We start from the raw sequence: 66,588 nt of genomic DNA on the forward strand, positions 1-66,588 counted from the left end.
CCCGAGGAGGGTGGGGTGGGGCGGGACTCAACTGGCCCTTTGGGCAGGTGATGGGATGACCTTGCTGGCCCGGGGTCCAAATCCATCCCGCTGATGTGTGCACTGGTTGTTGGGAGCCACCTGAGGCTGCTTTTATATACTTTCTTCCTTGCAGAGCCTCTCGGGAGAGGAAGCAGCTGCAATGCCCAAGGGCGACTTCCAGGAGGCCAGCGGCACTGTTGATATCATGCCTGTGGCGCAGGTCCATTGATGCCTGGCCCGTTCTCTGGAGATAGGACCTGCAGGACTACTGAGGGAGTGATTGGCTGCTGCCAGGCTGCTGGGCCACCAGGATGGGATGGTCAGCTGAGCGGCCCTCCTGCTGTGGGAGTGCACTGACCACCAGAGGGCAGCTCCTGGATTGACCATCTACCCCCTGGTGGTCAGTGCGTGTCATAGTTACCACTGGACCAGTCATTCGGTGGTTCAGTCATTTGATTGCTTAAGCTTTTATATACAGAGATAGATATTTTTACTGATTTCAGGGAGTAAGGGAGAAGGAGAGAGAGATTGAAACATCAATGATGACAGAATCTTTGGTCAGCTGCCTCCTTCCTGCCCCCTACTGGGAATGGAGCCCACAGCCCAGGCATGTGACCTCGAACCCAAGACCCTTCAGTACACAGGCCAACGAGCTAACCAGTGAACAATACTGGCTAGGGCATACTTTTCATTGTGTGGGCATTTTTTTTCTTCCAGGTATAAAGCAAATATATTCTTCTGGTCTAGAAAATTTCTTTTCATTTTATTTATGGTGCTTTTGCTTAATTAAGTTGAGCTATCAGACTCATATATTACTTGAGTGATAATAAAATGAACCCTAGAAAACATCTTGAACCCCCATATAGTTTTATATATTTACATTTCATACTCTGCTAAATTGTGCAGAAATGATTTTTTAAAAATACATTTCTTTACTGATTTCAGAGAGGAAGGGAGAGGGAGAGAGAGATAGAAACACCAATGATGGGAGAGAAACATTTGATCAGCTGCTTCCTGCACACCCCGCACTGGGTTTCGAGCCCGCAACCCAGGAACGTGCCCTTGGCTGGAATCGAACCTGGGACCCTTCAGTCTGCACGCCAATGCTCTCTCCACTGAGCCAAGTCACCCAGGGCTTGCAGAAATGACTTTGCAATATAGCAACTAAAGAACCTGTGTCAGATACTTTTGTTTCTGAAGTCTCTTGGCCATTTTCCCAGAATGTGCTCCAGCTTTGTGGCAAATACCTTTTGTTACACTCAAGGCACATGCCCAGGTTGCAGGCTCAATCTCCCGTAGGAGGTGTGCAGGAGGCAGCCGATCAGGACTTTTTCTCATCTTCCTCATTGATGTTTCCTCTCTCTCTCTCTTCTATTCCTCTCAGAAATCAATAAAAATATTTTTAAAAGGTTAAATGGTAAATTTTATGGTATGTGCCTTTTACCACAATTTTTAAAAAAGGAATCTATAATAATAAAAGCATAATATGCTAATTAGACTGGACAGCCAAACAACTATAGGATGAAGCCTGGGTTGCGAGGGCCCAGGCAAGCTGCTGCAGCTGCAGAGGCCTAGGCAAGCCACAGTGGCTGCAAAGGCCAAGCCCCTTGCACGAGTTTCATGCATTGGGCTTTTACTAAAAACATACAAAGTACGCAAATCACTCTTCCACTTCTGTCTTAACAGCCATCCAATTCCTTCACCCAAAATACCCAACATCAATAGTCTTTGTGTATCTTTCCAGAATCTATGCATATAAAAGCAAATCCATGCATACATGTAGACAGGTTCATATGGGGAGGAACTGAGTCCTAATACACCATGATACAGGGTTTCAGTGAGACAGACTTCAGACCTTCTGAGCCCGTATATTAACGAATTGTGCCCTTGTAATGGTTGTGGACTTGACTCCAGGCTCCAAGTCTTCCTCTCTATAATATTAGCCACAATAACTACCTATAGAATTTTGTGGGCACAAAATTCCTTCAACCCAGCATGTAAAGAGGACGACTAATGTGTCAATATACTGTTTTGTTGTTTTTTTGTGGAGGTGTGGGGAAATTCCAATTGGAATAACAACAGAGCCCTGTCTGGTGTAGCTCTGTGACTTGTGTATCTTCCCATGAACCAAAAGGTTGTTGGTTTGATTCCTGGTCAGGGCACATGCCTGGGTTCCAGGCTTGATTCCCGGTAGGGGACATGCGATCCATGTTTTGCTCTCATATCTATATGTTTCTCTCTCTCCCTCGCCTTGCCCCTCTCTCAAATAAATAAAAAAAAAATGTGAAAGAACAATAACAGAGTTTACTCAATCTCCACATTTCCATAGAAGGGGATTAGGCAAGACTTAGGTGGACCATGGGTCCCATGGCGAGAGCTCCTGTAGAGAGGGAGCCTGCATGGAATGCATCACACTTACAGGGATGGTGAGGCTGGGATCATCTATACCACCAGCATGGAAGCTGCTTGATGAACGAAATGATCTCATCAGAAAAGGGGACTCTATTTTTCCATTACTCGCTGGTACCTGCTGAGCTAGCTATCTGCTGTGCTACTGAAAGGGGACAGGAAATGAGTCTCCAGGACTATCCCATTTGTTTCTCCTCACCTCCTGGATTCCCCTCACCTCACTGATCCCCATTCCCACACTGTGCCTTAAACACACTATATATTTGCTGGCTCACTGGTCAACACAGAGACAAACACTTGTTTTCATTCTCAGTAAGGAACTTTGAGTGGTAATGTGGGCAGGCACAGAGAGAACTGCATCAGCAAACTAATTAACCACAAGGGAACTGCAGGCCCTTTCCCTCTGCCTAGAACCCTACCTAACCATTTTAGATAAGCTTCCAGATTGTCCCCATTGACCCTTCATTTGTATTGAAAATCTCATCCTCATCAGACAATCCTTGTCATGTAGCTTCTGTGCCATGTTATGCTTGTATGTGGCATTGAGAGGTCTAAACGTATCCCTTAGCCAAAGGCTGCTTTCTCCAGCAAAATCCCTCCTAGAAAACAGATAAATATGAATTCTGTATTTCCCCTGCTCTCTCCTGCCAGAAAACATGCTGGGCTGCTTCCCAGTCCCCCTGCTCCACTGGGGGACGCTGTGCTATTGTCCTGTGTGTGGTTGGCACCATTCTGCATCTCATATTGCTAAGCCACCAGTAATGATCGGTGGTCATTTAGGTCAATTATTAAATCTTGTTCACTCAGAATTTGGTTTACTCACTCGGGCATTTAAGTCTCACTGATTTAACTTGATTTAGTAATGACTCTTTTTACAGGAGTGGAAGAACCGGTACATTCACTTGGAATCATGGGTCGAAGGATCTGTGTTGGACAGGGAAGGAAGTACGTAGGTTTGGTGCTGGGCTGAGCTGGAGGGAGCCGAGGAGCACACACATTACCCTCAGTGGGGCCACAGAGGCTGAGCCAGGACAAGTGGATGGAGAAGTGGACACACCAGTACATTTCCTGAAATAAAGTCCTGAGGAGGGAAGTCTTGGGCAGTTACTGTTCTCACATGTTCTTCTTTATTCCATCTCTCCAGCAACTCCATGATAGCCATCCAACAGTTAGCAGGGGATTTTTGTTCTTTTTTATAAAGATCCTTGATTCTTTATTATTTTATTGATTTCAGAGAGAGGACGCGAGAGATCGAGAGAGAGAGAGAGAGAGAGAGAGAGAGAGAGAGAGAGAGAGAGAAGCTGCCTACCACCTGCCCTCCTACTGGGATCAAATTCCAAACAGGCCATTTGCTCTCCTCACCTGCTGGTGTATGGGACAAAGTTTAAACAACTGAGCCACGATGACCTGAACAAACCACAAAGGATGGTCTGAAATTAAAACTTTTTAACTAAAAGCAGTTCATGGCAGGTAGTCATGTCCCAGGCTAGAATCTTTCCTGCCAAAAGTCAATCTTTACCATAACTGAGCCTGCCTTTTGTCTTTTGCATGCACCATAAACTATCTTGAGAAAGTCAGAATATCTTCCCTTGACAGTACAGCAGGATTCAAATCCACCTATCACATGTCCTTATGTGCTTTTGGAATTTCTTAAACCACCCCTAGGAAGTTTTTACTTCCAAAGCATTTACATATATACACATTTACCTGATGGTGGCTGGGGGTGGGGGTGGGGGTGGAGGGCTTCCTCTGGCTCCACCCACCTTGGGCAAGCTCAGCCCCATATTCAGCACCACCTCAGCCTGGGCAATAGCCCACTTGCCACTGCTGTTGCCTAGGTGCCTGGAGCAGAGCACCACTACCTGAGGGTCCAGCCCCTGTGCACCTACCATGTGGGGCACAGAGCTGGAGCTGGGGGCTGCTTGAGTGGTCTGCCCCTGCTGGCCCCTCTGATGGGAGTGCAGGCAAGGAAGAAGGGAGAGCTGAGTGGGTAGGGGCTGGGTCCAGGCAGGAGGTGCAGGCCTGTGGAAATGGGTGCAGGGAGAAGGTCCATCGGAATTGCTGAGGCCCCACTCTGGATCGCCTTCAGCCTTTTCTTCCCTCTGGCTGTGTGACCAGAACCAGCAAGGGGTGGAGCATGGTCACAGTCACGGGAGCTATGTCTCCAAGGAGCCTAGAAGGGTGTGAGCCCATGAAGGGGCCGCTATGGGGAGCTCAGTGGTGTTGGGATAGAATGGGGTGTATGTATGTGTGTGTGTCAGGGAGGTCCTGTAGATAGCCCAGGCACCTCTGTACTGTGGCATCTATCTTATCAGGGCCTCCCTCCGTGTCTCCCTTTCCAGCTTGGAGACGAAGGCAGGGGAACCCCCAAAGGTGTCCCCCTCCTGGCTCTTTGATGCCAAAAGAAACAAAGGGTATTGCGGGGGAGGGGAGGGGGCAAATGATGCAACCCAAGCAGGCCAGGGCAGCAGTTAATCCACTCCATCCACACACAGCACTGCCTCTGACTTAAAACCCTAAGCCAAAGTGCTATAGATTTTAGGGAAATACTCAGTACTAATCGGAATATCCTCTTTACATTTCACTTTCTCCTCAAGCCCTTCTATAAGAGGCATAGCACTGAATATTTACCTGAGAGTTTATTTAAAACTTTGGAAGATAATTTTAACTGAAGGCTACACGAGTGAGATCAGTATCTGAAGCAAAATCTTAACCAAAATTTCCCTCCTCCTAAGCATCCTAGCAAGAAGTCATCTCTGTTAGGTATTGCCTAAAATTAAAAAAACAAAAACAAAAACAAAATCTGTGTTGTTAGGCAGAAAAATTCTGCTCAGTGAGTTAGTAGTTTAACAAGGGGAGGGCTTGATGTATCTGAAAAGATGTTTTAAAACAAAAGAAAAAAAGAGAGGTCCCCACCACCCCAACACACCCCGGAAACAGACCTTCCTCCAGCTTATCCAAAGGCTCCTCAGCCATCCAACTCCAAGACTCCTGCACTCAGGATGCCACCACCACCTCTAAAGCACAGAACTTCGGGCTTTGCTTCTGAAGTGGTGCAACCACAATATCTTCATTTTCCCTTTCTTCAAGGTCAGAAAGATCCTAAGCTGTAAGGATTTTGAAGTAAAGGTCCTACCTAGAGTCTCAATATACACTTCAAAATGTTTTGCTTTAGAAATAGCAACTAAATCCCAGCAATCCCAGCTGTCAGTTGTGGTGTCCTGCAGCTTCCAAATCAAGTAAGACTTGCAGATGAATTCCTAGATATAAACTACTATTTTTATATGTACCATACAAATACTGGAGAAATTATGGACACCATCACCCAAGTCTATGAAATTACTATTAATTCTAGGTGGTGGGCCAATACTCAGATACTTCCACTTACAGGTCTCTCTCATCTCCTCGCCGCACCCCCGGTCTATTCTTGTCTCTAAAGTCAAGGATTTCAATGTTGAAAGGAGTCTAGTTTCCACAAAGTGTACCTTGATGATTCTTTCTGAGCAATCATTGACAACAAAGTAGTAAATTGCCAGTTCTTAGCATTGGGAGCTGTTTAGGGCAAGGGCCTCATGTTGAACTGCCCTATGTCTGATGCCAAGATGAACCAAAAGACAAAAGAGACAGACCTAAGAATATTACAAATCTGACACAGAGACTTTTTTTTAATACACCTGAAATTTATCAATATCAATTTCATAGAGTAATTATCAATATTAAATAGCAAACAACATTCTAAGCAATAAGTTCATAGTCAACTATAAGTAAGTATTATTTTCTAAGCCACAGTACTTTTCTGCATCATTTCCAGGGGCCCTGACTAAGTGAAAAGTTTCACTGAACTCTGGTGGTGAAAGTGATGATGGAAACGACTTAGAAAGCCCTGCATATGCCCATTATAGGGTTATGGGTACCCAAAGGAAGTAAGTTGTTTTAGTCATCCCATCCTGTAGCTCCTGTTTGAGACTACAACCTGAAGGAACAGAAAAAATGGACCTACCACCAAGGTAGGAACTTAATTTACAGCACTCTCCTCCCCAAGTGACTAACCTGTTAGTGTGGGACGCGGCTACAGTGTTTTGGACAGATTCAAGTCTCGGATTAATGAGAGGGCACAGTCCTCTCGTGACCACGTGCAAGTCCCAGACTGGAGTGCAGAGCCCTCCCAGCATAATTATAGCCAACAGCTGTAGTTGTAAGCTTGAACCTATGGTCTGAACACATAGCCCCATATGTCTCAGTGATGTATGCTTGATAGAGTTCAGGTGCATGCAGTTCAGTAGGTTTCAAACCCACGAGAATGTTGTAAACATCTTGATCATGCCCTTACTTTGCCTCGTGGCATCAGCTATAAAATAAAGACACGTTGGTGCTGTCTCTCAGGGAGCAGTGTCCCATCGAGACCCAGCTTTCATTCTCTTGTCTGCCTTTTCTAAGCCTTTCACCACCCCCACTCAGGTTCACCTTTGGCCGTGCCTTCATGGCACGTTAGAAGATACCTCTGCATAAATTTTATAAGCAACTGAAACAAAGTTCATCTGCATCTAAGGTTCAAAGCTGCTTTCAGAATGCAAATCTTCAGTGTTAACTCTCCAATAACTTACACATTAATGTGGATTTCTCACATCACTAGCCCTTTCTTAAAGGTGTAATTCAATTTTTAATGATGTAGTATCACAGGTTCTCAAATTCAACATCATTTTGTTATGTTATAACTTCCACAGGAACTTAATTCTAGTCTTATTAATTAACCTACACGGTAAAATTGGTTTTGTTTTACATCATTTCACTTAAAAGTTGCAGAACATACCAGCATGGTTATGTGAGCACATAGTGTATATGAATGTATTTATATAATTCCAATAATACAAATAAAGTCAAAGCATTTTTCTTTGAGTTATTGGTGCATCTTCCTCTATCACTAGTTTATAAGCTCTTCAAGTGCTAGAAGGAACCATATCTTATTTTATCCCCAGAAGCAAACTCAGTTCTTGGCATATGATAGGAAGTTGATGGTCTGTTGAATGAATGAATGAAATGACCAAATATGAAAATGAAATTACTTTTTCCAACTGAAGCTGCCTGCTAACAAGGAGTACTGAAGACAAATTTTTACACGCTGACTGCTGCAGGGAAGGCTAGCCTGGACAGTGAATCAGTGAAGCAGTTCTGGACAACAAGGAAGCTTCAGAAGCTCTCTGGCCCCTCGGGAGTAGACAGTTGTGACCTTGGATAACCTGGCCACACTTCTTGCTGGCAACCACTTTCCTTCATGCTACTGAAAAAAACAGAAAACAGTCTCTCTCATGCCTTGGGCCTTTCCTTGATTTTAAGACATTATTCATTTTCTGAATTTATAAAAGACATCAATGGTGTGTACTTGCCAAAATATAAAGGAACACATAATCACTAACTACTAAGGCCCTGAATTAAATAAATCTAATACGAATGCCCTCTTTTCTCAACTATATATTAACTTGTGGAACATTTCCTTCATTACTCTGTCAGTGATGGGCTTTATGCTGTGAAAATCTCAAAACCTAAAGCTTATGAAATGGTCTTAATGGTCACTTGAGAAGGGAAGAAACGTATTACTCACAATGGGTACCAAGTAATTGTTTCCTAATCTTTCCAGTACCTATAATATCTGAGTGGCTGTGTGAAATGGTTATAGGCTAGATTAGAGAACGAGGTAGATCAGAGTCTGCAAATTAATGTCTGCCGATCATCTTTTCATGACAGGATTGAAGAAGGTGTTGAGCAGGGTACACAAGTGAAGGTGGTCTACCTGAGTCACATCTGAAGAGAGTTCTCAGATTCAGTAGAGGTTAAGTCAGTGAGGAAGGAATATGGGTAAGAATAGGTAGCAAGGTCAGTAAAAAGCCAGATCATGAGGTCAATCAGAGAGGCTGATGAAGATGTAATTATAAAGTGAAACCTTGGGAAATCTAAGCCTCACTCACTCATTTAGAGGCATTAAAATGGTCCATGAGAGTTTGGGTGAGTGGGAAGAGATGAACCAAAGAACTTGCATGCATATATGCATAAACCCAAGGACAGAGACAATAGGGTGGTTAAGGCCTGGGGTGGGGGTGAGGGCTGCTAGAAGGGGTCCATGGGGGGAAAGGAGAATATATGTAATACTTTCAACAATAAAGATTTTAAAAAATAATCATGGCTAATAATAACAACAATAAAAAATTCTCCATGAAAAAAGAATGATGGTTGAATTGAGGCACATACCTGGTAATTAACTATACTTCTGGGGCTCTGAGAAAGAAACATGCGACAGCATTTTAGATGCCATAAGGTTTCTACCATGCATTAAAGAATGTTTAACCATTTTTGGGGGAACTGGAGTTCTGAATAGGCAGTTTGAGAATGATGATGATGATAAAGCATCCTTTAGGTTATAACTCATGAAATATTTTCTCAAACACACATATTTTATTTTTTTAAATATATCTTATTGATTTTTCACTGAGAGGAAGGGAGAGGGATAGTTAGTTAGAAACATCAATGAGAGAGAAACATCAATCAGTTGCCTCCTCCACACCCCATTCTGGGGATGTGCCCACAACAAAGGCATATGCCCTTGACCTGAATCTAAACTGGGACCCTTGAGACCACAGGCTGATGCTCTATCTACTGAGCCAAACCGGTTAGGGCAAGCACACATATTTTAAAACCACATAATAGTAAATGCAAGCAAGATTCTTCCTGTGAACATTTCTTAAATTAACATGGGCTTTAACATCATTAAATTTGGGTTTGACCTCGAGCTTCCACAGGTATTGTCATGAACCTTAAGTCCCTTCACCCCCCTGAGTTTAAGTTTCTTTATCTACAAAACAAATAATAATAATTTAAAAAAGGGAACCAGCGGATGGGTGTAGTGACCCATCGGTATGCATTCTGTGAGCCAGAGTGCCCTGCACATGCCAGCCTGTTGTTCCTGACTCAGTGCTTCATCCGGTGGAGCTGGGAGTGGTACACCTGCGCCCACCTTCCTGGAGATTTCGGGAAAAGCTGCTCCGGTTTCAGGCCTTTTGGGCTCCGTGGGCATCCCTGGCTGATAGCGTAACCCTCCATGATGGCCTAGGAGTGGGCGGCCCTGCAGCCTTGGGAAGGCCAGGCTGGGAGACCCCTGACGACGCTGTGGGTGGTCCCCTGACCTTCAAGTGAAATGTCACCGGAAAACAAAACCGCCCCTCCCCTTCTATTTCCCCAGGCTACTGCGGAGGGGGTTCATTTCACGAAGGAGTTTCTCTCTGAAACCCTAACATTTGAGAAGCAGGAGGAGGCAACCTGTGCTGGCTGAGGAGGTTCTCTGTCAGAAAGCAGTTGGGCTTGCTGACTGCCGAGGTCCGCTGTGAACAAAGGCCCCGCTCACAGGAGGTGGGGCGGCCGCGGTGCTAAGGCTGGACTCCGGGGGGGCGTCCCCGTCTCCAGGAAGCCGTTTCTCCATCGCTGCCTCCGCCCTGCCAGGCCCGGCCCGGTGTCCAGGGCTCAGCCCCGAACCGGCATGGTTTTGTGACTGTCGGTGGGATTCCATTCTGCAGTTGCTGACAGTTGAGCAGCAAGGCTAGAGCGAGGGGCGGGGCCAGCCTGACCTCTCCTCGGCCCCGCCCACTCCGGGATTCCTTGCATCTCTATTCATTTCTGCAGCCCCGCCCTCCCAAAAAAGACTATGGAGTTCCAGGTAGGTAGCACTAACTACTGAATTTTTAGAAATTTTTAGATTGCCTGACTCTGAGAAAGGACCACTAAAGATGTAATCCGTTGGCCTTGCGTCTGGCGTTGGTCCGCGCGGGGTCATCCTGGCACGGGTCCCCTCCTCAGCGCCCCCCCCACCCGCCTAGTCCCCCCTCCAGTCACTCCCAACCGCCGCTGCAGAGCAGGGCCCTTACAGAAACCGGGTAATAAATACACACCGACAAGGTAACCATGGATTGTAAGTTGGATGAAGACATGACAGAGTGAGGTGAGGCGGGCGGTTGGTGACTGGAGTGCCTGGAGGGCTGTACTGGGTGTGCCGTAGGGAAGGGTCTCCAAGAAGATGACATCTGAGAAGGCACCAGCCATGGGAAGCAGGACAGGCCTAGTGCCCAGCAAGTGCAAAGGTGCTGGGGTGGGACAGTGCCCCGGGCAGCAGAGGAGCAGAAGGCGCTTCTTTAGCTGGAGAACTGAAATGTTCAATGGGGTGAGGTGGAGAGTGGAGCGGGCCAGGTAGAAGAGGAAGCCAGCAGCCAGATTAGGAAAGGCTCACAGACACTTGGATAAATTCTACAGTGAGATGCATTGAAAGGTTTTGAGAAGGTGACCTGATGCATTGTGATTGATGTTATAGCAAGACCACTGGGTAAAGGTGGAATATCTATCAGCCTTGACTTATGTGGGAGGTAAAACTGTCAGAAGCAATTGTGGGAAGCCTTGGTTTCTGTTCCAACCCATTTCCCTCCAACACTGGGGCTGTTTGAAGCAGAGGAAGAAATGAGTTGCTAACTCAGAACACCAGCAGCCGCAGGGCTCCAGGGCAAGGCCAGGCATTCCCAGGTTGCCCTGGATTTAAGTCACTGGCAGTGCAGCAGGCAGCGCACAGGAATGTGTCCAGGCCAATGGTCTGGCAGGGGGTGGGCAGCAGGCAGGCAAGGACAATGCTGCACTGGACCCTTTTGTAGGCCCCTTATAATTCCCAGCTGTAACTCTATAGGGGTGTTGTGTGGGGGAGACACACACCCTTTTTCTCCTTCCAGACTCCATCCTCACCTCCAAGTAAAATGATCCTTTGGAAGCTCAATGGCTGCCTAGGGGCTTTGAAAGGATGTTGGAGAAAAAAATACAACATTCATTCCTATTGATTTGTATTTTATTCTTTGGATTTTTAATTTATTGTTTTTTCAAATAAGCAGCACATTCATATGCTTTAAAAATGTAAAGATACAAGGATCTCGAAGAGATATTTGTACCCCCATATTCATGGCAACATTTCTTCACAATAGCAAAAAGGTGGAAGCAAAGGTAGCAAGGGAGGACAGAATAAACAAAATATGGACTATTCCCTGGAATATTATTCAGTGCCCCCACTTGCTGCAATATGAACTTTGAGGACACTGTGCTATGTGAAAAATGGCAAAGACAAAAAGGGAAATACCGTATGATCCCATTTGTATAAGAGGGTTCAAATTCACAGGACTGGAAAGTAGAGTGGTGGTTGCCAGGGGCTGGAGAACAGGAATGGGTAGAGACTCAGTTTTGCAAAATGAAAATGTTCTGGAGATGGATGGTGGTGATCATTGCACAACACTGTGAATGTACTTAATGTCACAGACCTGTACACTAAAAAATTGTTAAGATGGTGTGGTTCAGTGGTTGAAAGTCAATCATTGATCAATCAAGAGGTCCCAGTCAGGGCACATGCCTGGGTTGTGGGCTCAATCCCCAGTAAGGGGTATTCCGGAGGCAGCTGATCACTAATTCTCTCTTCATTGATGTTTCTATCTCTCCCTCTCCATTGGCCTCTGAAATCAATGAAAATATATATTTTTAAAAGGGTTAAGATGGTCAGTTTCATCGCATGGCATTTTACCACAATTTTTTAAGTAAGAAAAATGCAAAAAGTACAGAAGTCACTCTTCGACTTCTATCCGACAGCCATCCAATTTCTTCACCCAAAACACCTAACATCACCAGTCTTGTGTATCTTTCCAGAGTCTATGTATTTACAAGTAAATGCATATAAACATGTAGACAGGTTCATATGGGGAGGAACTGAGGCCTAATACACTGTGATACAGGGGTTCAGTGAGACAGACTTGAGACCTTCTGAGCTCGTATAGTAACGAATTGATAATTGTTGTGGCCCTTGTAATTGTTGTGGACTTGACTCCAGGCTCCAAGTCTTCCTCTGTATAATATTAGCCACAATAACTACCTATAGAATTTTGTGGGCACAAAATTCCTTCAACCCAGCATGTAGAGGTCGACTAATGTGTCAATATGGTGTTTTGTTGTTTTTTTGCGGGGTGGAAATTTTAATCAGAATAACAACAGAGCCCTGTCTGGTGTAGCTCTATGAGTTGTGTATCTTCCCATGAACCAAAAGGTTGTTGGTGTGATTCCTGGTCAGGGCACATGCCTGGGTTGCAGGCTTGATTCCTGGTAGGGGACATGCGATCCATGTTTTGCTCTCATATCTACGTTTCACTCTCTCCCTCTCTTTTCCCCTCTCTCAAATTAAAAAAAAAAACAAATGTAAAAGAACAATAACAGAGTTTACTCAATCCCCACATTTCCATAGAAGGGGATTAGGCTAGAATTAGTTGGACCATGGGTCCCATGGCGAGAGCTCCTGTAGAGAGGGAGCCTGCATGGAATGCATCACACTTATAGGGATGGTGAGGCAGGGATCATCTATACCACCAGCATGGAAGCTGCTTGATGAATGAAAGGATCTCATCAGAAAAGGGGACTCTATTTTTCCATTACTCGCTGGTACCTGCTGAGCTAGCTATCTGCTGTGCTACTGAAAGGGGACAGGAAATGAGTCTCCAGGACTATCCCATTTGTTTCTCCTCACCTCCTGGATTCCCCTCACCTCAATGATCCCCACCCCCAGGCTGTGCCTTAAACACACTATATATTTGCTGGCTCACTGGTCAACACAGAGAGAAACACTTGTTTTCATTCTCAGTAAGGAACTTTGAGTGGTAAGGAGGGCAGGCACGGAGAGAACTGCATCAGCAAACTAATTAACCACAAGGGAACTGCAGGCCCTTCCACTCTGCCTAGAACCCTACTTAACCATTTTAGATAAGCATTCCAAATTGTCCCCATTTACCCTTCATTCGTATTGAAAATCTCATCCTTATCAGACAATCCTTGTCATGTAGCTTCTGTGCCATGTTATGCTTGCATGTGGCATTGAGAGGTCTAAACGTATCCCTTAGCCAAAGGCTGCTTTCTCCACCAAAAGCCCTCCTAGAAAACAGATATGAATTCTATATTTCCCCTGCTCTCTCCTGCCACAAAACGTGCTGGGCTGTTTCCCAGTCCCACTGCTCCACTGGGGACGCTGTGCTATTGTCCTGTGTGCGGTTGGCACCATTCTACATCCCATATTGCTAAGCCACCAGCATTTATCTGTTGTCATTTAGGTCAATTATTAAATCTTGTTCACTCAGAATTTCTTTTACTCACTTAGGCATTTACTAGTAAGTCTCACTGACTTAATGTGATTTAGTAATAACTCTCCTCTATTTGCAGGAGTGGAGGAACCATTATTACTTGGCATCATGCAACCAAGGATCTGTGTTGGACACAGAAGGAAGTAGGTAGGTTTAGTGGTGGGCTGAGCTGGAGGGAGCCGAGGGGCACACACATGACCCTCAGTGGGGTCCACAGAGCCTGAGGCAGGACAAGTGAATGGAGAAGTGGCCCCAACAATATGTTTCCTGAAATAAAAGTCCTGAGGAGGAAAGCCTTGGGCAGTTACTGCTCACACATTTTTCTTTACCCTATATCTCCAGCAACTCCCTGGTAGTTATCCAACAGTTTAGAGGGGGTTCTGTTGTTGCTTTTAAAAAGACTAGATTATAATTTTTCTTGATTTCAGAGAGAGGAAGGGAAAGAGAGAGAAACACTGTTCAGATGCTCCTCTACTACCCTGACGTGTGTCCTGACCTATAAATCCAACCATGGACCTCCTGGTACATGAGACGAGATCTAACCATCTGAGTCACACCAGCCATGCTTAGAGGATTTTTTAATTAAAAAAAAAAGAAAAGAAAAGAAAGAAAAACAAACAAAAAACACCACAAAACCTGTGAATTTTACACTAGCTTTTAAGGGTGAAGAACCTGCTACACCAGGACAGGGAACACATTTGTGTATGATCTTAAAAGCTTGGGAGCGCTATCAGGCTCAGGGAGCCAAATATTCTGACAACCCCAAGACCTGTTGAGAGGGGTGAAAGTGAATGATCCTCTATGGATAGCAGGTCAAATATGTTATAAATAACTGGTGATCCAGGGGGACAGAGCACCAGAATAACCTATAGCCCTGGGAGAGGGGGTGTCTTCCAGTTCTCAGGGACTGAGTGTATTGGGGAAACAAGAGAGAGAAGACCTCTTCACCCTGGTTGGACCACACTGCTGCTTGAGGAAGTATTGGCTTCCCCAGGGGTTCCAGCTTCAGCCCTGCTTTTCTTGCCAAGGCCCTTGTTATTTGCATATAAATACTTGACTATTTACCCTTGAATTCCTTACCTCATGGCTATACTAATAAAATCCTAGGTGGTCCTCCTGCCCTTGAGCATGACATTGCCACAAGATGGCCACCACATGATGGCCGCCACAAGATGACTGCATACACAGTGGAGGCGGGGCCCTGCGGCCGCTCTGTGCAGTGAGGCCTGGGGGTCCTGCAGCTCTGCAAGGCATGGAGGAGGCTGGTCCCAGCGTCTCTGCCACCTCACATGCAAGAGGTGGGTCCTGGTGGAGGAGGCAGGTCAAGGCAGGGTTGGGCAAGCTGTGGGATTGGCCAGCTGGGGAGGGCAGCTGGGGGCGATCCGGTCAGCAAGGGAGGGCAGGTGGGAGTGATGGGGCTGGCAGGGCAGCTTTTAGACATCAATCAGGCCGGCAGGGGAGTGGTTAGGGGGCAATCAGGCTAGCAGGCAGGCGGGCAGTTAAGAGCCAGTGGTCCCAGATTCTGAGGGGGATGTCCAAGATTCCCTGAGGTGTCCCAGATTGGTGAGGGTGCAGGACGGGCTGAAGGACACCCCTCCCCTCTGCCCCCATGCACAAATTTCGTACACCAAGCCACTAGTACTTTATTAATAAGGAGATTTCACGATGTACTTTCCCCTCCTGTCTCAGCAGCAGAGTCCGAGTGATCAATCCTCGTTGAGGAAGGGGAGGATTTACTCTGCTCCCTGGGGTAAGAAGAAGAAGAAGGTCAAGGCTTTGAGTCTTGAAAGGAACAATTAAACTATTCATTATTTCCTCATTTTAGATAGGAATTCTAAGTGTTCCCAATCATTTACATTTTTAGGAAAAGTTCCTCCTCGGCAGTAGGCTCCCCCTTCTTGTGTTTCTTGCCACATACATATCCTTCAGCCAAAGGGGCCGCCTTCTCCAGAAACCACCATCCTAGAAAACAGACGGGGAAATATGAACTCTGCGTTTCCCCTGCTTTTTCCCGCCACAGTGGTTTGTCCTCCTCAAATTTACCTCAATGTCCTGGTCTGATGAAGATTTCTTGTTACGAAATCTTGAGAAAAAGCCACTTGGAGGAAAATACATAACAACAGTTAGTGATTCGTGCCATTCTCCATGTCTCTCACACATATAGTTCTGGCCTTATTCAGACTAATTGGGTACCTGGGTCCATATTCCCGAGCAAAAGCAACACAGACCTGGGACCTTGAAAATGATTCCTTGCAAGCTGGGCTTCCAGTTCTTGGTGACTGTTTAAAATGGCCTGCAATGTCTCTGGGAGACCTATGTATGTATCTTAGCTTGGGGTATAGGCAGGATTTTCGGTGTTGCTTACTGCATTTTTAAGCATGTGCAGTGTGGATGAAAGGGGCCACATGCCAACCATTTACATTTTTAGGAAAAGTTCCTCCTCGGCAGTAGGCTCCCCCTTCTTGTGTTTCTTGCCACATACATATCCTTCAGCCAAAGGGGCCGCCTTCTCCAGAAACCACCATCCTAGAAAACAGACGGGGAAATATGAACTCTGCGTTTCCACTGCTTTTTCCTGCCACAGTACTTTGTCCTCCTCAAATTTACCTCAATGTCCTGGTCTGATGAGGATTTCTTGTTACGAAATCTTGAGAAAAAGCCACTTGGAGGAAAATACATAACAAGAGTTAGTGATTCGTGCCATTCTCCATGTCTCTCACACATACAGTTCTGGCCTTATTCAGACTAACTGGGTACCTGGGTCCATATTCCCGAGCAAAAGCACCACAGACCTGGGACCTTGAAAATGATTCCTTGCATGCTGGGCTTCCAGTACTTGGTGACTGTTTAAAATGGCCCTGCAATGTCTCTGGGAGACCTATGTATGTGGCTTGGCTTGGGGTATAGGCAGGATTTTCAGTGTTGCTTACTGCATTTTTAAGCATGTGCAGTGTGGGTGAAAGTGGCCACATGCCAACCTGACAAGCTCAGGGCAGGCCTGCATGGCAGTCTTGCAGACTCAGAGACCTAAAGTAACCACAAAAGATGCTCTGAAAATTAAATATTTAACTACAAATAGGTTATAGTACGTAGTCATGTCCTAGGCTAGTATTTTCCCTGACAAAGATCAACTTAGATCTTTACTGAGCCCATTTGTCTTTTTGCCTCTAAAAAGTCTGGGTAACTTGTAATTTCCCTTTTCTCCCTCCCCACCGCCCCACCAAAAGGGGAGGAGGAAGAAGAGGAGGAGAAGAAGGAGAAGTGAAGTAAGGTAGCAACCATACTTGGGTAAAAATTGCTGTTTAATATTTTAACCTTGCTGTTTTGGGTTCTGTACTCATTTAAAAGTTATTTTGATTTTCTGAACTTATGTATGATTGAATACTCCCTTGATGGCGGTTTGAATATCCCATTGATTGTGAACTCACTGGTCATCGAAGCACATTCCTCTGTGACCCAGGACAGATAGTGATCCTAAATTGTCTCAGTAGCTACAGATAACTGAATTTCGGTTGACTCAGTGGTCCCGGAATCTGGACAGCACAATTATTCTAAATCGTCCAGGTGGTCCCAGATAATGTGTTTCTGTTGATTCAGTGATTCATAGATACTTTAGATAACTAAGTTGCTCAAATTCTGCTTCTGTAAAAATGCTTTTTCGTGAAACAGGTTCCTCATTCCAGACCCAACGATGTAATCAATACCTCTGTCAATATAAGCCAGATGTGGCAAACTGTTTGGGGCTGCGAGGTCTGGAGCGCTTTTGCTCCCTCGTATGCCGCCGACTTTTAATAAATGACTCCATAATTCGACCTTTTTTTGAGGCGTCCTTTGTAAAATGGGGGTTACACTACAACATTTGGAGGCCCCAGCGAGATCCGCCACTAGGGGGCACTGGTCTGGACGCCATGGGAGGCCAATCTCCCCTGGGCTGGTCGTGGAGACTGAAGGTTCTCTAGGGGGTGTGAACCTGAGATGTCCCAGGGCCCCAGAGAACTTCCCTTCGAATCCAGGGAGCGGACAGGGAACATTGGCACATCCCTAAAAAATGTTGTCTCGGAGTCCTGGAAACCCTCCTGGAGGTGAGTCCTGGTTTACTGGTGGACCGGTCATCTGGGGATGGTGGGAAGGGCTGGACGCAGCTGGGACTTCCTCATCCTAGCAGTGCCCTGAGACGTCAGTGGTCACTCCTGGTTTCTGGATTGTTGTTTTTTGTCTTTTTGTCTCGTGTTTGACGTACTTGGGCCCTATGTGTATAATTTGTTGAGTTTTGATTTGTGAAGGTTTTGTCAGGTTGTTGAAATCTTCTTGGAGGACATTGAGTGATTCTTCCCTTCCTGTTTAACCTTTGACTGTGTGACTGGATTACTGATCTTTTTATCAAGGTTCCTTGCAGGATTTTACCTCTCCTGAAATGACCCTCTATGTGTAACCTGCCCCTCCTGACTAAGCATTCTTTTTCCCAGTTCAACGCCGGAGTGCAGGATGACTTTCCCCTCACAGTCCCTGGCGGGCTCCCGAGTGGTTTTAACCTTTTTTTCCTTCACACACTCAGGTCCGCTCACTGGCCTGAGGCGGTGGCAGCGGAGCCAGAAAAAGCTGCGGGGGGGGGGGGGGGGGGGTGTTTGCACACCCTCCTCTCCCTCAGGGTGTTCGCTTCCTGAGCCCTCAGTCTCCCTGCTCCGCCCCTCCTGGTCCCACCCTCATATGGGAGGCAGAAAGAGCTCCTGAGAAACTGCCTAGGTTGTAGGATGGGGCTTTTATCTGTTTGTTGCGTCTATTAGTCTTGTTTCCTTTGTCCAACATGAGTGCCATTTCTGTTTTGCTGAAACATGGGTCGAGAATCCTGTCCTGGGATGTGGGAAAGGGAGGCCCCCACGTCTGTTCTTGTTAGGCCCCCATCAGGGGACTTGGGCAGTGTTCCTGTTATCTGTTCAGATCCCAAGACTGTAAAGTACTTGTTCACTGAAAGGGTGTAAGTACAGATGTTTGTTTGATATTTTGTTTGTCTGCCCGGGTATAATTATTTGTTCATGTAAGTGTGGAAGTCTGTGAGAAAAAAAAAAAAAAGAAACATTTAATTCATTTAAGGCTGAGTGCTCTGACAGGTAGCAATCCGCCCCGAGTGGCCACTGGGATTCCTTTTTCCCAGGGGTGCTTGCTCTCTGTCAGAGGGGGAATCGGCCCACCTAACTAATAACATTTCTGTCTATGTTTATTAATTTGAAGGTATGAAGTTGTAACAATTGTGGTCCGAAGAGGTTTAAAGCAGGGACCAAATTCTAAAGTTAACTATTTATAAGAAGGAAGCCAGAACTGGCAAAGTCACCAAATCTGCCCAGAAAGCTCAAAAACTAAATGAATCTTATTTCTGAACCTGCCGCCACCCAGTCTTAATCAGTGGTGGAGGAACGGTCTCAGAACTGTTTGTCTCAATTGGCCATTTGAGTTTAATATGGTTAATGATTACAATACGTTGTAATACCTTTAAAAGAAAAGGAAAATATTTTGTGGGCCACTTGGTCCTTGTGTGTGTGGCAGCTCTTAAGTTATTAGTTTTTAAAATCAGTACCTTTTAATGGAAACACACTCAAGCAGAGAGGCTTTTCAGAGAGGTCAGGGAGTCTGATTGCAGTGTAAGGGTCACGGTTCCCTCACGCCATCTTTGTTGGCAGGAGGCAAGCGCTTTTCCCAATGGGAACAGAGAGAGGTCTGCCAGATGAAAACGCCTCAGTGGGAGCACCTCCATTCACCACCTGGGATCCGCGCCGTGCTCCCTGCCTCTGACCACCGGGCACCCATCCCCTCCAGGGGTTGTTTTGAGTAGCTGGAGGCAGCGGCAAGGAGGGAAATTCCCTTGTGACTCCCTGTGCCCCAATGAGACCCAAGAACCCTGGCGACTCCTTGGACACTTTTCACCGTGTTCTGTTAGGGGGCTTAAGGCGGCAGCTAGAAATTCCCCCATTCCCCTTTTCAGGCTTATCAGAAACTGAGATCTTTATCTCTAGGAGAAATTCAAGCAGCTAGAGGCCTGAGAACATGCTGCTGGGCCTGCTCCCTCCTCCCCCCTGCCTTTTCTTTGCTAAACATGTTTAGAAATACTTCATGGAAGGTTTGAGGCATGGTTATGCATTTTTGAAGGACATAGAAAGAAGGTTTGAAGGCTAATTTGAAATTGTGACATCTGTGAAGGTTTGTGTATGTAAGGAGAAGGAAAAGAGAATAGAGAAAAAAAGAAAAGGCCAGTAGCAAACAGGAAGGAATTATGCCTATTGCAGGAAGCAGGGGCACTGAAAGAGAGAATGTCCTGGCAGGTTAGCCAGGGAAGCAAAAGGGGAGACTCAGACTCCAAGGATCTTTAACTTAGAGGAAGAGGACTGTCGGGGCCAGGGCTCCTTTCCATTAAGCCCCCAGGAGCCCAGGGTAACCTTACAAGTGGGGGGCAAACCTGTTAGTTTCCTGGTGGACACTGGGGCAGTCTATTCAGACTTGACAGAGCCGATGGGACCCGTAACCTCTAAGAAGACATGAGTCCAGGGAACCACTGGACAAACTGCCTGTTTTCCTTGGACATCAAAAAGGACTGTGGACCTCGGAAGGAACACGGTAATGCATTCATTTCTGGTCATGCCAGAATGTCCATACCCCCTGCTTGGACGTGACCTCCTACAGAAGCTACAAGCCACCATATCCTTTGAGGGGGACAGAGCACACCTCACCGTGGATCCAAGGAACCCAGGCCCGGTTACATCCTCCCCCGCCTGTATTCTTTTAACCTGTCCTCTGTCAGAGGAATATATCTTGCAGGAAACGGAAAAAGCGACACCAGGGGAAAAGCATAAGCCCACTACCTACCTGGAGGAGTTACAACGTCTCTATCCCATGGTCTGGGCAGAAAACAACCCCCCCCCCCCCCCGGGGTTGGCAAGTCATCAAGCTCCTGTAGTAGTCCAATTGCAAGCCACCGCCACTCCAGCCCAGGTAAGGCAATATCCCCTGAGTTTAGAAACAAAGAAGGGAATTGCTAAACACATTTGCCGGCTGCGGAAAGCGGGAATTCTAATTCCCTGCCAGATCCCCTTGCTTCCAGTTTTAAAGCCTGGGACTAAAGACTACAGGCCAGTACAAGACCTAAGGGAGGTGAACAAGAGGGTTGAGACTATACATCCCACGGTCCCGAACCCTTACACTCTGCTAAGTCTTCTGCCTCCAGAGAGACAATTCTACATGGTCTTAGATCTAAAGGATGGCTTCTTCACCATACCCCTGGCCCCAGTTAGCCAGCCTATCTTTGCATTCGAGTGGAATGACCCAGAGGGTGGATTCTCAGGACAATTGACCTGGACTAGACTGCCTCAAGGTTTCAAAAACTCTCCCACCCTTTTTGATAGACTTGAGCTCAGACCTACTTGCCTATAGGCAGGAGCATCCAGAATGCACCCTACTCCAGTATGTAGATGATGATCTACTGGCAGCAGATACTGAGGAAAATTGCTGACAAGCCACTGAGGGCCTGTTAGGCACCCTACAAGCATTAGGCTACCGGGTGTCAGCCAAGAAGGCACAGTTATGCTCCTCTGATGTCACATACCTAGGGTACAACATTAGCAAAGGCAGACGGACCCTCTCCCTCAGTCGAATAAAGGCAATCTTACGAATCCCCACGCCTACAACCAAGAAGCAGGTTCGGGAATTCCTAGGGGCAGTTGGATACTGCCGCCTGTGGATACCGGGGTTCGCGGAGATTGCTAAACCTCTATACTCAAGTACTGGGGGAATGCAGCCGCTGAACTGGACCGAAGTGGAACAAAGGCCTTTGAGGAACTAAAGAAGGCTCTCGTCTCAGCACCTGCCCTAGCCTTGCCAGACGTCATGAAGCCCTTCCACCTCTATGTGAGTGAGGTAAGGGGCATTGCCAAAGGGGTTCTCACCCAGACTCTAGGTCCCTGGAAGAGACCTGTGGCCTATCTAAGAGACTAGACCCCGTGGCAGCAGGGTGGCCAGTGTGCCTCCGGGCAGTGGCCGCCACAGCATTGCTGGTAAAGGAGGCAGATGAGCTGACTCTGGGCCAGGAACTAGCCCTGACGACACCCCATGCTGTGGAGGCCCTCCTTCGAGGTGCTCCGGAGAGATGGATGTCAAACACCAGGTTCACCCAGTGCCAAGCTCTTCTCCTGGACCAGCCCCGCATCCGGTTCCATAAGATACTGGCCATCAGCCCTGCCAGCCTGCTCCCAGATGATGATCCGGAGGAACCCATTCATGACTGCATAGAGGTAACAGACGCAGTACAAACAGCTCGCCCAGACCTGACAGATGTCCCGCTATCATCACCAGACAAGGTACTGTTCATGGATGGGAGCAGTTATGTTCAGGATGGGATCCGATATGCAGGGGCAGCGGTAGTCACCCTGGACCGCACCATTTGGGTGCAGTCCCTGAATAGGGGACATCAGTACAAAAAGCTAAACTTTTGGCCTTAATCCAGGCCCTTCGATGGGGACACAGTGCCATCCACCGGGAAAGAGGGTTACCAACTTCAGCCGGAAAGGACATTAAAAATAGGGAAGAGATTTTAGCCTTATTAGAGGCCATCTGGCTCCCAAGGGCAGTTGCAATAGTGCACTGCACAGGACATCAGAAAGGGGAGGCAATTGAAGCCAGAGGAAATAGAGCCGCAGACCAAACTGCCAAGGAAGCCACCCAAAAACCAGTGGGGCTTTTACAAGTCTTAGTAACCCTGCCGGACCTCGACCTATGACAGACCCCCTCCTACACCAAACAAGAGGAGGAACTGGCAGAACAGAAGCAAGCCATCAAAGGACCAGATGGTTGGTGGACCTTACCAGATGACAGACTGTTGGTCCCAGAGGCTCTAGGTCAGACGTTAGTTGCCCAGTTACACCAGGCTACCCACCTAGGCGACACCAAGACTTCTGGACTTCTGCGAGGCAGGCACTATATACCAAGCTTAGATAAGATAATTAAAAGCATAGTTACTAGAAATACTGTCTGTGCACAGGCAAATGCTAAGCAAGGTAAGAGGGTCCCCCTGGGAATTCGGGCCTGGGGGAAATTCCCTAGGAGAGCATTGGGAGGTGGATTTCACAGAGATTAAGCCACCAGCTTCAGGGTACAAGTACCTGCTAGTTCTTATAGACACCTTCTCGGGTTGGGTTGAAGCATACCCTACTAAGACCTAGATTTCGGCTACCAGTATCAGATAATGGCCCCGCCTTTGTAGCCAAGGTATCTCAAAGTATAGCTCAAGCCATAGGCATAAATTAGAAACTCCATTGTGCATACCAGCCACAAAGTTCAGGACAGGCATGAGCAGGATTCTAAAAAGGAGTTTAATTAAATTTGTCCTAGAAACCGGTGAAAACTGGACCAACCTCCTGCCCTTCGCCCTGTTATGGGCCAGGTGTACCCCCTACCGGGAGGGGTTCCCCCCCCCCTTTTTTTGAGATCATGTATGGTAGACCTCCCCCCAACCTTCCCAGGGTCAGGGAGAAACTGAAAGCTGGAATTCATAACCATTCCTTGCTCAAGTCCTTACAGGCTCTGCAGTATACCCAGAGCGCCACCCATAAGCTTGTTCGAAACGCACTGCCAGTGCCCACCGCGGACCCTGTACATCCCTTCCAGCCCGGGGACTCGGTGTGGGTAAAGAAGTTCACTGCCCAAGGACTCACCCCAACCTGAAAGGGACGCTACACTGTTATCCTGAGCATGCCCAAGGCTGTTACAGTAGACGGCGTCCAGACCTGGCTACACCACTCCCAGCTCCTGCAGCAGGAAACAGCCTGGATCCTGGCAACCAGCAGTCTCACCCGTGAGATCCCTAGCCTGGGCTCCACACAGGCCAGGAGAAGACTCGACGCCTGCAGGAGGGGAACTGGACTTCAGTGAGGACAGTACTAATGGGGACCGTGGTACTAGGGGCCTTGGTAACTGTAAGAACATTTTTGCTAGCCAATAAGAAAGTCCAGGGCCAAGTAGGGCTAGATGTGCTAGGGGACAGGAGAGCAGAAACAGAACAGAGAATGCCCTGAAAGGAGGTGGGGTAAGTAAATAAAAAACTAATTGTGCCAAACAGGTAGTTTAAAAAAATTAATGCAGTCAAACTACTGGAAGTTAGGGGGCAGTACAATCCCCTAACTAATGAGGATGAGTCCATGATTTGACTCATGCACATAAAACCAGTGGGGAATGAAGTATGGTAGCAACCATACTTGGGTAAAAATTGCTGTTTTATATTTTAACCTTGCTGTTTTGGGTTCTGTACTCATTTAAAAGTTATTTTGATTTTCTGAACTTATGTATGATTGAATACTCCCTTGATGGCGGTTTGAATATCCCATTGATTGTGATCTCACTGGTCATCGAAGCACATTCCTCTGTGACCCAGGACCGATAGTGATCCTAAATTGTCTCAGTAGCTACAGATAACTGAATTTCGGTTGACTCAGTGGTCCCGGAATCTGGACAGCACAATTATTCTAAATCGTCCAGGTGGTCCCAGATAATGTATTTCTGTTGATTCAGTGATTCATAGATACTTTAGATAACTACGTTGCTCAAATTCTGCTTCTGTAAAAATGTTTTTCCGTGAAACAGGTTCCTCATTCCAGACCCAACGATGTAATCAATACCTTTGTGATATTCTGTCAATATAAGCCAGATGTGGCAAACTGTTCGGGGCTGCGGGGTCTGGAGCGCTTTTGCTCCCTCGTATGCCCCCGGCTTTTAATAAATGACTCCATAATTCGACCTTTTTTTGAGGCGTCCTTTGTAAGATAGGGGTTACACTACAACAGAAGGAGGAGACAGAGGAGAAGGAGGAGGAGGAGGAGGAGAGGGAAGGGGATGGGGGAGGGGGAGGGAGAAGAGTGGAAGAGGGGAAGAGAGGGGGTGGGAAGGGGAGGAGGGGTACAGGGAGGGGGAGGGGGAGCGGGAGGAGGAAGAGGAGAAGAAGAAGAAGAAGGGGCTTAAAAAAGAAAAACCCACATAGATATGGAAAGCATAAAAACTAAGTATTCTCTAGCCCAGGGGTCCTCAAACTACGGCCCGTGGCCACATGCAGCCCGCCGAGGACATTTATCCAGCCCGCCGGGTGTTTTTGTCCCCACTGCCAGTCCTGCTTAGCAGCCGACGCGTCCTGGGCCCACAGTTCACATGTGTGGAATGTGCGCCATACTCTCCGACTCCCCTCCTTCTCTCTGTCTCTCGACTCCTCCTCTCACTCACCAGTGTGATCAGGGGAGTCATGAGCTTGCCTGTGCAGAGCCTGCTGCTGCCTGAGGACCGAGGTAAGAACAAGTTAGGATTTTTTTTTTTTTTTAAGTTAGAAGGTCTATTTTTTTTTATTTTGCAGTTAGTAGGGCCTTTTTTTTGCGGTTAAGGGGGGGCTTTTTTTTCTGAAGTTAGGAGGTGTTTTTTTTTTGCAGATAGGGGGAGCCTTTTTTGAAGTTAGGAGAGCCTTTTTTTTAAGTTAGGAGAGGCTTTTGTTTTTTAAGTTGGTTAGTTTGTTGGTGGTGGTTTCTAGGGGGATTGCATCACAGTGATAATGCAAATAGTCAACACTCAGTGCTAATGCAAATTGTCAGTGCTCAGAGGTAATGCAAATAGTCTGTGCTCAGTGGTAATGATAATTGTAAGTGCTCAGTGTTAATGCAAATGGTCAGCGCTCAGTATTAATGCAAATGGTCAGCGGTCAGTGTTATCATAAATGGTCAGCGTTCAGTGTTAATGCAAATGGTCAGTGCTCAGTGTTATCGCATGGGGGCCCCAAACTGGTAATCTGCCTAGGGCCCCATGGGAACTTAATCCGGCTCTGCAGACAGCCTAGGAGTAGGAAACCCAATTTAATTGACAGTCAGTGCATTTATATTTTGATTGCTATTCAGTTGTGTATGATGTTGTATGTTGTGTGCTGTGTAAGCCCCGGTTCACACTGTTTAGATCTCTGAGCAGTGCGAGTTCAGCCATATGCTTATATGGCTGAACTCGCAATAGATTCCAAAGAAAAAAGGCATACGTGCCTTCTTTTTTCCTGCAGTGGAATCTGATTGCGTGGGTCTTCTCACCGATGCGATCAGATTCCTGTGCGAGTTCACAGATTGCAGTGCGGTTCCCACCGGGTAGTGTGAACTGGAAAGGTGGTGGAGGAACGGGCTCTATAATCATGCCGGTTCCCGCACCGCACCAGTGTGAGCCTGAGGTAAAAACGGAGTTCCACCAATATGGGCACTGGTGAGGCTGAAATGATGTGGACTGGCAAGGCTGCATCGATGGACACTGATCAGACTGCATTGATGGGCACTGATCAGACTGCATTGATGGGCAGTGCAGTCTATATGTCTCTGTGTGTGCAAAGTTATTGCTGGTATATTGTTTTGGTAGCGCTGTATATATATATCTTGGTATTTTACTAATAGCAATTTGGAATCCCTAGGAAACAGTGATATCAAGAAAGAGAAAAATTGACTCGGAGTGTAGGATATTCAAAGAACAGTGGACTTAGGATTACTTTGTCATGCAGTACAAGGAAAGAGCTGTGTGTTTGATATGCCAGAATATAGTGTCTGTGTTCAAAGAATGCAATTTGCGTCGACACTATCAGACTCAACATAAAGATAAATATGATTGTTTGGTCGGAGAAGTGAGAAAAGATAAAATATTAAAACTGAAAAATACATTGACAACTCAGCAAAATACTTTTGTGAAGCAGAAGCAGCTAAATATTTCATCACTGCGAGCAAGTTTTCAAGTTGCCAAGCTAATAGCGTGCACTGGCAGACCATTGTGGAGGGGGAATTTGTTAAAGAATGCCTTCTTTCTCTTGCCAAAGAGATGTGTCCAGAGAAGGCCGATTTATTTAGTACAGTGAGTCTTTCAGGACCTACAATTACACGAAGGATTGAAGAAATGGGAGACAATTTGCATCAGCATTTGCAAAACTCCGCAAAGAAACTTTCCTATTTTTCCTTGGCACTCGACGAAAGTAATGATGTTCGTGATTCTGCACAACTTCTAATTTTTATTCGTGGGACGAATGACTATTTTGAAGTCACAGAAGAGCTTGCTGCACTGCAAAGCATCAAAGGAACAACTACAGGAGAGGATATCCATGAAAAGGTTTGCCAAACTGTGAATGGTTTGGACCTGGACTGGGCTAAACTAGCCAGTGTGACAACTGATGGTGCTCCTAGCATGGTGGGGTCTAAGAAAGGAGTAATGGCTCACATTAACCAAGAGATGGACAAACATAACCATTCTCATCCAATAGCCATACACTGCCTCATCCACCAACAAGCGCTGTGTAGTAAATCACTGAAGTGGGACTCTGTTATGAAAATTGTGGTATCTTGTGTTAACTTCATTAGAGCTAATGCACTAAACCACAGACAATTTCAGGAATTTCTGTCTGAGCTAAATGTTGCCTATGAAGATGTTCTGTACCACACAGAAGTCCATTGGCTGAGTTGATGGAGAGTTTTGAAACATTTCTATGACTTACTTCCACAGATTACAGCTTTTCTGCTTTCAAAAAACAAAGAAGTACCAGAGCTCAATGATGCAGAATGGAAATGGCACCTTGCCTTTCTGACAGATGTAACAGAGCTACTCAACAGTTTCAATGTGCAACTTCAAGGAAAGGGGAAGCTCATCTGTGATATGCAATCACATGTGAAAGCCTTTGAAGTAAAATTAGGCCTCCTCATCAAACAAGTGAAGGAGGAAAGTTTCTGCCATCTCCCCACAACTCAAAATCTGTTAGCAGAAAAACCATTGGTTGCATTCTCAAACAAAACATGTGTGGATTCACTGGAAAAGTTGCAAAAAGAGTTCAAATCAAGATTTAAAGAGCTTCAACTCCATGAACAGGACATACAACTTTTCCGTAACCCATTTTCTATTGACATTGAAAATGTGGATACAATTTACCAAATGGAACTGGCTGAACTGCAGAATTGTGACTCTCTGAAAGACGCATTCAAGTCAAGCAGCCTTCCTAATTTCTATGCATCTCTCCCCTCTGAGACATATCCTAATCTCAGGAACCATGCACTCAAAATGGCAACCATCTTTGGCAGCACTTATGTCTGTGAACAGACTTTTTCCACAATGAAACATCTGAAATCTCCAACCAGATCTAGACTAACTGATGCACACTTGCATCACTTGTTACGACTAGCAGTGACAAATATGGAACCGGACATTGACCATCTCATTAGCCAAAAGCAGGCCCGTTGAAATACTGGCAACTTTGTTAATTTAACTTTACTTGTTCTTCATTTTAAATATTGTATTTGTTCCCGTTTTGTTTTTTTACTTCAAAGTAAGATATGTGCAGTGTGCATAGGAATTTGTTCATAGATTTTTTGTGTTATTTTTTTTTAACTCTAGTCCGGCCCTCCAACAGTCTGAGGGACAGTGAACTGGCCCCCTGTTTAAAAAGTTTGAGGACCTCTGCACTAATCAATGAAGTTCAAAACCATTCCTGGTAGTTGGAGTCTGTATTAGTTTCATAGGTCTACTGTAACAAAATACCACAAACTTAGCTTAAACAACGTAAATTTATTCTCTTAGAGTATGGGTATAGAAGTTCAAAATTGAAATGTTACGGTCCAATACTTATGTGGAGCCAGAGCACTCTAATTCTCAAAACACCCAAATTCATATGTTGAAACCCAACCACCAATGCAATAGTATTATTTCATTTGGCAAGTAATTAGGGTTACATGAGATCATGAGGGCAAAGCCCTCATGAATGGGAATACTGCCCTTGTAAGGATCATGAAGAGCTTGCTTCCTCTCTGTCTACTCTCCATGTGAGGATGCCATGTGATATCAGCAGTGTACTGTAGGCAACCTATATATGTCTCATATTGATGTTTCTCTCTTTCTCCCCCGCTCCCTACCCTCTTGTCTCTCTTTAAAATCAATAAACGTATCTTTGGGTGAGAATTTAAAAAATAAATCCAACATGGATATTGAGAATTTCAAGGAAATGGCAACATTTTTGAACTCTAAAGTGTGTCCCATTCCACACCATTCTAATTGGTGTATTTTGTAGGTCAGCCACTCTTCCTGGAAGCAGTATGGCCTTGGGAAAAAGACGACTCTCTCAGATTTCGGCTTTGAAGAGGAGCTCAGATTGCCAGACTGGACTAGCTCTTCTGAATTTCCTGAGATGCCAGGCCCTGTGGCTTTCTTGGAATGCTCTTCAATACCCCCCAACTCCCCACCTTCTTTTACACCCCCTACCCACATCCCACCATGCCTGGGCTCTGGGGCCACCCAAGTGTGCAGGCCAAATCCAGCCTCACTGTGAGTGGTGAGGGAAGACCCAGAGGGAGATAGTTATCTTTTGTGAAGCTGAAAGGAACCACTTGGTCCATGATGATTTTGGGGAAAAGGCTCACTCTTCTATAGTCACTTCAGCCCAAGAATAATAAAGGTTAGAACCTGAGGTGGGGGTGGGGGGTGCTTGTTGGCTAAGGGGCACATGCATGACAGGGCTTCCAATTGTGACATGGCTGCCAAATGTTAGGCTCCTGCTCAGCGCATGGTACTTGCATCCCACTTGTATGTGCCCCAGTATTTTGGATCGCTCATTGTGCTCCAGTGTCCTGGGTCGCTCGTTTGTATCCATTCTTTTGGATTGCTTATTGTGCCCCAGTATCCTGGGTCACTCTCCTTGCCCCATTCGCCTTGGTGGCTCACTGTGCCCCGGACCTCTGCCTGTCATGTCCGGGCTGCACATGGCCCCATGGCTCGTGTTCTGGTGGCAGCTGTTGTGGCTGCAGGTCTAGGCAGCTCCAATTCGGGAGTTGGCCATGGACTCTATCCTGCTGACCTCCATCCCCCTGGGGCCCTCCAAGCACCGGTCTGGGTTCAGCAAAATCCAAATATTGAACTGTCTTCACTCAACCATGATGCATCAGCTGTTCCACCGTTGGAACTAGAACTCCCCATCATTTGAGAACATACTTTGGAGGTGGTGCTACAGGCCTGCAGCCAAATGCAGTTCCTGCAAAGCACCCTATGGTGACACTTCCACCGCCAGAGACTATTCAGGCTCATCAGCCAACCTTTCCACCTTTGGACCTGGAGCTCACCATCACTCCAGAATCTCCTTTGGAGACTGGGGCTACAACCCTGAAGCAGACTGCTGCTCCTCCACTAAACCCTGGGGTGACATTTCCACTTCCAGAGCCCGTTCAGGCTCAGCAGCCAATCTTTCCACCGTTGGAACTGGAACTTCCCATCATTCCAGAACCTACTTTGGAGGCTGGTGCTATAACCCTGCAGCCGACTGCAGCTCCTGCAAAGCACTGTGGGGTGACATTTCCACTCCCAGAGCCCGTTCAGGCTCAGCAGCCAACCTTTCCACCGTTGGAACTGGAATTTCCCATCATTCCAGAACCTACTTTGGAGGCTGGTGCTACAGTCCTGAAGCAGACTGCAGCTCCTCCAAAGCACCCTGCGGTGATACTTCCACGTCCAGAGACTGTTCAGGCTCATCAGCCCCTTTCCACCTTTAACAAAAGGAAGATAAACGATCCAATCAAAAATGGGCAAAGAGTCTAAAGAGACACTTTTCAAAAGAGGACATACAGAAGGTCCAGAGACATATGAAAACATGCTCAAAGTCACTAATCATCTGAGAGATGCAAATCAAAACAATAATGAGATACCATCTCACACCTGTCAGAATGGCTATTATCAACAAAACAACAAACGACAAATGCTGGCGAGGATGCGGATAAAAAGGAACCCTCCTGCAGTGCTGGTGGGAATGCAGGCTGGTGCAGCCACTGTGGAGAACAGTATGGAGTTTCCTCAAAAAACTGAAAATGGAACTCCCATTTGACCCAGTAATCCCACTCCTAGGAATATATCCTAAGAAACTAGAAACACCAATCAGAAAGGATATATGCACCCCTATATTCATAGCAGCACAATTTGCAATAGCTAAGATTTGGAAAAAGCCTAGGTGCCCGTCAGCAGATGACTGGATCAGAAAACTATGGTACATCTACACAATGGAATACTATGCTGCCATAAAAGGAAGGAATTATTACCATTTGTAGGCACCTGGATGGAATTAGAGAACATAATGTAAGTGAAATAAGCCAGTCAATGAAAGAAAAATACCACATGATCTCACTCATTTGGGGATAATGAAAAACAGTATAAACTGATGAACAAAAAGATAGATACAGAGGCAGTAAAGCATCAAACAGACGGTAAAATTACAACAGGAAGGTTAGGGAGAGGTGGGGGAAATAAGAGATCAACTGCAGGACTTATATGCATGCATATAAGAGTAACCAACGGATGCAAAACATTGGGAGGTGAGGGCATGTATGGGAGTGGGGTAGGGGCGGGCAATGGTAAGACATGTACACATATAATACCTTAATAAAAAAAATTTTAAAAAAAGCATAATATGCTAATTAGACTGGACAGCCAAAAAACTATAGGATGAAGCCTGGGTTGCGAGGGCCCAGGCAAGCTGCTGCAGCTACAGAGGCCTAGGCAAGCCACAGTGGCTGCAAAGGCCAAGCCCCTCGCACGAGTTTCGTGCATTGGGCTTCTAGTAAAAACATACAAAGTACGCAAATCACTCTTCCACTTCTGTCTTAACAGCCATCCAATTCCTTCACCCAAAATACACAACATCAATAGTCTTTGTGCATCTTTCCAGATTCTATGCATATACAAGCAAATCCATGCATACATGTAGACAGGTTCATATGGGGAGGAACTGAGGCCTAATACACCATGATACAGGGGTTCAGTGAGACAGACTTCAGACCTTCTGAGCTCGTATATTAACGAATTGTGCCCTTGTAATGGTTGTGGAATTGACTCCAGGCTCCAAGTCTTCCTCTGTATAATATTAGCCACACTAACAACCTATAGATTTTTGTGGGCACAAAATTCCTTCAACCCAGCATGTAAAGAGGACGATTAATGTGTCAATATAGTGTTTTGTTGTTTTTTTGCGGGGGGGAAATTTTAATCAGAATAACAACAGAGCCCTGTCTGGTGTAGCTCTGTGAGTTGTGTATCTTCCCATGAACCAAAACGTTGTTGGTTTCATTCCTGGTCAGGGCACATGCCTGGGTTGCAGGCTTGATTCCTGGTAGGGGACATGCGATCCACGTTTTGCTCTGATATCTATGTTTCTCTCTCTCCCTCGCCTTGCCCTTCTCTCCAATTAAAAAAAAAATGTAAAAGAACAATAACAGAGTTTACTCAATCCCCACGTTTCCATAGAAGGGGATTAGGCAAGACTTAGTTGGACCATGGGTCCCATGGCGAGAGCTCCTGTAGAGAGGGAGCCTGCATGGAATGCATCACACTTATAGGGATGGTGAGGCTGGGATCATCTATACCACCAGCATGGAAGCTGCTTGATGAAATGATCTCATCAGAAAAGGGGACTCTATTTTTCCATTAAACGCTGGTGCCTGCTGAGCTAGCTATCTGCTGTGCTACTGAAAGGGGACAGGAAATGAGTCTCCAGGACTATCCCATTTGTTTCTCCTCACCTCCTGGATTCCCCTCACCTCACTGATCCCCACCCCCAGGCTGTGCCTTAAACACACTATATATTTGCTGGCTCACTGGTCAACACAGAGAAAAACACTTGTTTTCATTCTCAGTAAGGAACTTTGGGGGGCAACTTGAGCAGGCATGGAGAGAACAGCATCAGCAAACTAATTAACCACAAGGGAACTGCAGGCCCTTTCACTCTGCCTAGAACCCTACCTAACCATTTTAGATAAGCATTCCAAATTGTTCCCATTGACCATTTGTATTGAAAATCTCATCCTCATCAGACAATCCTTGTCATGTAGCTTCTGTGCCATGTTATGCTTGTATGTGGCATTGAGAGGTCTAAACGTATCCCTTACCCAAAGGCTGCTTTCTCCAGCAAAAGCCCTCCTAGAAAACAGATAAATATGAATTCTATATTTCCCCTGCTCTCTCCTGCCAGAAAACATGCTGGGCTGCTTCCCAGTCCCACTGCTCCACTGGGGGACGCTGTGCTATTTCCTGTGTGCGGTTGGCACCATTCTGCATCTCATATTGCTAAGCCACCAGTAATGATCGGTGGTCATTTAGGTCAATTATTAAATCTTGTTCACTCAGAATTTCGTTTACTCACTCTGGCATTTAAGTCTCACTGATTTAATGTGATTTAGTAATGACTCTTTTTACAGGAGTGGAAGAACCGGTACATTCACTTGGAATCATGCGTCGAAGGATCTGTGTTGGAACCAGAAGGAAGTACGTAGGTTTGGTGCTGGGCTGAGCTGGAGGGAACCGAGGAGCACACACATGACCTTCAGTGGGGCCACAGAGGCTGAGTCAGGACAAGTGAATGGAGAAGTGGACCCACCAGTACATTTCCTGAAATAAAGTCCTGAGGAGGGAAGTCTTGGGCAGTTACTGTTCTCACACGTTCTTCTTTATTCCATCTCTCCAGCAACTCCATGATAGCTATCCAACAGTTGGCAGGGGTTTTTGTTGTTTTTTTTATAAAGATGCTTGATTCTTTATTATTTTATTGATTTCAGAGAGAGGACGGGAAAGAGAAAGAGAGAGAAAGAGACAGAGAGAGACAGAGAGAGAGAGAGAGAGAGAGAAGCTGCCTACCACCTGCCCTCCTACTGGGATCGAATTCCAAACAGGCCATTTGCTCTCTTAACCTCCTGGTGCCTGGGACAAAGTTTAAACAACTGAGCCACGCTGACCTGAAGTAACCACAAAGGATGGTCTGAAATTAAAACTTTTTAACTAAAAGCAGTTCATGGCAGGTAGTCATGTCCCAGGCTAGAATCTTTCCTGCCAAAAGTCAATCTTTACCATAACTGAGGCTGCCTATTGTCTTTTGCATCCACCATAAACTATCTTGAGAAAGTCAGAATATCTTCCCTTGACAGTACAGCAGGATTCAAATCCACCTATTGCCCCGGCCCGCGAGGGCACGCAGGAACCACCTAAGAGAATGAAACAAACAAGGAACGCGAAGAACGGAGGCAAGACAAGGTTCTGATCAAGCCTCGTTTTTTTATTCGAGTGTTGCGGTATATAAGCACTCAGGAGGGGAGGGGTAGGATAAGGAGTTGCCATGGGATGATTGGTTGGGGACTGGGTATCTGTCCTAGCTGATCGGTTATTCTGATGTGGGGGGTTCTTCTGGCCCTTGGGCGCGCGGGCTTTCTTTGTCCTTGCTCTTTGTCCTTGCTCAATCAGGAAGTAGGGCTGACCAGGAAGTAAGACCAAATTCTTCTTTTGTGGCTCCCGGCAACCTATCATATTTCCTATGTGCTTTTGGAATTTCTTAAACCACCCCTAGAAAGTTTTTACTTCCAAAACATTTACACATTTACCTGATGGTGGCTGGGGGTGGGGGTGGGGGTGGAAGGCTTCCTCTGGCTACCACAGCGTTGGGAAAGCTCAGCCCCATATACCACTGCTGTTGCCTAGGTGCCTGGAGCAAAGCATCCCTATCTGTGGGTCCAGCCCCTGGGCACCTACCATGTGGGGCACAGAGCTGGAGCTGGGGGCTGCATGAGTGGTCAGCCCCTGCTGGCCCCTCTGATGGGAGTGCAGGCAAGGAAGAAGGGAGAGCTGAGTGGGGAGGTGCTGGGTCCAGGCAGGAGTTGCAGGCCTGTGGAAATGGGTGCTGGGAGAAGGTCCATCGGAATTGCTGAGGCCCCACTCTGGATCGCCTTCAGCCTTTTCTTCCCTCTGACTGTGTGACCAGAACCAGCAAGGGGTGAAGCATGGTCACAGTCACGGGAGCTATGTCTCCAAGGAGCCTAGAAGGGACTGAGCCCATGAAGGGGCCGCTATGGGGAGCTTAGTGGTGTTGGGATAGGATGGGGTGTATGTGTGTGTGTGGGGGGGGGGGTCCTGTAGAGAGCCCAGGCACCTCTGTACTGTGGCATCTATCTTATCAGGGCCTCCCTCCGTGTCTCCCTTTCCAGCTTGGAGAGGAAGGCAGGGGAGCCCCCAAAGGTGTCACCTTCCTGTCCCTTTGAAGCCAAAAGATCCAAAGGGTATTGCGGGGGAGGGGGAGGGACAAATGGTGCAACCCAAGCAGGCCAGGGCAGCAGTTAATCCACTCCATCCACACACAGCACTGCCTCTGACTTAAAACCCTAAGCCAAAGTGCTATAGATTTTAGGGAAAAACTCAGTACTAATCGGAATATCCTCTTTACATTTCACTTTCTCCTCAAGCCCTTCTATAAGAGGCATAGGACTGAATATTTACCTGAGAGTTTATTTAAATCTTTGGAAGATAATTTTAACTGAAGGCTACACGAATGAGATCAGTATCTGAAGCAAAATCTTAACCAAAATTTCCCTCCTCCTAAGCATCCTAGCAAGAAGTCATCTCTAAAATCTAAAATTTTAAAGCTAAAGGTTCTGTTAGGTATTGCCTAAAATTAAAAAAACAAAAACAAAAACAAAATCTGTATTGTAAGGCAGAAAAATTCTGCTCAGAGAGTTAGTAGTTTAACAAGGGGAGGGCTTGATATATCTGAAAAGATGTTTTAAAGCAAAAGAAAAAATAGAGGTCCCCACCACCCCAACACACCCCGGAAACAGACCTTCCTCCAGCTTATCCAAAGGCTCCTCAGCCATCCAACTCCAAGACTCCTGCACTCAGGATGCCACCACCACCTCTAAAGCACAGAACTTCGGGCTTTGCTTCTGAAGTGGTGCAACCACAATATCTTCATTTTCCCTTTCTTCAAGGTCAGAAAGATCCTAAGCTGTAAGGATTTTGAAGTAAAGGTCCTACCTAGAGTCTCAATATACACTTCAAAGTGTTTTGCTTTAGAAATAGAAACTAAATTTCAGCAATCCCAGCTGTCATTTGAAGTGTCCTGTAGCTTCCAAATCAAGTAAGACTTGCAGATGAATTACTAGATATAAACTACTATTTTTATATGGACCATACAAATACTGGAGAAAATTATGGACACCATCACCCAAGTCTATGAAATTACTATTAATTCTAGGTGGCGGGCCAATACTCAGATACTTCCACTTATAGGACTCTCTCATCTCCTCGCCACACCCCCGGTCTATTCTTGTCTCTAAAGTTAAGGATTTCAATGTTGAAAGGAGTCTAGTTAGTCACAGGGGTGGACAAACTTTTTGACTCGAGGGCCACAATGGGTTCTTAAACTGGACCTGAGGGCCGGAACAAAAGCATGGATGGAGTGTTTGTGTGAACTAATATAAATTCAAAGTAAAGGATCGGAGGGGAGAGCCAGAGAACCCTCCACTATTTTGGCTCTGCGGGCCGGATAGAACAGCCGAATGGGCCGGATCTGGCCCGCGGGCGGTAGTTTGCCCACGGCTGGTAAGAAAATCCACGAAGTTTACCTTGATGATTCTATCTGACCAATCATTGACAATAAAGTAGTAAATTGCCAGTTCTTAGCATTGGGAGCTTTTTAGGGCAAGGGCCTCATGTTGAACTGCCCTATGTCTGATGCCAAGATGAACCAAAAGACAAAAGAGACAGACCTAAGAATATTACAAATCTGACACAGAGACTTGTTTTTAATACACCTGAAATTTATCAATATCAATTTCATAGAGTAATTATCAATATTAAATAGCATACAACATTCTAAGCAATAAGTTCATAGTCAACTGTAAGTAAGTATTTTCTAAGCCACAGTACTTTTCTGCATCATTTCCAGGGTCCCTGACTAATTGAAAAGTTTCACTGAACTCTGGTGGTGAAAGTGATGATGGAAACGACTTAGAAAGCCCTGCATATGCCCATTATAGGGTAATGGGTACCCAAAGGAAGTAAATTGTTGTAGTCATCCCATCCTGTAGCTCCTGTTTGAGACTACAACCTGAAGGAACAGAAAAAATGGACCTACCACCAAGGTAGGATCTTAATTTACAGCACTCTCCTCCCCAAGTGACTAACCCGTTAGTGTGGGGCGTGGCTACAGTGTTTTGAACAGGTTCAAGTCTCCGATTAATGAGAAGGCACAGTCCTCTCGTGACCACGTGCAAGTCCCAGACTGGAGTGCAGAGCCCTCCCAGCATAATTATAGCCAACAGCTGTAGTTGTAAGCTTGAACCTATGGTCCAAACACATAGCCCCATATGTCTGAGTGATGTAGGCTTGATAGAGTTCAGGTGCATGCAGTTGAGTAGGTTTGAAACCCATGAGAATGTTGTAAACATCTTGATCATGCCCTTACTTTGCCTCGTGGCATCAGCTATAAAATAAAGACACGTTGGTGCTGTCTCTCAGGGAGCAGTGTCCCATCGAGACCCAGCTTTCATTCTCTTGTCTGCCTTTTCTAAGCCTTTCACCACCCCCACTCAGGTTCACCTTTGGCCGTGCCGGCATGGCACGTTAGAAGATACCTCTGCATAAATTTTATAAGCAACTGAAACAAAGTTCATCTGCATCTAAGGTTCAAAGCTGCTTTCAGAATGCAAATCTTCAGTGTTAACTCTCCAAGTAACTTACACATTAATGTGGATTTCTCATATCACTAGCCCTTTCTTAAAGGTGTAATTCAATTTTTAATGATGTAGTATCACAGGTTCTCAAATTCAACATCATTTTGTTATGTTATAATGTCCACAGGAACTTAATTCTAGTCTTATTAATTAACCTATATGGTAAAATTGGTTTTGTTTTACATCATTTCACTTAAAAGTTGCAGAACATACCAGCATGGTTATGTGAGCACATAGTATGTATGAATATATTTATAAAATTCCAATAATACAAATAAAGTCAAAGCATTTTTCTTTGAGTTATTGGTGCATCTCGTCTATCACTAGTTTATAAGCTCTTCAAGTGCTAGAAGGAACCATATCTTATTTTATCCCCAGAAGCAAACTCAGTTCTTGGCATATGATAGGAAGTTGATGGTCTGTTGAATGAATGAATGAAATGAGCAAATATGAAAATGAAATTTCTTTTTCCAACTGAAGCTGCCTGCTAACAAGGAGTACTGAAGACAAATTTTTACACGCTGACTGCTGCAGGGAAGGCTAGCCTGTAGAGTGAATCAGTGAAGCAGTTCTGGACAACAAGGAAGCTTCAGAAGCTCTCTGGCTCCTGGGGAGTAGACAGTTGTGACCTTGGATAACCTGGCCTCACTTCTTGCTGGCAACCACTTTCCTTCATGTTACTGAAAAAAACAGAAAACAGTCTCTCTCATGCCTTGGGGCCTTTCCTTGATTTTAAGACATTATTCATTTTCTGAATTTATAAAAGACATCAATCGTGTATACTTGCCAAAATATAAAGGAACACATAATCACTAACTATTAAGGCCCTGAATTAAATAAATCTAATACGAATGCCCTCTTTTCTCAACTATATATTAACTTGTGGAACATTTCCTTCATTACTCTGTCAGTGATGGGCTTTATGCTGTGAAAATCTCAAAACCTAAAGCTTATGAAATGGTCTTAATGGTCACTTGAGAGGGGAAGAAACGTATTACTCACAAGTGGTACCAAGTAATTGTTTCCTAATCTTTCCAGTACCTATAATATCTGAGTGGCTGTGTGAAATGGTTAAGGCTAGATTAGAGAACGAGGTAGATCAGAGTCTGCAAATTAATGTCTGCCGATCATCTTTTCATGACAGGATTGAAGAAGGTGTTGAGCAGGGTACACAAGTGAAGGTGGTCTACCTGAGTCAAATCTGAGGAGAGTTCTCAGACTCAGTAGAGGTTAAGTCAGTGAGGAAGGACTATGGGTAAGAATAGGTAGCAAGGTCAGTAAAAAGCCAGATCATCAAGTCAATCAGAGAGGTTTATGAAGACGTAATTATAAAGTGAAACCTTGGGAAATCTAAGCCTTACTCACTCATTCAGAGGCATTAAAATGGTCCATGAGAGGTTGGGTGAGTGGGAAGAGACCAACCAAAGAACTTGCATGCATATATGCATAAACCCATGGACAGAGACAATAGGGTGGTGAAGGCCTGGGGTGGGGGTGAGGGCTGCTAGAAGGGGTCCATGGGGGGAAAGGAGAATATATGTAATACTTTCAACAATAAAGATTTTAAAGAATAATCATGGCTAATAATAATAACAATAAAAAATGGTCCATGAAAAAAGAATGATGGTTGAATTGAGGCACAGACCTAGTAATTAACTGTACTTCTGGGGCTATGAGAAAGTAACACGTGACAGCATTTTAGATGGCATAAGGTTTCTACAATGCATTAAAGAATGTTTAAACATTTTTCTGAGAACTGAAGGGGGCTCAGAATAGACAGTTTGAGAGTGATGGTGATGCTAAAGCATTCTTTAGGTTATAACTCATGAAAGATTTTCTCAAGCACACATATTTTTTGAAATATATCTTATTGATTTTTCACAGAGGGGAAGGGAGAGGGATAGAGAGTTAGAAACATCAATGAGAGGGAAACATTAATCAGTTGCCTCCTCCACACCCCATTCTGGGGATGTGCCCACAACAAAGGCATATGCCCTTGACCTGAATCGAAACTGGGACCCTTGAGACCACAGGCTGTTGCTCTATCCACGGAGCCAAACCGGTTAGGGCAAGCACACATATTTTAAAACCACATAATAGTAAATGCAAGCAAGATTCTTCCTGTGAACATTTTTTAAATTAACATGGGCTTTAACATCATTAAATTTGGGTTTGACCTCGATCTTCCCCAGGTATTGTCATGAACCTTAAGTAAGTCCCTTCACCCTCCTGAGTTTAAAGTTTCCTTATCTAAAAAACAAATAGCTCTGACTGGTTTAGCTCAGTGGATAGAGCGTCGGTCTGTGGACTGAAAGGCCCCAGGTTCGATTCCTGTCAAGGGCATGTACCTTGGTTGTGGGTACATCCCCAGTACCCCAGTAGGGCGTGTGCAGGAAGCAGCTGATCGATGTTTCTAACTCTCTATCCCTCTCCCTTCCTCTATGTAAAAAAATCAATAAAGTATTTTTTTAAAAAGGCAGCCAGCAGATCAGTGATTCCATCTCATCATTGATGTTTATCTCTTTCTCCCTTCCTCTCTGAAATCAATAAAACTATTAAAAATAAATAAAAAAATAATTAAAAAATGGGAACCAGCGGATGGGTGTAGTGACCCATGGGTATGCATTCTGTGAGCCAGAGTGCCCTGCACATGCCAGCCTGTTGTTCCTGATTCAGTGCTTCATCCGGTGGAGCTGGGAGTGGTACACCTGCGCCCACCTTCCTGGAGATTTCGGGAAAAGCTGCTCCGGTTTCAGGCCTTTGGGGCTCCGTGGGCATCCCTGGCTGATAGCGTAACCCTCCATGATGGCCTAGGAGTGGGCGGCCCTGCAGCCTTGGGAAGGCCAGGCTGGGAGACCCCTGAGGACGCTGTGGGTGGTCCCCTGACCTTTAAGTGAAATGTCACCGGAAAACAAAACCGCCCCTCCCCTTCTATTTCCCCAGACAACTGCGGAGGGGTTCATTTCACGAAGGAGTTTCTCTCTGAAACCCTAACATGTGAGAAGCAGGAGGAGGCAACCTGTGCTGGCTGAGGAGGTTCTCTGTCAGAAAGCAGTTGGGCTTGCTGACTGCCGAGGTCCCCTGTGAACAAAGGCCCCGCTCACAGGAGGTGGGGCGGCCGCGGTGCTAAGGCTGGACTCCGGGGGGGCCTCCCCGTCCCCAGGAAGCCGTTTCTCCATCGCTGCCTCCGCCCTGCCAGGCCCGGCCCGGAGTCCAGGGCTCAGCCCCGAACCGGCATGGTTTTGTGACTGTCGGTGGGATTCCATTCTGCAGTTGCTGACAGTTGAGCAGCAAGGCTAGAGCGAGGGGCGGGGCCAGCCTGACCTCTCCTCGGCCCCGCCCACTCCGGGATTCCTTGCATCTCTATTCATTTCTGCAGCCCCGCCCTCCCAAAAAAGACTATGGAGTTCTAGGTCGGTAGCACTAACTACTGAATTTTTAGAAATTTTTAGATTGCCTGACTCTGAGAAAGGACCACTAAAGATGTAATCCGTTGGCCTTGCGTCTGGCGTTGGTCCGCGCGGGGTCATCCTGGCGCGGGTCCCCTCCTCAGCGCTCCCCCCACCCGCCTACTCCCCCCTCCAGTCACTCCCAACCGCCTCTGCAGAGCAGGGCCCTTACAGAAACCGGGTAATAAATACACACCGACAAGGTAACCGTGGATTATAAGTTAGGTGAAGACATGACAGAGTGAGGTGAGGCGGGCGGGTGGTGACTGGAGTGCCTGGAGGGCTGTACTGGGTGTGCCATAGGGAAGGGTCTCCAAGAAGATGATATCTGAGAAGGCACCAGCCATGGGAAGCAGGACAGGCCTAGTGCCCAGCAAGTGCAAAGGTGCTGGGGTGGGACAGTGCCCCGGGCAGTAGAGGAGCAGAAGGCGCTTCTTTAGCTGGAGAACTGAAATGTTCAATGGGGTGAGGTGGAGCGTGGAGCGGGCCAGGTAGAAGAGGAAGCCAGCAGCCAGATTAGGAAAGGCTCACAGACACTTGGATAAATTCTACAGTGAGATGCATTGAAAGGTTTTAAGAAGGTGACCTGATGCATTGTGATTGATGTTATAGCAAGACCACTGGGTAAAGGTGGAATATCTATCAGCCTTGACTTATGTGGGAGGTAAAACTGTCAGAAGCAATTGTGGGAAGCCTTGGTTTCTGTTCCAAACCCCTTTCCCTCCAACTCTGGGGCTGTTTGAAGCACAGGAAGCAAATGAGTTTCTAACTCAGAACACCAGCAGCCGCAGGGCTCCAGGGCAAGGCCAGGCATTCCCAGGTTGCCCTGGCCTTAAGTCACTGGCAGTGCAGCAGGCAGCGCACAGGAATGTGTCCAGGCCAATGGTCTGGCAGGGGGTGGGCAGCAGGCAGGCAAGGACAATGCTGCACTGGACCCTCTTTGTAGGCCCCTTATAATTCCCAGCTGTAACTCTATAGGGGTGTGGTGTGGGGGAGACACACACCCTTTTTGTCCTTCCAGACTCCATCCTCACCCGCAAGTAAAATGATCCTTTGGAAGCTCAAGGGCTGCCTAGGGGCTCTGAAAGGATGTTGGATAAAAAAATACAACTTTCATTCCTATTGATTTGTATTTTATTCTTTGGATTTTTAATTTATTGTTTTTTCAAATAAGCAGCACATTCATATGCTTTAAAAATGTAAAGATACAAGGATCTCGAAGAGATATTTGTACCCCCATATTCATGGCAACATTTCTTCACAATAGCAAAAGGTGGAAGCAAAGGTAACAAGGGAGGACAGAATAAACAAAATATGGACTATTCACTGGAATATTATTTAGTGCCCCCACTTGCTGCAATATGAACTTTGAGGACACTGTGCTATGTGAAAAAAGTCAAAGACAAAAAGGGAAATACCATATGATCCCATTTGTTTAAGAGGGGTCAAATTCACAGGACTGGAAAGTAGAGTGGTGGTTGCCAGGGGCTGGAGAACAGGAATGGGTAGAGACTCAGTTTTGCAAGATGAAAATGTTCTGGAGATGGATGGTGGTGATCATTGCACAACACTGTGAATGTACTTAATGTCACAGACCTGTACACTAAAAAATTGTTAAGATGGTGTGGTTCAGTAGTTGAAAGTCAATCATCGATCAATCAAGAGGTCCCAGTCAGGGCACATGCCTGGGTTGTGGGCTCAATCCTCAGTAGGGGGTGTTCTGGAGGCAGCTGATCACTAATTCTGTCTTCATTGATGTTTCTATCTCTCTCTCTCCATTGCTCTCTGAAATCAATGAAAATATATTTTTTTAAAAGGGTTAAGATGGTCAGTTTCATCGTATGGCATTTTACCACAATTTTTTAAGTAAGAAAAATGCAAAAAGTACAGAAGTCACTCTTCCACTTCTATCCGACAGCCATCCAATTTCTTCACCCAAAACACCTAACATCACCAGTCTTGTGTATCTTTCCAGAGTCTATGTATATACAAGTAAATGCATATAAACATGTAGACAGGTTCATATGGGGAAGAACTGAGGCCTAATACACTGTGATACAGGGGTTCAGTGAGACAGACTTGAGACCCTTCGAGCTCATATATTAACCAATGTTGTCTAACCCCCTCCCCACCCCTCAATTCTTTAAAACAAACAAGCCCATGCCAAAGGTTCTGGGAAAGCAGAGCATGGCATATATCTATCTCTTGGACTCTTTGTACCTTAGTTTCCTCATTTAGAAAAGAAAAAGAAAAAAAAAGAATGGCTCTTAAGCCATACTTTTCTGAGTTCAAACTGAGCTTATACCCAGCCAACCAACCACTGTATGATGTTTTTACACATAGCTTTTTACATGTGTTCATCTTCTATTTCACTTACAATTTGTGTAATAGCTGCATTCCATGCCAGGTCTCAAATGTTCCAAAGTTCACTTTCGTGATTAAATTACAACCAAGATTTCTATAAAAAAAAAAAAAAAAAGATACAAGCAAATGAAAAGGAAAAAAAAATCCTTTCAGATCACTTATCCTTTAGCAGAGATTCTAACTTATATATGATAAAACAACCTCAATACTCCCTCTATACACTAAAAATTCTTACTGTGGGAGATATTTGCTTATGGTTTATGCTTTCATGTTTATACATGTGGTGCATTAGATACAAAAAAATGCTTGTATTCACTGATCTATATTTCTCTAAAATAAGGTTACACTACCTCAACACTATTGTCATTTTGGGCTAGAAAATTCTTTATTCTGGGGAACTGTCCTTTGTCTTCAACAATAATTCTGGCCTCTGCCACTAGATGCCAGTAGCAAATCTACAGTTCTGACAACTAAAACTCTCTTTGCATATTGCCAAGTGTTACCTGGGGCAAAATCACCCTAGTTGACAACCACTGCTATAGAATGGTCCATTCTGTTTTTAACTTTTTGAGGAAACTCCATACTGTCTTCCACAGTGGCTGTACCAGTCTGCATTCCCACCAGCAGTGCAGGAGGGTTCCTTTTTCTCCACAGCCTTGCCAGCACTTGTCATTTGTTGATGATAGCCAATCTGACAGGTGTGAGATGGTATCTCATTGTTTTGATTTGCTTCTCTCAGATCAGTAGGTTGGCAAACTGCGGCTCACGAGCCACAGGCGCATCTTTGGCCCCTTGAGTGTGGCTCTTCCACAAAATACCACGTGCGGGCGGTATTCAAAATACTCGCCCAGGCCGAAAACCGACTTTCTGCATGCGCGCCTGCACATGGTATTGTGTGCAAGAGCCACACTCAAGGGGCCAAAGAGCCGCATGTGGCTCGCGAGCCATAGTTTGGCAACACTGTCTCAGATGATTAGTGACTTTGAGCATGTTTTCCTATGTCTCTGGACCTTCTGTATGTCCTCTTTTGAAGTGTCTATTTAGACTCTTTGCCCATTTTGTATTGGATCATTTATCTTCCTTTTGTTAAAGGTGGAAAGGGGCTGATGAGCCTGAACAGTCTCTGGACTTGAAAGGGTCACCGCAGGGTGCTTTGGAGGAGCTGCAGTCTGCTTCAGGCTGTAGCACCAGCCTCCGAAGTAGATTCTGGAGTGATGGTGAGGACCGGTCCAAAGGTGGAAAGGTTGGCTGATGAGCCTGAACAGTCTCTTGACGTGGAAGTATCACCATAGGGTGCTTTGCAGGAACTGCATTTGGCTGCAGGCCTGTAGCACCAGCCTCCAAAGTATGTTCTCGAATGATGGGGAGTTCTAGTTCCAACGGTGGAACAGCTGACGCATCATGGTTCAGTGAAGACACTTCAATATTTGGATTTTGCTGATCCCAAGACCAAGGCTTGGAGGGCCCCAGGGGGATGTAGGTCAGCAGGATAGAGTCCATGGCCAACTCTGGAATCGGAGCTGCCTAGACCTGCAGCCACAACAGCTGCCACCGGAACACGAACCATGGGGCCATGTGCAGCCTGGACATGACAGGCAGAGGTCCGGGGCACAGTGAGCCACCAAGGCGAATGGGGCAAGGAGAGTGACCCAGGATACTGGGGCACAATAAGCAATCCAAAAGAATGGATACAAACGAGCGATCCAGCACACTGGAGCACAACGAGCAATCCAAAATACTGGGGCACATACAAGTAACCCAGACAAGTGGGATGCAAGTACCATGCGCTGAGCATGAGCCCAACAATTGGCAGCCGTGTCACAATTGGAAGCCCTGTCATGCATGTGCCCCTTAGCCAACAAGCACCCCTCCCCCACCTCAGGTTCTAACCTTTATTATTCTTGGGCTGAAGTGACTATAGAAGAGTGAGCCTTCCCCCCAGAATCACCAGGGATCACGTGGTTCCTTTCACCTGCACAAAAGATAACTATCTCCCTCTGGGTCTCCCCTCACCACTCACAGTGAGGCTGGATTTGGCCTGCACACTTGGGTGGCCCCAGAGCCCAGGCATGGTGGGATGTGTAGACAGGGTGTACAAGAAGGTGGGGAGTTGGGGGGTATCGAAGAGCTTTCCAAGAAAGCCACAGGGCCTGGCATCTCAGGAAATTCAGAAGAGCTAGTCCAGTCTGGCAATCTGAGGTCCTCTTCAAAGCTGAAATCTGAGAGAGTCTTCCTCCCAAGGCCTTACTGCTTCCAGGAAGGGTGGCTGACCTACAAAATACACCAGTTAGAGTGGTGTGGAATGGGACACACTTTAGAGTTCAAAAATGTTGCCATTTCCTTGAAATTCTCAATATCCATGTTTGATTTATTTTTTAAATTCTCACCCAAAGATATGTTTATTGATTTTAAAGAGAGACAAGAGGGTAGGGAGCGGGGGAGAAAGAGAGAAACATCAATATGAGACATATATAGGTTGCCTACGTACACTGCTGATATCACATGGCATCCTCACATGGAGAGTAGACAGAGAGGAAGCAAGCTCTTCATGACCCTTACAAGGGCAGTATTCCCATTCCCGAGGGCTTCCTCCTCATGATCTCATGTAACCCTAATTACTTGCCAAATGAAATAATACTATTGCATTGGTGGTTGGGTATCAAGATATGAATTTGGGTGGGGGGACATAAGTATTGGACCGTAACATTTCAGTTTTGGACTTCTATACACCCAAACTGTAAGAGAATAAATTTATGCTGTTTAATCTAAGTTTGTGATACTTTGTTACAGTAGACCTATGAAACTAATACAGACTCCAACTACCCTTCAGGAATGGTTTTGAACTTCAGTGATTAGTGGGTTGAGAAATCTTCTCAGGTCTCTTGATTAATATAAAGCTAACTGAAAATGGCATATACATATATAACTTTCCTTAATCTCTAGAGAATGAAAGGATTATTACCTTTTTTAAAGTATAGTTTTATTGGTTTCAGAGAGGAGGCAAGAGGGAGAGAGAGAAACATCAATGATGGGTGAGAATCATCGATTGACTGCCTCTTGCACGCAACCTACTGGGGATCGAGCCCACAACCTGGGCATGTGCCCTTGACCGAAATCAAACCTGGGACCCTTCACTCCTCAGGCCATCGCTCTATCCACTGAGCCAAACCACTTAGGGCTAACTTGTTTATTGATTGGCATTTTTTAATAAATGGGAATACTTATGCTAGCATGAAATAATGGGCTTACAGTATATTTCACAGTAGAAGTAATGAATGACCTAATCTATTGAGCAGTTAGTTATCTCATTTGTCTTCCTCCAAACTGTTTGTAAGGCTTAGAATGCAGATGGCAAAGGTACCCAAGAAGATCAATATCTTGGTTGTCCCTTGAAAGGTTCAGTAATTCAAAGGACTATTTTTAGTGTCATGTGAGGTTCGTTATAATCACTTACTTTAAGCCAAAAAGAATCCATTTGCTAAAGATCACCATTAATTAGCTTAGTAAGGATTAATGACATACAAGGCTCTAGGTGCCATGGACAAAGGATCATAATTGAGTTGTTATAGAAATGAACATCTCCTTATATCTCAATAAAAATTATTAGGCAAGCATTTCATCTTTGACAAGGAGGAGGATGAAGAGATTATTTTGTATCTAGTGCACAAAATTCATGCACAGAGTGGGGGTTACCTCGGCCCAGCCTGCAGCATCTCTAATGAGGGACCCCTTGGGGGATTTCTGACTGTCGATTTAGGCCCAATCCCTGTGGAATTGAAAGAATACACTCTCAGAGCAGGCGCAGGAATAGTTAAAATAAAGCAGGCACAGCTCTGTTCCCAGAGAAGAGCATGCTGACCTCCCCCTCAGCGCTTATCAGTAAACGTCCTAGCTTCTGGTTTCTGTTAAAATTTCTGTTCTCACAAAGTTTTCTGTTGAGATAAAACATACCATTCCCGTGAGAATAAGTCAACATTCTATCTTGCCCCCCACCTGCGTGTGGTTTTTTTGCCTTTAAAAGCCTGTAACCAACCCTGGTTCAGGGCTCCAGTCAGCAGTCTCTTGTGAGAATTGTTGCCTGTGAGTCCCTGCGCCGCGCTTGAATAAAGAAACCTCTTGCTTTTGCATCGAGACTCGAGTTCGGCGTTTGATTTGGGGTCGTCGCTCTGCCAAAGGACCCACCGAGGGTCTTCAAGGCCTTACATTTGGTGCGCTGGCCGGGAAAGAGCGACCACCCCTCCAGCATCAGAACCGACCTTGGAGGTAAGGGGGGGCCCCCCGAAAAGATTTCGTCTTGTTGTCTGTTGTCTGGTTCGTCTGGTAACTGTTTCAGGATTTCTGGTTCTGGTAAAGACAGGTTGTTCTCTCCGTGAGGAGAGGGCTCCTCTGGCCGATTAGGGTTTGGTCAGAAAAACTGTCAAACTGGGGGACGCCCCAGATTCGGGAGACGACCGAGTAAACTTGGTCGTCATCGGGTGTCCGGCGACGGGCGAGTCAAAGTCCAGCCGGGCAATCTGTAGGACGGGTGTCCGTCCGTCTGGTTATATCAGGTTATTGTTTCAGTCTCCTTGGGCCCTTTGTCTAAGTGTCTTGTTCATTATTGTCTCCTTTTGTTTGCTTCTCTCTTTTCATCCTGACACGGACGGAATGGGACAGGGAAAGAGTACTCCTTTGTCTCTGACTCTCACTAACTGGAAGGACGTGCGGGGACGAGGTTTTGATCTCTCTGTAAATGTTAAAAAAGGACCTTGGCAGACTTTCTGCTCCTCTGAATGGCCTTGGCTCAATGTCGGGTGGCCACCAGAGGGCACTTTTGACCTTTCCGTCATTTTTGCAGTAAAAGACACTGTTTTTCAGCCCGGACCCGGGTCACACCCCGACCAACAGCCCTACATCGTCGTCTGGCAGGATCTTGTGCAAAACCTTCCCCCGTGGGTCCGACCCTGATTGCCCCGAACCGCCTCGCGGGTTCTAACTGTCCAGTCTCCCCCACAGGAGCTGACCAAGAAGCCGCTGGTCAACCCTCAGGCCGACCTCCTCCTTCTCGATACTCCGCCACCCTATCCTCCCTCCCTCCAGCCGTCTCTACAAAGGAGCCCAGGGCCGGCGGTCCCCTCTGCTCTCGATCCTCCCCCTGCTGAGGGACCGGCTCAGGGCACCCGAAGCCGAAGGGGAGGGACTGCCCCCTTCCCCGGACTCCACCGTCGCGTGTCCCCTCCGAGCATACAGACCTCCGCCTCCCCCGTCGGACGATGGGGGACCGGCACCGCTTCAGCCCCTTCAGTATTGGCCTTTCTCCTCTGCTGACCTCTATAACTGGAAAACTAACCATCCTCCTTTTTCAGAGGATCCCCAGAAGTTGACGGGGCTGGTGGAGTCCCTTATGTTCTCTCACCAGCCCACCTGGGACGATTGTCAACAGCTGCTCCAGACCCTCTTCACTACTGAGGAGAGGGAAAGAATTCTCCTAGAAGCCCGGAAGAACGCACCTGGTCCCGACGGGCGACCTACTCAACTCCCCCACCTGATGGATGCTGCCTTTCCCCTTACCCGACCAGACTGGGATTTCAACACGGCAGAAGGTAGGGAGCGGCTGACAGTCTACCGCCAGACTCTAGTGGCTGGCCTCCGGGGGGGGCAGCGCGCCGGCCCACCAATTTGGCTAAGGTAAGAGAAGTCCTTCAGGGACCAGCTGAACCCCCCTCTGTCTTCCTCGAGTGGTTAATAGAGGCGTTCAGGAGATATACCCCGTTTGACCCTGCATCGGAAGGACAGAGGGCTTCAGTAGTTATAGCTTTTATAGGTCAGTCCGCTCTAGACATAAAAAAGAAACTTCAGCGGATTGAAGGGTTACAGGATTACACCCTCCAGGACCTAGTTAAGGAGGCAGAAAAGGTTTATCATAAGAGGGAAACAGCAGAGGAGAAGGAACAGAGGAAAGAAAGAAAAAGGGAAGAGAGAGAGGATAAAAGGGAAAAGAGACAGGAGAAGAACTTAACGCGTATCCTGGCCGCAGTGGTAGGAGAAAGCAGACCACTGACGAGAGAAAAAGAGGAGGCAGTCAGGAAACCTGGGCAACAGACCGCCGTTGGATAAGGATCAGTGTGCCTACTGCAAAGAGAAGGGGCACTGGAAGCGGGAATGCCCTAAGAAACCAGATAAGGCAGCAAAGCAAGTACTGGCACTTCATGAGGACAGTGACTGAAGGGGACGGGGCTCGGAACCCCTCCCTGAGCCCAGGGTAACTATTCGAGTGGAGGGTAAACCAGTAGCCTTCCTGGTAGATACTGGAGCTCAATATTCAGTTTTAAAGGGGCCGCTGGGGCCGATTTCTAAGAAGACATCCTGGGTAATCGGGGCCACCGGTAATAAGCAGTACCCTTGGACTACTACCCGGACTATAGACTTGGGGTCAGGGAAGGTCACCCACTCTTTCCTCGTGATACCTGAATGCCCTGCCCCCCTGTTGGGAAGAGACTTATTGACCAAAATGGGGGCCCAAATCACCTTCACTCCCCAAGGCCCTGTTGTGACCCAGGGCGAGACAGAAGCTGCCACCCTCTTGACTCTCCGCCTAGAGGACGAACACCGGCTCTTTGAAACAGGGTTACAAACAGGAGGGGTGGCAACTGAATGGCTTCATCAGTATCCAGGAGCATGGGCGGAGACAGCTGGAATGGGCCTAGCTGATAGACAGCCCCCAGTGGTAGTAGAGCTCAAGTCCTCCGCTACCCCGATAGCAGTAAAGCAATACCCCATGGCAAGGACAGCCTGGGAAGGGATTAAGCCCCATATCCAGCGCCTCCTAAAGTTGGGAGTCCTGGTCAAGTGCCGTTCACCATGGAACACTCCACTCCTCCCGGTGAAGAAACCAGGTACTAATGACTATCGACCAGTTCAGGATCTGAGGGAGGTCAATAAGAGGGTACAGGACATTCACCCTACAGTCCCCAACCCCTACAACCTCCTGAGTTCAATACCACCGTCCCATACCTGGTACACAGTCCTGGATTTGAAAGACGCTTTCTTCTGCCTCCGGTTACACCCTGCTAGCCAGGGTATCTTCGCATTCGAGTGGAGGGACCCAGACACGGGGACCACAGGACAATTAACTTAGACTCGCCTCCCACAGAGGTTCAAAAATTCTCCCACCACTTTTGATGAGGCTCTGCACCAGGACTTGGCGCCCTTCCGTGCCAAGCACCCTCAGATCACCCTCCTCCAGTACGTGGATGACCTCCTCCTGGCCGGAGCCACGGAAGAACACTGCCAAACAGTGACTCTAAATCCAGCGACTCTACCGCCTGAGATGAGCCCTGACGGGGAGGAAGTGCTCCACTCGTGTCACGAGATACTGGCAGAGGAAACTGGGCCCCGGAGGGACCTCCGGGATTCACCTTTACCCAGTGCCCAGCTCACCTGGTTCACGGACGGCAGCAGCTACATCCTCGAAGGTAAAAGGGTGGCGGGAGCAGCCGTGGTCAGTAAAGATCAGATAGTATGGGCTAGTAGCTTACCAGAAGGGACCTCGGCCCAAAAGGCTGAATTAATAGCTCTAACTCAGGCCCTCAGACTGGCAGAAGGAAAAAGAATCAACATTTACACTGACAGCAGGTATGGCTTTTGCCACTGCCCATATTCATGGGGCCATCTACCGCCAGAGAGGCCTCCTTACCTCAGCAGGCAAGGAAATTAAGAATAAGCAAAAAATCCTTTCCCTTCTGGAGGCCATACATGCCCCTCAGGAAGTAGCTATTATCCACTGCCCTGGCCACCAAAGAGGGACCTCAGATGTAGCAGAAGGAAACCGGAGGGCGGATACAGAGGCTAAACGAGCGGCTCTAGGACTGAATATTCTAGCTCTAGCTGAGGCCCCGATGAGCCTGCCGGAATTTCCCAAATGTTCCCAGGAAGAGGAGGAAGAACTGGTCAAAAGGCCAGAGAAATATATAAGGGACGAGCAAGGAATTTGGAGGACGGTAGAAGGGAAGATAGTAATACCTGAGGAAGCCGCCAAAGCCTATCTTAAGCAGCTACACCGGCTCACACATCTGGGAGCAAAGCACCTCCGCACTACCTGTCAGGCCTCCGGATACTTCGTCAAAGGACCCACTCGTGTCGCGGAAAGGGTGGTCAGCCGGTGCAAAGCGTGCCAACTGGTGAACTCACACCCTTCCCGACTCCCACCTGGGCAGAGACTCAGGGGCGACCGCCCAGGAAGCTACTGGGAAGTGGACTTCACAGAGGTAAAGGTGGCCCGATATGGCTATAAATACCTCCTAGTCTTTGTAGATACCTTTTCAGGCTGGGTAGAGGCCTTCCCCACTAAGAAGGAGACCGCAACCGTGGTGGCCAAGAAGATCCTAGAGGACATCTTCCCCCGGTTTGGAGTACCAAAGGTAATTGGGTCCGACAACGGACCAGCCTTCGTTGCCCAGGTAAGTCAGGGAATGGCCAGGATACTGGGGGCGGATTGGAAATTACATTGTTCGTACAGGCCCCAGAGCTCAGGTCAGGTAGAAAGGATAAATAGAACATTAAAAGAGGCCATGACAAAATTACCCATAGAGACTGGCGTGGCAGACTGGACAGTCCTCCTTCCCTTTGCCCTTTTTCGCGTGCGAAACACTCCTGGCCCCCTAGGAATAACTCCGTTCGAGATCTTGTTTGGGGCCCCTCCGCCCCTGGCCGCAGACCCCTGGTCGGTTAAAACTGGTACTCATACCCCCCAATCCCTACTTGCCAGGTTGAAGGCGCTAGAGACTGTCCGGAAGGAAGTGTGGACCCCCTTGGCTGCCCTCTATCAACCAGGGGAGCTTCAGGTGCCACACCAGTTCCAGGTTGGGGACTTTGTCTACGTCCGACGCCACCGCGCTGCCAACCTCGAGCCAAGGTGGAAGGGACCCTACCTGGTACTGCTGACGACTCCAACGGCTGTTAAAGTAGACGGCATCGCCACCTGGATCCACGCTTCGCACGCTAAACGAGCGCCCCCGCAGGACCATGAGTGGACAGTGGAAAGGACTGACAACCCCCTCAAGATCCGTGTTTGCCGTCGTTCTCCTTCTCCTGCTGGGCCTGCCGATAAGTAGTAGTAGCAACCCCCATGCCCCGAAGAGACTAAACTGGCGAGTTATATCCTCCCAAACGCATCAAATAGTTTGGGAGACGACCAAGATAGCACCTCTCTGGACCTGGTGGCCGCAGCTAACCCCTGACATCTGTGCTCTGGCCGCCGGAGTCCGGGAATGGGATCTTCCCGACACCTCAGTAGAAGCCTCTAAAACGGGGTTAGAAATTAGAGAAAACATAAGTAGAAAGAAGGATGGAGGTTCGGTACATTGCAGTTATTGGGGGGCGCGAGAAATGCTAAGAGGGACTCCTTTCTATGTTTGCCCTAAAGATAGGAGGGGACATAAAGGAAATTGTGGAAGTAGACGGGAATATTTCTGTGCCGAATGGGGATGCGAAACTACTGGAACTGGGAAATGGTTGGGTAATGGCCCCCCCGTATGGGACTACATCCAGGTACAAAGAAATGCCACTCAGCAGTCAGGTCACTGGGGATGGACCAACCCATTGAACATCTCTTTCACGCAAGCCGGGAGAAGGTACAAAGGTTGGCGAGCGGGACAAGAGTGGGGGCTCCGGTTGTACAAGGAGCAACATAATAATGGCCTTATTTTTAAATTAAGGTTAGACGTAGAGGAAATAGAGCGCCCAGTCCCCCTAGGGCCTAATTCTGTCCTATCCGAACAGCGTGCTCCCGGGGTGAACTCTCCCCCGCAAAAGCACGAGCGCACCACCCCAAAGCCGTCAGAGGTGGGGTCGACGCGCCCCACACCCCCAACACTGAGTACTAGCCAAAGGCTCCTGGGGTTAGTACAAGGGGCCTTCAGTATCCTAAACTCCTCCAGTCCCAATTTAACTGACTCTTGTTGGCTATGCCTGGCCTTGGGACCCCCTTACTATGAGGGAATTGCTTTCTCAGGTGTCACCAACAACACTACCTCCCATACTACTTGCAGCTGGGGGACCCATGGCAAACTGACCCTGACGGAAGTCTCCGGGCAGGGTACATGCCTAGGAAAGGTCCCGGAAGACCGAAAGCAGCTCTGCAACCAGACCCTAGAGAGTCCTCAGACCACTACTAACGTCTTCTTAACTCCCCCTCCAGGGCGATGGTGGGCCTGTAACACAGGGCTGACTCCCTGTATATCTACTTTGGTCTTCAACAGCTCTCAGGATTATTGTATACTAGTCCAACTGATTCCCAGAGTCCTGTACCACCAGGCTACCTCCTTCGAAGATGAGTTTGACTTACAGCCTCGCCGGTATAGAAGAGAACCGATCTCACTTACTCTGGCAGTATTGTTAGGTTTAGGGGTAGCAGCGGGGGTCAGGACAGGGGCAACAGCCCTCGTCCAAGCTCCTCGCTACACTGAGGAACTATGTATGGCCATAGATGAGGATCTCAAGGCTATAGAACAGTCCATCACCAAACTCGAAGAATCCCTGACTTCTCTATCTGAGGTAGTTTTACAAAATAGGAGGGGACTAGACCTCCTGTTCCTTAAGGAAGGGGGACTCTGTGCCGCCTTGAGGGAACAGTGTTGTTTCTATGCAGACCATTCTAGGATTATAAAAGACTCAATGTCCAAACTTAGAGAGAGGCTTGAGACCCGGCGGCGAGAACGGGAGGCTAACCAGGGATGGTTTAAAGGCTGGTATAATCGTTCCCCCTGGCTCACCACCCTGATTTCCACCCTAATGGGGCCCCTAGTAATTCTTTTGATACTCCTGACTTTTGGCCCCTACATCCTTAACAGATTGGTAGCTTTTATCCGGGATAGAATAAGTACAGTCCAGGTAATGGTACTCCAACAGAGATACCAACTGCTTTCCCAAAGTAAGGGTCTGTAGTCCCAGGATTGGAACTCCCCAAAAAGAAAAGGGGGGAATGAAAGAATACACTCTCAGAGCAGGCGCAGGAATAGTTAAAATAAAGCAGGCACAGCTCTGTTCCCAGAGAAGAGCATGCTGACCTCCCCCTCAGCGCTTATCAGTAAACGTCCTAGCTTCTGGTTTCTGTTAAAATTTCTGTTCTCACTAAGTTTTCTGTGAGATAAAACATACCATTCCCGTGAGAATAAGTCAACATTCTATCTTGCCCCCACCTGCGTGTGGTTTTTTTTGCCTTTAAAAGCCTGTAACCAACCCTGGTTCAGGGCTCCAGTCAGCAGTCTCTTGTGAGAATTGTTGCCTGTGAGTCCCTGCGCCGCGCTTGAATAAAGAAACCTCTTGCTTTTGCATCGAGACTCGAGTTCGGCATTTGATTTGGGGTCGTCGCTCTGCCAAAGGACCCACCGGGGGTCTTCAAGGCCTTACAGAATCAGGCCTAAACCGGCAGTCGGACATCCCTCTTGCAATCTGGGACTGCTGGCTCCTAACGGCTCACATGCCTACCTGCCTGATTGCCCCTAACTGATTATGCCTGCCTGCCTAATCGCCCCTAACTGGCCTCCCCTGCCCACCTGATGTCACCCCCAACTGCCCTCCCCTGCCAGCCTGGTTGCCCTCAACTGCCCTCCCTGGCCGGCCTGATCTCACCCCCAACTGCCCTCCCCTGTAGCCTGGTTGCCCCCAACTATCCTCTCCTGCTGGCCTGATCTCGCCCCCAACTGCCCTCCCCTGCTGGCCTGGTTGCCCCAAACTGCACTCCCCTGCCAGCCTGATCTTGTCCCCAACGGCCCTCCCCTGCCCACCTGATCTCGCCCCCAATTGCCCTCCCCTGTAGGCCTGGTTGCCCCCAACTATCCTCTCCTGCCGGCCTGATATTGCCCCCAACTGCCCTCCCCTGCTGGCCTGATCTTGCCCCCAACTGCAGTCTCCTGCAGGCCTGATCTCACCCCCAACTGCCCTCCTCTGCCAGCCAATTTGGTTCTGATTGGTAAGTTTCTATGCCAGTCAGCATCAAAAGCTCTGCCTCCTAGGCAGCTATTGGTTCCTCACACTTCACCCAGATTTGGTTCTGATTGGTCAGTTTCTATGGCAGTCAGCATCTCTGGGCCTGATCAGAATGGTGGAGCTGATCAGCTGCCCCAGTGGAGTCCTGGAGGGAAATGGAGGCGCAGCTGCTGGCCAGACTGGGAAAGAGAGGCAAGTGCTGGTCAAAAGCTGCCACAGAGGCAACGTCCCTGCTTCTCTCTTCAGGCCTCTCCTCTCTCTGGCCCTAATTCACAACCCCCTCAGAAATTAGTGCTGGGGCACCATGCTTGCAGCCGAAGCAGTCAGCACTGGGTTGCCATGGCAATCCAGCACTGACTTCACGTCTGGTCGAGCTTCGAGCTTTGGTGGTAATGGTCATTACACCCTGCCTCTTTATTATAGAGATTAGTAAAGTTAGGGGCATTTTTGATATATTTACTTATGTAGACATTTCTAACTATACCACTTAGCCATCATTTTTTCATTGTTTTTAGTGACTTCAGAGAGAAAAAGGGAGAGGGAGAGGGAGATAGAAACATAATGAGAGAGAATGGCCCCCAGGATTGAGCCTGAAACCCGGACAAGTGCCCTGACCAAGAAGCAAATCATGACCCTCTTGTTCATGGGTCGATGCTCAACCATTAAGCCATATTGACTGGGCTTAACCATCATTGTATTTTTTTAACTATTTTTTTTATTGATTTCAAGAGGAAGGGAGAGGGAGAGAGAAATAGACACATCAATGATGAGAGAGAATCATTGATTGGCTGACTCCTGCATGGCCCCTACTGGGGATCAAACCTATAACCTGGACATGTGCCCTTGACCAAAATCAAAACTTGGACCCTTCAATCCACAGACCAATGATCTATCCACTGAATCTAACCGGCTAGGGCTTAACCATTTTAAACATTTATTATTAATATTGGTATAATAATTCCTACATTGAAATCCTTAACACAAGACTGTTCTCTTGGAAATTTAATATGTTCTTAATGATATTGTTTATATAACTCATCTGGTTAAACATTTAATTTATAAATATTCACCTAATTTAGATTACTGGTATATTATAAAAAAATTCTGAGATAATGGCATTTAAATTAATGCAAGTGTTCTATATTTACTGTCATATAGAAGACAATATGAGGTTAAGCTGAATTCCTCTCTTCTTTCACAGCCCTTCAAAAGTGTAAAAATCATTATGGGTTGTAAAAACACACACCATAGGCCCAAGTTGATCCATGGGCCCTAAATATAAATATAAGCAGATGGTATATGAACACTTATAACACCAGGCTCATATGGATGTGTATAATAATTCAGACCTCATTACCACTTTTCCTCTATAACTAAAAAGTTTTTCCTACCTATATCTTGTCTATCCTATGTAATAAAGAGGTAATATGCAAATAGACCATCATGCCCTCACACAAGATGGCCGCCCCATGTGGTCACAAATGGCTGCCCCCATGTTGTCACAAGATGGCCCCTTCATGTCTTCACAAGATGGCTGCCCCCATATCGTCACAAGATGTCCACCACAAGATGGCTGGCAGGGCAGGGTAGTTGTGGGAGATCGGGCAGCAGGGGAGGGCAGTTGCGGGCAACCAGGTCCAAAGGGCAGGGCAGTTGGGGGCGACCGGGTCAGCAGGGGAGGGCATTTGGGGGCAATCAGGCTGGCAGGGGAGCAGTTAGGTGTCAATCAGGCTGGCCGTGGAGTGGTTAGGGGGTGATCAGGCGGGCAGGCAGAAACAGTTAAGGACAATCAGGCAGTCAGGCGAGCAGTTGGGAATCAGCAGTCCCGATTGTGATATGCATGTCCGACTGATTGGGCCTAAATCGGCAGTGGGACATCCCTCGAGCGGTCCCAGATTGGAGAGGGTGTAGGCTGGGCTGAGGGACACCCCCAACCCCCAGTGCACCGATTTTTGTGCACTGGGCCTCGAGTATGATTATAAAATTAAAAATGCATCGCAGATATTAAATGCTAGAGATGGGCTGGAGATCTACGTAACTTACAGAATTGTACAATTTTATTGCTGGGAGCAATTGTAGACATTATTTGACTTGAAACCCTTCTTTATTTTATATATAATTATAACCTCATAAATAAATATAATTTATAATTAACTTACAAATACTTGAGGAATAGCAGGCCTTCAAATAAATCCCTCTGTAATTCTTTCAAATGTTTTTCGCTCACAATTCTGAAAAATATAAGTTATTTCTTTCTGTTTTTAAATATGTTTGCATTGATCTCAGGGAGGACAGGAGAAAGAGAGAGAGATAGAAACATCAATGACGAGAGAGAATCTGATCAGCTACCTCCTGCATGCCCCGCACTGGGGATCTAGCCCACAACCCGAGCATGTGCTCTGACCAGAAATCGAACTGGTGATCTCCCAGTTCACAGGTCAGCGCTGAACCACTGAGCCACGCCGGCCGGGTTGTAAAGGTGATTTCTGAATCAAAATCCGAAATAACTACAACGATTTACTGCACAGAAACATATATATGGGAAACCTGGGTAAAGGTGCCATGAAAATACCCTAATTTTTATTTAAGGATAGTGATCTCTGCTCTTTTTTCATTCAAACCTTTCTTCTCATGTCCTCCTTTGTATCCATCTGTCTCCAACACTCACACATCAAAACACACGTGCACGTGTGCGCGCACACACACGCACACCTGTCCACTCTTCCCACCAAATCATACATTTAATGTCTACTCTCTAGATCACAAAGTCTGTTAGAACCCAACTCTGAGTGGTACAAACATTGGCAATCTGCCATTTCCTCCTCTGCATGCATTTCTCTGATAATACAACTACATGTTTAATACAAAGCAACAACTGTGTGGTTAAAAAACAAAATGCATCTCAGCATCAGGCTAGATAAGCTTCCGGATAAGAAAACTGGAGAGGAGTCACCACGTATAAATTCATTACAGATCCAGGAAAAACTTTTATGCTTTGAAATGAGATAAAAAGAAAAAGTCATTTTCTACTAAATCCCCCTATACTTTTGCTGTGTGACTTAGAACTTGGTCCACAAGTTCATCTTCAGTAATGACATCTGCATGATCAATTGTACATCTCCTGCAACAGGTGACATGAAACTGTTTCTCAGGCAAAGCAAAGGGATCAAATTAGCAAGACACTTATACCTGTGATTTCTTACTTCAGTTCTGGATTTTACCAAAATGACTGAACGGATGAATTATCACATTTGTTTTTGCTTGGATTTCTGCTTCACTTTTTTTTTTCTGCTTTGCTTTTTAATCAGCCATTCACCAGCAACTGTAACAGGAGCTCACTAGCACTTAAGAATAAAAACACACCAAATAAGGCCCCTAATAACTGTGGGCAAAAAGGGGCCACCTGCTAAACCTGACAAGTTCAGGGGAGGTCTGTCTGACAGCCTTACAATCTCAGAGACTAAAAAACCACGAAGCATGGTCTGAAATTAAAACTTTTTTCAAATATATTTTTATTAATTTCAGAAAGGAAGGGAGAGGGAGAGAGAGATAAAACATCAAGGATGAGAGACAATCATTGATCAGTTGCCCAAACCTGGGCATGTGCCCTGACCAGGAATCAAACCCGGACCCTTCAGTCCACAGGCCGGCCTTCTGGCAAGGGCTGAAATTAAAACTTCTTAACTAAAAGCAGTAGTGATATCCTAGGCTAGAATCTTATCTGACAAAGGTCAATTTTCACCTTAACAAAGCCTGTGTGTTGCCTTTTTGCATCTATCGTAACATTCCTTTGGAATGTCAAAGTAATTTCCTTTTTCTAGACCCCTCAAAACACAGGTACCACATCAGAGGGGAGACCACATATCCCCTCATTGTTACTGAATTAATTGCTGACTGTTAACTGTCTTGTACCCACCTATGTAAAGGAAATATGTGTCTATCACTTTACTTTTTATTCAATCCCAGGGGTTTCCCTGATTTGCTGGCTGTCTCCCACCTCGCTAATTTATCCCCAATGGATTTAATCCATGTAAGTCTTATTTTGATTGTAAAGTATAAAATAAGGTGCAAAACTGCCATTTTCTGGAGCATTTTCTCAATCCTTTGAGAATTTGCTTCCCAGCAATTATCGTTTGGCTCAAATAATCTTACAAAAATTCTCTACAGGTTTGAATATTTCTTAGAGTGACATAACGCAAACTGATCCATTTCCTCAACGTAATTTTGAAACCACAAAGATGGGGGGTGCAAAGAGGGTGGAGAGAAAGCCAGAGTGAGAGAGCCAGAGAGCCAGAGAGAGAGAGAGAGAGAGAGAGCGAGAGAGAGAGCAGGAGGAGGGAGACAACCTGTCTAAATCCTCAAGTCCCTTTTAAAGAACAGATACATAATAAAAATCTAAAAGAAACCACATTAGAAATAGAGGTCAGCAAAGCAAGAGGCTTCAGTCCAAAAAAAAAAAAAAAAAAGAGAGAAGAAAAGAAAAGAAAAACAATCCAACACAAGGGGAGAAAAAGTGAATGTAATGGATCCATGTGCCAAAGTTTTGATCCTGCCTCGTGGAGACACTGCACGGGGGCAAATTTTGAAGAGGAAAATGGGAGGGTTGGGGGCAGAGAAAGAGCAAGCCGGTATGTGGCCTGCAAACTGCAACAAAGCAATCTCCATTAAGCATGCGCCTCTTTCCGCTGGTGAATCTAGGTGTGCTGTTTTGTTTTGTTGTGTGTGTGTGTGTGTGTGTGTGTGTGTGTGTGTGTGTGTGTGACTTGATGTGCCCTGGCATTTGCCCTCTGTTGGGGGGAAGTGGAGGTTAGGGTTAGGGTTAGGGAGACCGCGGGGCGAGGGCAGAGGAGGTGAGGAGGGAGCCCGCGGCCAGGGGCTGGGTGGGTACCTGGAGAGCTGCTGCAGGTGCTGTGCCTCCGGAAGCTGCTTTCCCTGCAGTCACTGGCCGCGTCGTCCTCTTCCATCTCCTCCGGATAATGGGAGTCGTCCTCGACCTCTCCCCCTCCTCTTCCTCAGCGTCCTCAGAATCCAGGGTCTCCTCTGCGTCGCCGTCCTCCTCCTCCTCCTCCTCCACTTCTCCTTCAGGGTCAACATACACCACACACCACGTGGGTCTCACCTGTGTTCCCCTTATGGCCCCAGGCGCTCGGGGTCGGGTCGGGGAGAGGGTAGGAAGGAGCTGGTGGCTGCTACCTCGGGTTACTACAGGCCCTGCCGCTGCCGCCGCCGCCCCATCTAGGTCTCTGACTCTGCCTCATCCCTGTGCCCAGGTGCCCCGAGGTCTGGAGCCTAGCCCCTGATGGGTCCGCACGGGGGGCGGGGCGGGGGCGGGGCCAGGGCTGCTTGGATGGCCTGCGCCCCCCCCACCCCCCCACCCCCGCCCTCACCCTAGTTGAAGCTCTGGGGACTGGGCCGGAGGGTCCTGCCTGTGCGGGGAGGAATAAGGCCCATCCTAATTGCTGGGGCCGCACTCTGGACCACCTGGAAGCCCAACTCCTTTCCTCCCTGTTGCTAGGTGACTGCTGGAACCACTGGTTGCCAAGCCACAGGTAGCACAGGCCCGGAGCAGCCAGCATGGTCACGTGAGCTGCACCTCTGAGGAGCCTGGAACTGAATGAGCCTCAGAGATGCACTAGCGGGAAATGTGCATGCTGACTGATGCCTCCCCATTGCTGTTATGGGTATTTGCCTTTGATTAATTTGTAAACACACTTTTTATTGTTTTATACTAGAGGCTCAGTACTCGAAATTAGTGCATGGGTAGGGTCCCTAGCAGCTACCACGGGGGCCTCCCTTCCCTGGCTGCAGGCCAGGCCTTCCTTTGTTCTATCTTGCCCCTTGGTGGTCTAAGCACATTATAGTGAGCCACTGAACTCCCTGTCTTTTGGTCGAACTCCTGAGGGGACACTTTGCATATTAGCCTTTTATCTATAGATAGATAGACTAGAGGCCTAGTGTGCTAATTCCTGTATGGGTGGGGTCCCTTGGTTTGGTGTGGGAGGATTGGGCCAAAACGGGCAGTCCAATGCCTCCTGCCTCTCCTGTCTGCCGCTCCTGCTCTCCCAGCCCCACTGCACGACACAGGCTGGTGCCCAGTCAGTCCTGATCGGGAGAGGCTCGTGTCACTGCAGTGGTGCTCACCAGCCATGAGCCCTGTGTCTGGCACCCATCCCGAGGAGTGTGGGGTGGGGCGGGACTCAACTGGCCCTTCGGGCAGGTGATGGGATGACTTTGCTGGCCCGGGGTCCGGATCCATCCCGCTGATGTTTGCACTGGTTGTTGGGAGCCACCTGAGGCTGCTTTTATATACTTTCTTCCTGCAGAGCCTCTCGGGAGGGGAAGCAGCCGCAGTGCCCAAGACCCACTTCCAGGAGGCCTGCGGCACTGTTGATATCATGCCTGTGGCGCAGGTCCATTGATGCCTGGCCCGTTCTCTGGAGATAGGACCTGCAGGACTACTGAGGGAGTGATTGGCTGCTGCCTGGCTGCTGGGCCACCAGGATGGGATGGTCAGCTGAGCGGCCCTCCTGCTGTGGGAGTGCACTGACCACCAGAGGGCAGCTCCTGCATTCACCATCTGGCCCCTGGTGGTCAGTGCGTGTCATAGTTACCAGTGGACCGGTCAATCGGTGTGTCAGTCATTTGATTGCTTAAGCTTTTATATACAGAGATAGATATTTTTACTGATTTCAGATAGGAAGGGAGAGGGAGAGAGAGATAGAAACATCAATGATGACAGAATCTTTGGTCAGCTGCCTCCTTCATGCCCCCTACTGGGAATGGAGCCCACTGCCCAGGCATGTGCCCTTGACTGGAATCGAACCTGAGACCCTTCAGTCCACAGGCCAATAAGCTAACCAGTGAACAATACTGGCTAGGGCAGTGGTGGGCAAACTTTATGACTCGAGGGCCACAATGGGTTCTTAAACTTTCCCGGAGGGCCGGAACAAAAGCATGGATGGAGTGTTTGTGTCAACTAATATAAATTCAAAGTAAAGGAGTGGAGGGGAGAGCGATAGAACCGGACAGAACAGCTGGATCCGGCCTGCGGTCCTTAGTTTGCCCAAGGCTGGACTAGGGCATACTTTTTATTGTATGGGCATTTTTTTTCTTCCAGGTATAAAGCAAATATTTTCTTCTGGTCTAGAAAGTTTCTTTTCATTTTATATATGGTGCTTTTGCTTAATTAAGTTGAGCTATCAGACTCATATATTACTTGAGTGATAATAAAATGAATCCTAGAAAACATCTTGAACCCCCATACAGTTTTATATATTTACATTTCATACTCTGCTAAAATGTGCAGAAATGATTTTTGAAAAATACATTTCTTTATTGATTTCAGAGAGGAAGGGAGAAGGAGAGAGAGATAGAAACAACAATGATGGGAGAGAAACATTTGATCAGCTGCTTCCTGCACGCCCCGCACTGGGTTTCGAGCCCGCAACCCAGGAACGTGCCCTTGGCTGGAATCGGACCTCGGACCCTTCAGTCTGCACACCGATGCTCTACCCACTGAGCCAAGCCACCCAGGGCTTGCAGAAATGACTTTGCAATATAGCAACTAAAGAACCTGTGTCAGATACTTTTGTTTCTGAAGTCTCTTGGCCATTTTCCCAGAATGTGCTCCAGCTTTGTGGCAAATACGTTTTGTTACACTCAGGGCACATGCCCCGGTTGCAGGCTCAATCCCCCCGTAGGAGGTGTGCAGGAGGCAGCCGATCAGGACTTTTTCTCATCTTCCTCATTGATGTTTCCTCTCTCTCTCTCTTCTATTCCTCTCAGAAATCAATAAAAATATTTTTTAAAGGTTAAATGGTAAATTTTATGGTATGTGCCTTTTACCACAATTTTTAAAAAGGGAATCTATAATAATAAAAGCATAATATGCTAATTAGACTGGACAGCCAAACAACTATAGGATGAAGCCTGGGTTGCGAGGGCCCAGGCAAGCTGCTGCAGCTACAGAGGCCTAGGCAAGCCACAGTGGCTGCAAAGGCCAAGCCTCTCGCACGAGTTTCGTGCATTGGGCTTCTAGTAAAAACATACAAAGTACGCAAATCACTCTTCCACTTCTGTCTTAACAGCCATCCAATTCCTTCACCCAAAATACCCAACATCAATAGTCTTTGTGCATCTTTCCAGATTCTATGCATATACAAGCAAATCCATGCATACATGTAGACAGGTTCATATGGGGAGGAACTGAGGCCTAATACACCATGATACAGGGGTTCAGTGAGACAGAGTTCAGACCTCTGAGCTCCTATATTAACGAATTGTGCCCTTGTAATGGTTGTGGACTTGACTCCAGGCTCCAAGTGTTCCTCTGTATAATATTAGCCACAATAACTACCTATAGATTTTTGTGGGCACAAAATTCCTTCAACCCAGCATGTAAATCGGACGACTAATGTGTCAATGTAGTGTTTTGTTGTTTTTTTTTGGGGGGGGGGGATTTCAATCGGAATAACAACAGAGCACTGTCTGGTGTAGCTCTGTGACTTGTGTATCTTCCCATGAACCAAAAGGTTGTTGGTTTGATTCCTGGTCAGGGCACATGACTGGGTTGCAGGCTTGATCCCCAGTAGGGGGCATACGATCTATGTTTTGCTCTCATATCTATGTTTCTCTCTCTCCCTCGCCTTGCCCCTCTCTCAAATAAAAATTAAAAAAAAAATGTAAAAGAACAATAACAGAGTTTACTCAATCCCCACATTTCCATAGAAGGGGATTAGGCAAGACTTAGGTGGACCATGGGTCCCATGGCGAGAGCTCCTGTAGAGAGGGAGCCTGCATGGAATGCATCACACTTATAGGGATGGTGAGGCAGGGATCATCTATACCACCAGCATGGAAGCTGCTTGATAAATGAAATGATCTCATCAGAAAAGGGGACTCTATTTTTCCATTACTCGCTGGTACCTGCTGAGCTAGCTATCTGCTGTGCTACTGAAAGGAGACAGGAAATGAGTCTCCAGGACTAGCCCATTTGTTTCTCCTCACCTCCTGGATTCCCCTCACTTCACTGATCCCCGTTCCCAGGCTGTGCCTTAAACACACTATATATTTGCTGGCGCACTGGTCAATACAGAGAAAAACACTTGTTTTCATTCTCAGTTAGGAACTTTGTGCGGTAACTTGGGCAGGCACGGAGAGAACAGAATCAGCAAACTAATTAACCACAAGGGAACTGCAGGCCCTTTCACTCTGCCTAGAACCCTACCTAACCATTTTAGATAAGCATTTCAAATTGTCCCCATTTACCCTTCATTCGTATTGAAAATCTCATCCTCATCAGACAATCCTTGTCATGCAGCTTCTGTGCCATGTTATGCTTGCATGTGGCATTGAGAGGTCTAAACGTATCCCTTGGCCAAAGCCTGCTTTCTCCAGCAAAAGCCCTCCTAGAAAAGAGATAAATATGAATTCTATATTTCCCCTGCTCTCTCCTGCCAGAAAACATGCTGGGCTGCTTCCCAGTCCCACTTCTCCACTGGGGGACGCTGTGCTATTGTCCTGTGTGTGGTTGGCACCATTCTGCATCTCATATTGCTAAGCCACCAGCATTTATCTCTGGTCATTTAGGTCAATTATTAAATCTTGTTCACTCAGAATTTCGTTTACTCACTCAGGCATTTAAGTCTCAATGATTTAACGTGATTTGGTAATGACTCTTTTTACAGGAGTGGAGGAACCGGTACATTCACTTGAAATCATGGGTCGAAGGATCTGTGTTGGACACAGATTTAAGGGCATAGGTTTGCTGCTGGGCTGAGCTGGAGGGAGCCTAGGAGCACACACATGACCCTCAGTGGGGCCACAGAGGCTGAGCCAGGACAAGTGGATGGAGAAGTGGACACACCAGTACATTTCCTGAAATAAAGTCCTGAGGAGGGAAGTCTTGGGCAGTTACTGTTCTCACATGTTCTTCTTTATTCCATCTCTCCAGCAACTCCATGATAGCTATCCAACAGTTAGCAGGGGATTTTTGTTCTTTTTTATAAAGATGCTTGATTCTTTATTATTTTATTGATTTCAGAGAGTGGACGAGAGAGAGAGAGAGAGACAGAGAGAGAGAGAGAGAGACAGAGAGAGAGAGAGAAGCTGCCTACCACGTGCCCTCCTACTGGGATCAAATTCCAAACAGGCCATTTGCTCTCCTCACCTCCTGGTGCATGGGACAAAGTTTAAACAACTGAGCCACGCTGACCTGAAGTAACCACAAAGGATGGTCTGAAATTAAAACTTTTTAACTAAAAGCAGTTCATGGCAGGTAGTCATGTCCCAGGCTAGAATCTTTCCTGCCAAAAGTCGATCTTTACCATAACTGAGCCTGCCTATTGTCTTTTGCATGCACCATAAACTATCTTGAGAAAGTCAGAATATCTTCCCTTGACAGTACAGCAGGATTCAAATCCACCTATCACATGTCCTTATGTGCTTTTGGAATTTCTTAAACCACCCCTAGAAAGTTTTTACTTCCAAAGCATTTACACATTTACCTGATGGTGGCCTGGGGTGGGGGTGGGGGTGGGGGTGGAGGGCTCCCTCTGGCTCCACCCACCTTGGGCAAGCTCAGCCCCATATTCAGCACCACCTCAGCCTGGGCAATAGCCCACTTGCCACTGCTGTTGCCTAGGTGCCTGGAGCAAAGCATCCCTATCTGTGGGTCCAGCACATGGGCACCTACCATATGGGGCACAGAGCTGGAGCTGGGGGCTGCTTGAGTGGTCTGCCCCTGCTGGCCCCTCTGATGGGAGTGCAGGCAAGGAAGAAGGGAGAGCTGAGTGGGGAGGTGCTGGGTCCAGGCAGGAGTTGCAGGCCTGTGGAAATGGGTGCTGGGAGAAGGTCCATCGGAATTGCTGAGGCCCCACTCTGGATCGCCTTCAGCCTTTTCTTCCCTCTGACTGTGTGACCAGAACCAGCAAGGGGTGGAGCATGGTCACAGTCACGGGAGCTATGTCTCCAAGGAGCCTAGAAGGGTGTGAGCCCATGAAGGGGCCGCTATGGGGAGCTCAGTGGTATTGGGATAGGATGGGGTGTATGTGTGTGTGTGTGTGGGGGGGGGGGGTCCTGTAGAGAGCCCAGGCACCTCTGTACTGTGGCATCTATCTCATCAGGGCCTCCCTCTGTGTCTCCCTTTCCAGCTTGGAGAGGAAGGCAGGGGAGCCCCCAAAGGTGTCACCTTCCTGTCCCTTTGATGCCAAAATATCCAAAGGGTATTGCGGGGGCGGGGGGGGGGGTGGCGGGGAGGAGGGGGGCAAATGGTGCAACCCAAGCAGGCCAGGACAGCAGTTAATCCACTCCATCCACACACAGCACTGCCTCTGACTTAAAACCCTAAGCCAAAGTGCTATAGATTTTAGGGAAAAACACAGTACTAATCGGAATATCCTCTTTACATTTCACTTTCTCCTCAAGCCCTTCTATAAGAGGCATAGGACTGAATATTTACCTGAGAGTTTATTTAAATCTTTGGAAGATAATTTTAACTGAAGGCTACACGAATGAGATCAGTATCTGAAGCAAAATCTTAACCAAAATTTCCCTCCTCCTAAGCATCCTAGCAAGAAGTCATCTCTAAAATTTTAAAGCTAAAGGTTCTGTCAGGTATTGCCTAAAATTAAAAAAACAAAACAAAAACAAAAT

At 46.9% G+C, this 66,588-nt stretch overlaps 2 protein-coding genes across 3 annotated transcripts; both read right to left on the bottom strand.

Moving 5' to 3' along the window:
- Nucleotides 1-5,189: 5,189 nt before the first annotated feature.
- Nucleotides 5,190-9,898, bottom strand: RDM1 (RAD52 motif containing 1; the record flags this gene model as incomplete). Its single annotated transcript, XM_080681594.1, is given in 7 exon segments — nucleotides 5,190-5,200; nucleotides 5,373-5,405; nucleotides 5,408-5,430; nucleotides 5,432-5,532; nucleotides 5,916-5,969; nucleotides 5,973-6,059; nucleotides 9,824-9,898. Coding segments are annotated over 7 exon segments (384 nt in total).
- A 4,907-nt stretch (nucleotides 9,899-14,805) lies between these two features.
- On the bottom strand, nucleotides 14,806-60,166 carry LOC308253870 (uncharacterized protein). 2 transcript variants are annotated; one of them, XR_013961170.1, is made up of 6 exons: nucleotides 59,825-60,166; nucleotides 16,037-16,142; nucleotides 15,660-15,714; nucleotides 15,473-15,578; nucleotides 15,259-15,361; nucleotides 14,806-14,921 (listed from the first exon to the last, which is right to left on the bottom strand). XR_013961170.1 is itself a non-coding variant. In XM_080679634.1 (5 exons), the coding sequence occupies exons 1-4, from the start codon at nucleotides 59,898-59,900 to the stop codon at nucleotides 15,477-15,479; spliced, it is 339 nt and encodes a 112-aa protein (XP_080535760.1). In that variant the 5' UTR covers nucleotides 59,901-60,166; the 3' UTR covers nucleotides 15,225-15,361; nucleotides 15,473-15,476. The 2 variants fall into 2 exon arrangements, 1 of the variants encoding a protein (XP_080535760.1); XM_080679634.1 differs by lacking the exon at nucleotides 14,806-14,921 and having other exon boundaries at nucleotides 15,225-15,361.
- Between the last annotated feature and the right edge of the window lie 6,422 nt (nucleotides 60,167-66,588).

Source organism: Plecotus auritus, assembly GCF_963455305.1.
Source record: "Plecotus auritus genome assembly, chromosome: 7".
Classification (NCBI taxonomy): domain Eukaryota; kingdom Metazoa; phylum Chordata; class Mammalia; order Chiroptera; family Vespertilionidae; genus Plecotus; species Plecotus auritus.

Coding starts and splice junctions, on each gene's coding strand:
- LOC308253870 (XM_080679634.1), bottom strand. CDS start 59,900: ATGGAAGAGGACGACGCGGCCAGTGACTGCAGGGAAAGCAGCTTCCGG. Junction 16,143..59,824: donor CACCTGCAGCAGCTCTCCAG/GTACCCACCCAG, acceptor TCTGTTTTCTAG/GATGGTGGTTTCTGGAGAAG. Junction 15,715..16,036: donor GAGGAACTTTTCCTAAAAAT/GTAAATGGTTGG, acceptor TTTTCCTCCAAG/TGGCTTTTTCTCAAGATTTC.